The sequence below is a fragment of the Cajanus cajan genome, chromosome 11 (assembly GCF_000230855.2).
Source record: "Cajanus cajan strain Asha chromosome 11, NIPB_CcT2T_4, whole genome shotgun sequence".
NCBI classification, from domain to species: domain Eukaryota; kingdom Viridiplantae; phylum Streptophyta; class Magnoliopsida; order Fabales; family Fabaceae; genus Cajanus; species Cajanus cajan.
In genome coordinates, this window is record NC_138527.1 from 23,822,871 (window position 1) to 23,894,959 (window position 72,089).

General features: G+C 28.3%; 3 protein-coding genes and 2 long non-coding RNA genes across 5 annotated transcripts; 3 read left to right on the forward strand and 2 right to left on the reverse strand.

The window, feature by feature from the left end:
• The first annotated feature begins 4,797 nt into the window (after positions 1-4,797).
• On the forward strand, positions 4,798-5,900 carry LOC109789878 (uncharacterized). Its single transcript, XM_020348920.3, has 3 exons — positions 4,798-4,948; positions 5,173-5,276; positions 5,651-5,900. Exons 1-3 carry the CDS (start codon positions 4,813-4,815, stop codon positions 5,777-5,779), a joined length of 369 nt encoding a protein of 122 aa, XP_020204509.3. The 5' UTR covers positions 4,798-4,812; the 3' UTR covers positions 5,780-5,900.
• A 6,339-nt stretch (positions 5,901-12,239) lies between these two features.
• Positions 12,240-13,250, reverse strand: LOC109789880 (basic leucine zipper 43). Its single transcript, XM_020348921.3, has one exon. The coding sequence runs from the start codon at positions 13,001-13,003 to the stop codon at positions 12,404-12,406; it is 600 nt and encodes a 199-aa protein (XP_020204510.1). The 5' UTR covers positions 13,004-13,250; the 3' UTR covers positions 12,240-12,403.
• Positions 13,251-25,300: 12,050 nt separating this feature from the next.
• Positions 25,301-26,238, forward strand: LOC145952990 (uncharacterized). Its single transcript, XM_083066194.1, has 2 exons — positions 25,301-25,720; positions 25,830-26,238. The coding sequence occupies exons 1-2, from the start codon at positions 25,710-25,712 to the stop codon at positions 26,179-26,181; spliced, it is 363 nt and encodes a 120-aa protein (XP_082922320.1). The 5' UTR covers positions 25,301-25,709; the 3' UTR covers positions 26,182-26,238.
• Positions 26,239-34,247: 8,009 nt separating this feature from the next.
• On the reverse strand, positions 34,248-39,224 carry LOC114915195 (uncharacterized). The gene is made up of 2 exons (XR_003803121.2): positions 38,296-39,224; positions 34,248-37,669 (listed from the first exon to the last, which is right to left on the reverse strand). It is a non-coding gene; the product is annotated as an uncharacterized LOC114915195 (long non-coding RNA).
• A 10,583-nt stretch (positions 39,225-49,807) lies between these two features.
• Positions 49,808-54,661, forward strand: LOC145953222 (uncharacterized). The gene is made up of 3 exons (XR_014430780.1): positions 49,808-51,530; positions 52,071-52,121; positions 52,243-54,661. It is a non-coding gene; the product is annotated as an uncharacterized LOC145953222 (long non-coding RNA).
• Positions 54,662-72,089: the final 17,428 nt, after the last annotated feature.

The following is a 72,089-nucleotide window of genomic DNA, read 5'->3' on the forward strand; positions in this document are numbered from 1 at the left end:
TAGTTCTCCTTGCAAAATTTTGCTAATGTAAGTAACCTTTCTATTTTCGACAGTTCCCAAATTAATTTCTTCAAGTGGATCCTGAGCTTCCAACTTATGTTCTTCATTGCTTGCTCTTTCGAATCCCAATGGAAAATCGTTGAAAATACAATCCAACTTAAGCTCTGACTCTTGCTCTTTATCTTCTTTATTTTGGACCTCGAGGTCCATTCGATCTTTTTTTGTTTTTTGTTTTTCTTCTTTCTTTTCGACCTCGCGGTCCATTCGTTCTTTCTTTGTTTTTTGTTTTTCTTCGTTCTTTTCGACCTCATGGTCCATTTGTTCTTTCCTTGTTTTTTATTTTTCTTCGACCAAAGTGGTCATGCTATTTTCATCAACCTCAAATTCATTCGACATTACCTCCTTGTCTCAACCTTCCTCGGCCATGTTGGCCGTTCGATCGGCCATGTAGGTCGATATTCGAGCTAAAAAGCTCGAATACGGATCTTCATCCTTCATTCTTCAATTGGAGCCGAATCTTTCTCGGCTCGAATCAAAAACCTTTTTTCACATCCCAACAGAAAATTTTCTTAACCCCCTCTTCTTCATCCATAACTCCAGCATTGTAGGCATCGAAAGGTTTGGTCTTCGCAAATGCAGTTAATTGTTGATATGCAAAGTACATACCTACCTCATATTCCTTTTGGTCCGCATCGAGCACTTCCAAACCTTTATCATCATTCCAAAAGAAAATCTTTTGGTGAACAGTTGAAGGGACAACTCCTACCCCATGAATCCATTCATGTCCTAACAAGACATTAAAATTTGCCTTCGATGGAGTTACTATAAACATAGTAGTTCTCTTCACGCTCCCGATCTGAACGTCAAGCAAAATCATGCCTTCAGGGTGTGATGACTTTCCTGCATAGTCTGAGATCAATATGTTATGGGGCTTCAAGTCAGCCGTGGACTTCCCAAACCTCTTCAGCATTGTCCTTGGCAAGATATTCACAGTTGCACCTCCGTCAACCAAAACCTTATTCACCTCGTGCCCTTCGATCATCAAAGTTAGCAGTAAAGGCTTAAGGTGACCTTTCATCTCCTTAGTGGGAGAATCAAATACAGCTGAATTAAACTTGGGGATAACCCTCGAAATTTGATTAACCCACACAATCTTGGACTCATAATTAGGATCATCGAAGAAGTCTTCTCGATGGATATCCTCTTGTTCGTTGACAGATTCCATGGCTCCAACATACTCGGAAGGCAGAATTGATACTATCCCACAGATATCCTCCAGGGAATCATTGAAACCGCTCTCGAAACAGTCAGTTATTAGATCCTCATCATCTTTGATGAATTTTCGAGATGATTCCCCCTATTGGGGTACAGGAATCGAAAAATGGTTCCCTCTGAAACCTTCAAAAGTAGCTTTCTGCATTCTTTGTTGCCTCCGCCAGTGAGTTTTGGTTAAGTTATTAAAGGGCTGTCAAAAACCACACCCATAACTTCCAGTCGAGAATCTACCAGGACCTGCAGATACATTCGAGAATTTTCTGGGAATTCCTTGGACTGGATGCCCAGCATAATTCATCACTTGCTTTCCTCGACCCATTCCGCCAACCATTGACCTTGGTGGGGCATTCCATTTTCCCACTGGAACGTTTGCGTTCGACACAAAAGTGTTGCCGAATTTCGATGAATTATACATTTCCATCTTACCCATAGGGGCATTATACTGAGGCATATCGACCTGCCTCATGGTTAACCCAACACTCGATCTAGTATTAAGCTTAGGCTTGTCTCGAAGTTTCTCAGCTTTGTAGCTCTTCATGATTTCTGACTCCTCGAAAGCCTTAGCAGCAGCTCTGTCGAAGACAGCACTGCATCGAGGACACAACATAACCTCCCTATCAGCCTCCTTTTTCTTTGACAGAAACTCAACCAAACTATCTCCCTCTTTTGGTTAGATAGGTTCTTCCTCCTTTGCGAAGTCATCCATCAATTCTTCGAGTTTCTCATCAGAAATAGGCTCAATGTTTTCATCATCCTCGATATTAACATCAACCATATTGATTCCCATCGAGACTAGTTCCACATATCTAGTGTGAGCGGCAAATGGATCAGTGTCCACTTTCATTTCCTTTTCCTCGAAAGTAAGGCGACCATCAGTGATCGCTTTCTCGATCATATCCCTGAAACGCACACAGTTATTAGTCCAATGACCATACATATTATGATATTTACAAAATTTCTTCCCTTTTCTTTGTTCGAATGGCGGAATTTTATGATTTTCTGGGAGTACAATTTGTTTATCTTTTAATAAGATATCAAATATTTTATCTGCCGTAGTCACATCGAAACTGTATCTCCTAGTCGAGTTCCCTTTTATATTGTCTCCTGGTTTTAACATTTGACATTGATAAGTAGGACCATGACGCAATTCTGCTAAGTTAACCTCAAAATCCTCACTCGAAATCTCATAGTTAGTATCCTCACTTATCTCTACATTTTCTAAATAGGTTACCTTTTCTTTTCGAACAAACCTGTCAAACTTTCTTAATCTTTCCTTTTCTAACTTAATTTGTTCGATCCTTCTTACTTTTTCTGCTAACTGAACCATATCTCTTAACTGTTCATTTACCAATTTTTTACGTATTGAGAAATCTAACCCTGTTGCTGCAATCTTAACTAACTCATGCTCAGGTATATTAGTATAACATTGAGATTTTAATTGCCTGAACCTATTTAAATAGTCATCTACCGTTTCATGGCTTTGTCTCTTAACGTTCATTAGATCGACTATACTAACTTTCGTTTCTTCTCTGAAGAAATGTGCATGAAAACTACCTTCCAATTGAACCCAAGTGTTTATCAAATTAGGAGGTAAGGTTGTGAACCATATAAAAGTGTGCTTAGTCAGCAAACTCAGAAAATACTTCATTTTTAAATACTCATTGTTCGCCAAATCCCCACATTCGACTAGATACCTAGCTATATGTTCGACCGTAGGCTCATTTAATTCTCCCGCGAATTTCAAAAATTTTGGGACCTTTGTCCCCCTAGGCAATTCTACTTGAGTTACGTGATCTGGAAAGGCTGACACAAAATAAGGACGTTCATTTCGACCTACCTTGAAACCATGCCTGTTTAGTATTCTTTCTACCATCTGATCTAAATTATCATTGGGGTTCCTATTAGGTCGACCTACGTTCTGAGGAAAAATTCCATTCCCACCTAGATTTTCCATCTTGTTCAAATTCGCACTCATGGCTCTCGAAGGTGGACCATCACCCAATTTATCTCCTATTTTGTTTATCAATTCATACAAAGGAGTCATTATGTTATGCATTTGAGTTGACAACAAATTGACCATGTCATGATTACTATGATCCATCTGTTGTCGAAGAGCCATAATGGCTTGATTACTAATACCAGTAGGTACATAACTACCTTGTCGAATCAGGGAACCTTCATGACTCGTCCCTACATGTTGGTAGGGGTCTTGCATAACAAAACCCAAACCATTTGGTCCAAGATTATATCCTTGCGGAGACACGTGCATTTGTGAATTTGGCCCTAAATAAGGTATTGGCATCTCGACATGTACGGGTTGGGTATTTCGCCAATTCTGTGGCATACCCCAAGGATATTCCCTAGTGACATTTGCTAGTTCTTGTGACACATTAGTTTGTCTATAGCCACATTTTCGGGTACTACAGGGGGTGATGTTGCCCCCCTCGTCACAACAACTACGTTATCTGAGTTAGGATTTCCGTGTTCTACATCTACCTGATTATCATTATTCCTGTTATTAGAATTATTAGACGTAGACATGGTTCTTCCACTCCTAAGTCTCATACAACATGCATACCTAAAACTAGTTCAATTATGAAGGTCCCACCGGGCGTGCCAATTTGTTTATGGTGGATTTCGTTTATGAGTCCTTTTTATTCAAAATAGCACCAAGGTGTTTCAATTTAGGTATTTTAGATGTTCGCGTTGTTTAAGGATGGAAGTACACGACAACAATTACCAAAAGCCAGTTTCCAAATCTTCATGGATTACAATTAACCAATAATTTGCATGCTTGTAAATACTTAAACGCACAGTGTAATTAAAACATACAGTGACAATACAAATCATAGTTCAATTTGCATAATGATCATGTTTACAAATAAAATGTTGAAGCATAGTAATCAAAGTACAATTACACAATTATACTACGCGATTAAGAAGAAAAACTACACTAATCCTAATCCTAAAAGCAGAAAAGAAAAGTGGCCGAGAAGTGGTCATACCCAAAAATAATTCATTGCATGAAAGCCATATACGCAGGCGGAGAGTGCTTAAGAGAGAGTTATAAGTATGAAATTTCTGACCTTTGTGAAAGGCTATGCTTCTCCTATTTATAGAGACTCTCGAGAGAAGTTAATTTCATGCATGCGTTGTTATGGGGAATAATCGCTATCCACTATGCTTGTTATGTGGGTTTAGGATGTAACTTCTCGCAACCGTTCATCCCACGTTCTTTGTTTCTTCGATTAAGCTTTGGTAACTACCTTTAATTGCTTAATTGCTCAGAGAATCTAACATCTCTCATGTTTCTCGACCAAATCTCGAGTTCATATACTCAGGGTCTCTAATTCTTGGTGAGTATTAGCTTTCTTTCTAGTAGTTTCGACTGTGTAACTCTCGAGTTTTGAGTAGTATAGCTTTCGAGTAGGCCTAACACATTGTACCAATAAAGTAAACTATAATGTAAATTATAAACCTTTTAGATAACTTTGGAAAAAAAATTTAGAAGATCCAACATCCACGAGTGTCCACCACATGCAAGCGAGCTGTGGGCATGTTAATTTATCCTACTCTAGACTTGCCAGAACAGCTTGCCTCTCGAGACAAAAACATAAAAAACAACCAAGAAAGAAGGAAAGAGCAAAACGGTTGTCACTTCTCACTTCTCAATGTAATGTCTCTCAATAAATATTGTTGTTTCCTAGAAAGACAGGAAGCATTTACTTCTAAATTAATGGGGGCATTGAATTTGCTTTGACTTTATGGTAGATGCATGATTTCAATGCTTATTCATGGAAATTCACACTTCCACTTCCATTTATATTTCCCTCGTTCTCACTATTTTGTGCCAAAACCATATGGCAAGGTGCATCACAATATTCTTGATTGTTTCAGTTCTTCTACTCACAGTTGCTGAAGGAAGGTCCTTGTTCAACATCATTAGTCCAGATTCTGTTTCTCACAAACCGGTTTCTTCTTCCCATGTAACAGTGTCACTCGTAAGTAGATTCATATGTTTGTTTGGATATTTATTTTTCCAAAAATATTTCTAGGAAAATAGAAAGAAAAATCAGAATTAACTTTTTTATAAACTAAAATTAGTTCAGTCATAAGTTAAAAGTAAGATTTTAGGGAAGTTAATAAAATAATTTCTACTAATTAATTGACTTATGCATAAGTCAGATTTAGTTTATGCAGAAGCTTTTTTTTTTTCTGTTTTTCTTTTTTATAAATATTTCTAGAGAAATGTCAAACTTACTTAACCAAATCCTTAATTTTAAGATATTTTGTTCAGTTACATGCTATGTTTATGTTTGTCTGTTTTCACACTGTAGGTAGTACCATTATTTGTGAATTTTCTTGTACCATGTAGGAGCATATAGGGTTCAATAATGATGATGGTGGTGCTTGCAAGGGACTAGACAGGACTGAATGTGTGGTTAAAGCAACAATGGTTGCTCATACGGATTATGTCTACACACAAGACATCAATGGACCTTGATTGTGCTATTTCGGCTTCTTCTTTCAATTCAGTGTTCTTTTAGGATTATATTGTACTAAGAGAAGTGTAATTTCTTTAGAATACTACAATGTCAACGATGTGAAAAGCATGTAATTTCATTCTTTTCCGCCTGATGTTTGCTTTTGCTTTTTGATGAGGCCGACAAATTGATCATAAGAGATACTAGTACCAACCCACAACTCGCAAGTCTTGATTAGAAAATTGAACCCCTTTTTAATTAGGACATTTGGAAATAGACTTTAGTATTAATGAATATTGTTTAAGATATGTAGTACTATCTCCACTCCATAAAAAAACTATGGAATTCAGAAATATCTATAGGTTTGAGATAGAGATAGTAATTTTGACTCCATATATATAATTCAAGTAGTTCAAGGAGTACTGGTGGCTGTCTTTTTCAAAGAACATTTTAAGTCCAGATTGAAAATGGTTACTGAAAGTAGGGTAACATATTATGTTTATTTTGAAAAGAGAGACATAATTTTTTTTTTTTTTTTATCAATTATGGACTACTTGTTAAATTTAATCTAAATTGCGTCATAAGAAGATTTAAATTTAAATCTTAACCTTGTGGGGTTGACTAGGCATATATATGTGGATAGAGAAAAACACAAATTTTATCAAGTAGGGTCCATTAATTATATTTTAAAGTGCCTATTTCTCTCTAAGATAATAAATATATAATATACTATCCTTTTTCTATTTATAAAATCTAACTTAGAATAATTATTTAATTTTTTTATATAAGGCTTAATTTTTATTGTTTCATATATTAATTATTTTTAAATTAAAATACTTTAATTAAATTGTGTTATCTTATTATTAAATTACATTAATAAACTTTGTAAAGAGCATGCTTAGGAGAAAAATAAATATTAATTAGGAGAAATAAATAGTATAGAGCATGTATTGTAATTGGTTAGAAGATATATGAGTATTAACTAAGAAAGAAAAGTAGTATAAAGATAGTTTCAGAAGAAGAAAAAAATACCAATACGATAAATTTATTATTATTAATTAAATTAACTACTTTTCTTAATCTTAGTGAATTAGATAATTTGGTTTTATATAGGAACGAATGTAGCATTACTAAACAACACAAGGAATCCAAATTTTAAATCTTAATTTTTAGGATTTTCCATTTATATCTTGGCACAGGTTAGTCAATGCTAAGTCAAAAAAAGGCAATCTTGAATCTCTCAAGCTTTCATGTTTTAATGATAAAAAAGGAAAAAAAATTTCTAAGAAAAAATGTTTTTTTAAGAAACACTCTCAGACGAAGTATAAGACGTTACCTGTAGTAAAACGTTGTTCAAACAGACAAAATATTGTCTGTTAGACTAACATTTATTCTATATCATTTATGATGTCTAATAATAAAGTTGTGTCTGAATGATTCCTTAATAGATTGAACCTTAAAAGCTTCCTTGAAACTCACTCTATTAAAAAAGAACAACGACATGTTTTGTGTCAGAAATAAGACAAGTAAATTAGATAATCATGGAAAAGGTCAATTAAAGTTGTTTTAGAACTGCACAATGTTGACACATCTTTTGTTTCATCCGTTTGTTACCTAAAAGATGATAATTAGCCTTCTTGATTAAATAAGTAGTGACTTTTTGGTAAAATGCATTTAATGTATCAATAGATACTTCTCCCCTCAAGTAATCAACGATGAAGATAGATGAAACAAGCTTATGAGAAATGCTCAAAGTGTTGTAACGATCATCTTCATCAAAACTACTATATAAAAAGCTTGACACTTAGAAAGAATACTAAGAGAAAAAGAGAGAACGCTTTATATACAAATTATTGTTCATTCATTCTTTTTGTAAAACTTTATATACTTAATTGGTTATATCATATCTTGTTTGTAAGATGAAATAATATTTATAAAACCCTTTTCCAAATATAACTGTTTGTTATTGGGTTGAGTTTGAAGAGACTTGTCTATACGAATACATGGTTATTTGAACCTGAAGGGACTTGAAAATTGGAAGTAGTCTCGGTGATTGAGATGAACCAATATAAAATTTTGTGTTCAATTTCTTGACTCTTCATAAAATACTCTTTGTAATTTTCATTACTACTTCATTATTTTCAAAGTGAGATTTTTGATAAATATTATTTAACCTCTTTTTAGTGACTGTCTTTTTCTCTACAACCAATGAATGAAAAATGCATTGTCTTCAATGTCTTCAAGAAAGTCATTATCATGGTTTTATAGAGATAGGCATAAACTTGAGAATGGTACCTTAAAATATTATAATACTCTCACAACACCTTCATAAGTATGTGATAGCTGGCATGGATGAAAAAAAATTGTCATAAGTACATGCCTTTAGGTGTTACAGGAAACCATTCTTGAATCCTATAACAACATATGAAGCAAAAAAAGTATATTGGTGCTTCTGTTAATAATAAAGTTGATGAAAAGTTAGGGTAGTTTTGGAGAAGTCCAAAACCAAAATGAGGAGAAGTGGAAAATAGAGAATGCGTCAAAAATGAGGCCGACCAATTATGACACAAACCATTTAGCCAATAAGGGGCATGTTGTTGAGATAACACTACTGGATTAACTTTGACAAATATGTTGGTACTAATATTATCTTTGACAAATGGGCTGGGGTTGAATCGTGTGTGGAATTTCAATACAACTAGTTTATGCTAATCATGTCTAAACTTTAAAGTCAATGTTTAGATCAGGTGTTGATTAATTTTATATTGTTTTCTCTCTATATGGTCTACGTTTATTCTGTAAAATTCCATCTCTAACGTTATTGGCTTTACAAGAAGTGATATTGCTGGGGAATCGGGTAGTTGATGGCAAAAAAATGAACATTTTTTGCACTGACTTCACATGTAATGGATAACAGTGCAAAAAATTGAATTCACTTATTATCGGAAAATACTGTTTGTAAATGTTAGAGATTCACGTCGATTAGAAATGAGATCATAACGTATATAATTAAAAAACAATCCTTATATATCTTATAAATTAATTTTATAAAATTAAATTTTGAATCATTTTCTTTAAGATGATATAAGAGTCTCTTAATGATTTTATAGGATTTAGGCTGTAAACTTTACACTCAAACCTATCATAACACAGTTTTATAAAATTTAAATTGCTAATCTTTGACATAAATAAGAAATAATTCTCATCTTTGAATTCGCCTGTTTGAACTAACTTCTGTTAATATTCAAATCCATTTTTTTTAAACTTATATTACTAAACTTTTTAACGAAGCTTATCTAGTTAGGGTGATAGATAAAAGGAAGAATGGAAGAAAAAAGAATTTTGAAGAGAATAATGAGAAAGAAGCAAAGACAATTGCAAATAGAAGACATCACAAAAAGTGCATCGAAGTCGCTATCAACTATGACTCAAGCCTGAGCCCTCTGAGAGTAAAATAAAATGGGATCCATGTGGTTCTAAATTTTATATAATGGTCATCTAATGCTTTTCCGTAAATAGCACTTGAGCATTTAAAATTTAATCGTGTATTCTTTTGTTTTTATAAGATTTTGGGTTCCACTTGGGCCTTCTGAGTAATTCTGGCCTAGCACACAGAAAGTTAGAGCCTCAATTTCCCTCCTCAGTTCTGCTCACACATGCAGGCATCCGAAAAAGGCTGGATAAATACATAATATTGAAAAAATAATAATAACTCACAATTTCATTCACACTATCAAATAATTTCAAAATCAATAATAAATATAGTTCTCCATAACTATGTAGCATAACTTCAAAACTTTACATTCATAACATAAGGAATTCTAAATTATAGCTAATAAACTCAATTGTTGTGCACTGAGAGGGGTTTTCACGCATACATACATGTCTCCACATTAGTAAGACTTTGCTTGCATCCCAAGGATCCTTGAGAGGAGTTTTCACGCATACATACATGTCTCCACATTGGTGAGACTTTGCTTGCATCCCAAGGATCATTGTGTGTATATACCTTATACTCGTCGAGCCGGTCACCTGATCAGATCATCAGCTCTGATACCACTTGTTGTGCACTGAGAGGGTCTCTACATTGGTGAGATATTGTCTGTTTTGGGTCCAAGCCCTCACAGATTTGCTTTTGGACATCACCCAAAAAGTCTCTCAACCAATGGAGATAACTGTATGTATATAAACTCATATCCATTCTCTTATTTGAACGATGTGAGACTTTGATTGCATCCCAACAATAATAAATATAGTTTTCCATAACTATGTAACATCCCCATAACTCCAAAACTTTACAATCATGACCGTAAGAATTCTAAATCATAGCCAATAAACTCTAATGATATGGGTGACTATTTTACAAGTCAATTTTATAAAATTAAATTATATTAAAATTTACATTCTTAAGATACTATCAAAATTTATTTTAGTGATTATTTTATAATGTTATCCACTATTAAATCGTTAACATACCATCAACACATGTTTAATCTTATAAACATCAACACTTATGTCCAATGATCAATATGAAAAAATTCGTTGAAAATCTCATATCAATTAGATATATGATTAAAATAGGATAATTTTCACTTTAATGACTAGTTTTGTAGAATATATGCGGGCAGATTGTCACTTGCAAATACCTTATCAATGTCTTCTGTAGTAGCCATTATTAACATACAAAACGATATTACTTGTTGAATGAACGAGTAGATTTCATTTGAATAATTTTTGCTTCTAACTTGGTTTGATTTCTTTTTCCTAAGAGCAATTTACGTGGAGCGCTTAAATAATTTGAATTAAATTGAAATAGTCTATCATGGATGATAATCGAAAATTATTAACTTTTGTTATAACTATTTTGAAATATCTCTAATTGATTTCGGTCCAAAAATATTATACTAATAATAATGTATCAACATTAGACTCAAATAATATTAAGTTGCAAAGGAAAATCATCACAAATCTTTACTAAATTTTGTTTTTAGAGGAATTTGTTGCGTAGGAGACCACTTGGATTGAATTATAACTCCAATTGTCTAGGCGCACCAATTTCCATTCTACTTGGTCAAAAGCCATTTTGTATAACTTCAAACTGTACTTTGCAATTGCATTTTGGAAGTGACTTTCCCCTTATTTTCGCATTATATTTGTAATTATGAATTTTGTTTTATTGGCATTGTTACTAATCAGTTATAGTGTGTCAAATATTTGGAACTTTATATATTGATTTCAAACTAAGTCTAGCTTGAATGCTGATAAGCCTTTATAAAGATGAAATTAACCCATATCAGGTAAAATTAAACACGCCTCTTATATACTAAAAAAAATATAAACATCAACAACTTTGAGTTCATAGAAATATGGTGTAGCAATCAGCATCACAACTTTGTTGAAGGTTTTGGGTTTTGACTTTTCTTGAAAAAATTGGCAAGCATTTTAACAACAAGGCGACCTGATTTGACGAATGTCAAAAGCTGCAAGATTTGCGTATAATGCTATCAAGATTCGCTTGTCAACAATGCAATGATGATGATGGTGCCACACGCCTCTCTCCATCCAAGTTAATTCATGTTTATCCCATGTCTGCTTCAATTTTGCAAAATTTTTTAAAGCAAATCCCCAACCTTGTGCAGAGCCTGTCTTCATGTGCTAGTGAGTGTTTGTTTAGATCACACTCCTGCAAAAGGAAAGACACAATTTGACAAATTTTGAAGATAGACATGCTGCTTGCTGGACCTTGATGATGCATGCACTTCCTTGTCGCTTTGTTAAAAGTACTATTTCAAGCAACACCTGAAGCATAGGCTCCACTTGGTTGCATAATCCACATTAGTGACAAGATTTAAAGATGGGGGTACCTCAGCAAAAACCTCTCAATAGTTGTTTTTGCGTTTTCAGTGGATACCCTTTTGATTATATGTTTTGCTTCTTGTGGTAGTAATGTGTGTGATGATCCACTACCACCAGCACCTCCACCACCATTTGTCGTATTGGCCCTGTTATACTCTGTGCAACAATGGACACCCTTTTCAGTGTTCTTTCAGATTTATGATACCTTGTTTTACTTTTGCACGTGCATACCTCACTCCTCCCCTTTGGTCCTACAAAAGACAAACTCTATAATCTATATAGCTAGCAACCAGCTACTTCTTAGAGCAAAGATGAATTTTTTTGTTTTGCTTTCCATTTCCTTTTATAAAGTTTTTGGCCTTTCATTGGTTTTTATTTTTATTTTTTTATATTTTTTATGATAAAACTGTTCCATTTTTCGTTAGTGTGAAAAATGATATAGACACTGAAATTTCATAAGATGGGTACAGATATTATCATATTCTGGCTAGGTACACTGCTTCATCACCAAGAAGATAAGGACGCGGCGATATGGTAGATAGATAAGTAACTGTTTTTTTGTTCTGTGCTATGGACGTAACCATAATTTTCTTGATATTATAATGATTCCAAGTGAAGAACATGTAAAGCTGTAAATTATATGATAATTGATATATAATTATATATATATGATATGGTTCTAAACTCACATCTCCAATGGAAGCACCAAAGATCATAGAAATCTAAAGTAAGAAAAAGAGACATATATAGAGTGATTAATATGTTTGTGTATATCGTGGGAAATAGCCTCATTCATGAATCATGTCTGCAGGGGTGATCGATTGGTTTGATGGATCAGGTTTGAGTTGAGAAGTGTTGTTGCATGGAAGGTCCTCCAAATCCTCCATGGTGCAAGCAAAGGAGGTTCCAATTTGCATGTCTGCTAGCATTTGGCGAAGATCAGAAGCTTCTTCTTTGAGGCGTGCATTCTCTTGGACCACTCTGTCATGGGACTCAGACACATGGTTGAGTTTGTCAATAAGGTTGTGGTTCTCACTTCTGAGCCTAACAACCTGTGACCAAAGCTCATCCAAGTGCTTTTGCTTCCTCATTCTTGATCTGCGTGCGGATTCTCGGTTGGATATCATTCTGCGGTGCTTCCTTTCGTCGATGATGTTGAACTGAATTTCATCAGCTTCATCAGAGGTGGAGTTGCTGCTGAGGCATGAAGAGGGAGGAGCAACGAATTCAAGGCCTGAAGGGGGGTAGTGGCAGTTTGGTAAGGTGCTTAGGAGGGTGTTAAGGTGGAAGTTTGGGATGTCACTTTGCAGAAGTCCAAAGTTTGGTGGAACTAGGAATGGATTTTCTGGTGCTAGATAGTGGACACCTCTGATCTCACTAGGAACCATGGTTGGGAATGGTTTTCAAGATGGTGCTTTGAGGGTCTGGTTGTGAGGTATGTTGAGAGCCTGAGATGATAATGGAACTGGGGAAGGTTGTGTGAGTAGTGGGGTGAATTTATAGGAAGATGATGGCTTGAAGAGTGGGGCCAGTTTGGGCAAACAGGCATTGTACTAGGGCTTACATGAGCAGAAATTCAACAATAATTGGGAAGTGCTCCTAATGTATGCATGTGGTATGAGATATACATCCAGGGGAAGACCACTTTTTATCATATAAGTGGCTATCCAGAGTCCATGTCATAAAGTTGTTGGGTTATATTATATGTATGTGGCTATGTGTGTTAGTATTACTTTTATCTAATCTGTATATTATCTTTGGTTCTATGTTCACTTTAGTCTTTGCTTATATGGTGTAGTGGAAATTTATGACTTGAAACTTTTAGCAGCGGACATAGGATGTGTTTGAAAAAACGCTGGTTCAACTTAATTCACGTTTTCTTTAATCCACTTGTATTATTGTTTTTCTATTTGGAGCATTGGAACGCATAAACGGTGGTTATGTGGCTTCCTGAAATTACTCCAAACATATAAATAATCTTTGATTAAAAAGAGGATGGTGATGAATAGCAAAGGTTATAAATTGCAGTTGTGATTATTGGCTTTAGACATGAGTCAACAATGAACAATATAATTTGTAATCAAGGTATTATTGGGCAGATAACTATATCTACTAATTATGTGGTTATGAGTTTGATTCCTAAATCTATATATATATTAAGAGTATTTTTTTGAAAGAGATTAATCCCTTAAAATAATGAATAGTTACAAGGATTAGTTTTGGTTTTCAGTTGGAATATCCTTAACAACAAAAAATATTTCATTGACTAGTGATTTCGGTTTTGTTGTGATCCTTAATTTTGCAAAAGATTGTGGATAAATGCGACTGATAGAGCTACAATTGTGATTATAAATACGTCAAAACTAAAGTTACTGTTGTAATTATGATTATAAAGACGTCAAAAACATAAAGTTACTGTTGTAATTGCGGTCTTTAACTGTTTCTTTTCTTAAAACCATGTCTATAATCACTGTTTGATGTATTTGTAGTGGTCATCATAATCGAAATGTGGCAGCCGCATCATATAGTGTGTGTGATTGGCAATTTAAAATCCTTTTAGCACATACAAAACGATACCTAAGTCAATTTCAGAGGAGCTTTTCCTGAGGTCCCTACCCAATTTCGGAAGCAATTTTGAAAACTGAAAACTCTTGCAACCAATAATTCCTTTTGATACATGACGCAATGAAGGCCAGTTTAAAAGGAGCAAGAATTGATATTTGATGGTCATTATTATTATAATTATGATGACTCATGAGCCACTAACACATGGATTGAAGGGACTATGCTAGAGCAATTGTGTTTTTTTTAAGTAAATAAACATCTTGTACCTAAATTCCAATTTCCAACCATTTCAACATGTAAATCCTTCTATTAACCAGATCAAGCCAAACAATCACACACCTTGGTGTTCTGTTCACCAGTTTATTTGAGTACTCATCATCATGTTCTGCATAGCATAGACAAAGTACTATGTCATAATTAAGGAAAACTAACGAGATCTTAAATTGTGTTACCTTGGTGCACTTCTAATTAAAAGGACAGACTATATAAACAATTGGGGTGACAGCTTTTGGAATCCATTACTGATATAATAAAATGACTTGTGCTAAGTATGCTTTTCCTTTTCTATCTCACTTTTGAATTTTGATCCTTTACGTTAGGCTTTCTGAAAATTGATTGGATGGGAACTGAATAGCACTATGTGCATGAGGCCAGTGGCATTCATTAGAAGCAGTTTATGATATTACAGATGTCTCAAGAACACTGTAGTAACCATCACATTTCAAGAGGGTCTTCATCGCTTCATGTTCACTCAACACCTTGATGGAGTTCACAACATATCAGGAGCTGCCATATCTATTTCCTTCTCTAAAATAGTACATTCTCAACTTTTCATGCTTCCCTTCTAGTTGCCTAAATACCTTATTAATCCTATCTCGTTCAAGGCAACAAAAAGTCGCAGTCACTCTTTAATATTTGCATAATATAAAATTTGTTGTTGATAACAGTTTTAGTTATTTTGCTAATCTCTCCCTCTTTATTATGGCCCACTTGCATGATATGATAATGAAAATATAATATGCCACAACAGATTAGATCCAAATTTTTTTTGGCAAATCTAAGAGGTTTGGCTGCAACTTGCAAACACAAACGTTATTGTTTTATGCTTTAAATGTCCTATCCTTGAGGGGTCTTCTTGATTTTCTTGGATGAGAGTGGTTTACATTACTGCATTTTACCAATATAAACTTATTAGGCGATTCCCCACTATCCAACGTTTCCTTGCATTCTAAACTAATCTGATAAGGGTGAAGTACAAGATAGTTGATAAGGGGAAAAGAAAAAAAAAAACAGTGAGATAGTGGTGAAGTACAATTAAAGAACATTCCAGATAAACCATTTCTGAAAGGTTACATAGTATGTGTTGGAATTTATTTGGAAGATCCTTTGTAAGTCCATTGTACTTTATAAATTCCTTGTAAAGGGAATATCATAGTGCTTTGCCATTATATATGTAAATTAAGGGGCTATTTTCAATCCCCGTGCCACCACTTTTGAAGAATATGGAAAACCAAAGAACAAATCTGATCATATACTGTTTCTTCTAATTAAGGCTAGCTTTCTTGATTCCTTCTATTTCCAGAAGAAAAAAAAAATAATGCATTTCCAAGAATCTATTAATGTCCACCACAAAAACAGTGTTTGTTGTATGCAAGTTTATGGTATGAAGATATTGCTAAATGGTGTATAATAGCCAAATCCTACATATATCCTTAAACTACGTGAGAACTTGTTACCTTTTGTGAAAGAATCATGATTACAAATAAAAAGACATTACTTTAGTAGTTGCAAGCTCTAAATCCATTATGATACATGATATGAATTAAAATATACATAGAGAGAATAAAATAGAATAATCCAAAGAGTTAGGTAAGAATTTTCATTATTCCTTCCACTCTGCATTGCCAAAGCTTCCAAGAGCTATTAATTGAACGACAAGTAACTGGCATTTACATGAAAGGTGTCACTATTATAGCTACATGGAAATATGAATCTTATTTAAAAGGTGAACTCATCTTAAAATATGTATAAAATGAAGTTTGATTTAAGAATATCAAGGAAAGCTACGAAGAAGATATACTAATATTGTATAAAATGTTGAACTTGAACACTTGATGGGGGTCATAGTTTATACCTTCTCCATTGAAAAAGAATAACCCAAAAGGTTGGAGAGCAATACATATAGCACAAGATGAGGATTATGAGTACATTATTGACCAAACTCTTGTCTTTTATTTTCAAAATTGAAATGGGTTGTGTCCTTTTGAGGCATGGGGGATGTTAAGGTTTAGATAAACACAGTGCACACCATTTTCATGGAATTGGTGGCCTACAGAGACCCATCTCTACATGGCACAAAAATCAGAAAGGAAAAGTTGGAGTGAACATGATGGCACTATTCAGATGTCTACTCGCGTACGTTTGCCCAATTTCTGTGGTTGTATCGATTCTTACAAGGTGTACGGAAAATTCCTTCTCCCCCTTCAATTATTTTATAAAAAATAAAATAAAATTACAAAAAATGCACATATGCTATTGATGTTGGTAGATTTTTTTTAAGTCACATAAAGAAATATACAGAATTATTACTAAGGTAGTATTTTAGATAAAAGGTTTTTTTTTTTTTTTTGAAAAAAAATAGATTAGACCAAGACACGATGTTAAGAAATGTTTGAGTCAATCATCAACATTTTCAAAGATTTCTAATAAAATTATGGATCGTTTATTTCTTTTATCAAATTATAAAATAAAAGATAAGTCAGATTCAATATAAATTTTAACTACTAGAAACGAGGAGACTTAATTAATTATATAACCATGAGAACTTAAGTAAAAGTTTAATAATTTTAAAGAAGTTTGGAATGTATGACAAATTAATTATTTCACTTTTAATTCCGTTCATTTTTTTAATTTTTTTTTATTTGGATGAAATAACTTAAATCCCTCGCGTTTCAAATTCTTTGTTGGGATAGAGTAATTTAATTTACATCATATATAAAATTTTATTTTAAGATATTTATTTTAAAATTTGATATTTCAATGAAATTTTTTACCAAAAAATAAACACCAGTCCATTTTTAAGTGATAAAAAAATATAAAAAAAATAATCCTAAAAATTAGAAAATTCTGAAAAAAAATATTAAGTATACCTTTATTCATATATAACCAATAACTAAAAAATAAATATTAAGTATTTTGATATTTTCTCATGCTTTGTGACTCTGAAATACCATTTAATAAGAAAAAAAGTAAATATAAACAACTTTTTAAGTATTGATATATAGAAGCATAAAGTTTATTTTAAAAACAAAAACATATATTATATGTTAATGGATAGAGACCGAAAAATTAGGAAGATGTAGAAAGCTATGGAGGAGAGGAAGAGAAAGTATCATTTGGAATCCTTTAATTTTACTTAAAATATATCTATTATATAATTTTATCATTTAAAAAATTCTTTAGATCTTAATATTTAAACATCTCAGTTTAATGTGTAGTATTTTAGTTTACTTAAAAATCAAATTTCTCTTTTAAAACTATCCAACAAAATCAACAATTTAAGAAAGTTTGATTAATTAATTATGAAGGCAGTGCATTATTTATATCTATTATAATTAAATTTGATAAAAAAAAATAAAAAAAAAAAGTTTGCAACAACTAATATAGGCACGGTATAATATCTATTTAGCCAACTAATCTAAACGTGGTCTACTTTAATTAAATATACATGGGTGTAATAAATTGAAATTAATTAAGGATAGGAGAACAAATTATATAAGAGGTTATTTAACTATTATATATATATATAGAGAGAGGAGGGTTATAATAATTTTTACTAAGTATTACACCGCTTAGTAACTTTTATATTAAATGTGAATTTTGTACATCCAACCGTTAGATTGAAAGTTCATACAATATATGTGTATATCAAAATTTGTTAAAATTGAACAAGAACTTGAAAGTAATCAAAGTATTCATATTTTAGTATATTTTGAAATGAATATATTACGTCAATATTATTTTATACAAATGAAGTATCAAATCATCTTAGATTAATATAAGATTTTGTATACATGATCTAAGAGATATGAACTTTCAATCTAACGGATGAATTTACAAAACTCACATCTAATATAAAGTTATTATATATATATATATATATATATATATATATATATATATATATATATATATATATATATAGGAGGAGGATTCAAACAACACCGGTGTAACTTTTACTAAGTATTACACCGTTCAATAACTATATATTAAAGATGAATTTTATAAATTTAACCGTTAAATTGAAAGTTTTTTTACTCTTAGATCATGCATATAAAATTTTATATTAATCTAAGATGATTTGATACTTCATTTTTATAAAACAAAATTGACGTAATATATATTTCAAAATAAACTAAAATATGAACACTTTGATTACCTTCAAGTTGTCGTTCAATTTTAACAAAATTTGATATACACATATAAAGTGATATGAACTTTCAATCTAATGGTTGAATTTACAAAATTCACAATTAATGTAAAGTTATTGAGCGTTGTAATACTTAATAAAAGTTACATCAGTATAATTATAACCCTCCTCTCTCTCTCTCTCTCTCTCTCTCTCTCTATATATATATATATATATATATATATATATATATATATATATATATATATATATATAGAAAGAGAAAGAGGAAAGATCTGTTTACTCTAGGAGTAAATCTATTTAGACTTACTTCGTTTAATAACTCATGTTCTACATCAAATTTCAACGATCCAACCGTTGAATTTAAAGTTTTTAATGCATAGATTAAATCTTCAAATTTTAAAAAAAATTGAAAATTATATGATATTTCGTTTCATAAATTCAAATCAAGGTATAAAATAATTTTACGATTATCCGTCAATTTGAATTAATGAAATAAAGTATCAAATGATTTTCAATTTTTTTTAAAAATTTGCATATTTGATCTATGCATTAAGAACTTTAAATTCAACCGTTGGATCATTGAAATTTGATCTAAAACATGAGTTATTGAACAGTAAATCTAAGTAAACTTACTCCTGGAGTAAACAGATCTTTCCTTATATATATATATATATATATATATATATATATATATATATATATATATATATATATATATATATATATATATATATATATATATATATATATATATATATGAGGAGGGCTCAAACGACACCGGTGTAATTTTTACTGTGTTACACCGCTCAATAACTTTATATTAAATGTGAATTTTGAAAATCCAACCGTTAGATTGAAAGTTCATATCTCTTAGATCATATATATCAAATTTTATATTAATCTAAGATGATTTGATACTTCATTCTTATAAAATAAAATTGACGTAATATATACATTTCAAAATATACTAAAATATGAATACTTTGATTACCTTCAAATTGTTGTTTAATTTAAACAAAATTTGGCATATATGATCTAAGAGATATGAACTTTCAATCTAACGGTTGGATTTTCAAAATTTACATTTAATATAAAATTATTGGGCGGTGTAACACTTAGTAAAAGTTACACCGGTGTCGTTTGAACCCTCCTCTATATATATATATATATATATATATATATATATATATATATAAAACACACGTATCCTTTACTAAAAATATATTTGAGTAAGATAAAATTTGTGGGAATAAAACTCTCCCTTTAAGTATTTAACACATTGCATAGTATTCAAGATTTGGATTTAAGATTATAGGTTAATTAGTCGGAAAATCTCATACTAATTGATTCATGTATTTGTCGATAGAGGTTATTTAATTTGAGAAAATATTTTTGTTTTTCTTATTAAAATGTTACTTTTTTATTTACTTTATTTTCTAATTTCAAATATTTTTATGGAAAATCAATTTATTTTTGTTATTTTTTATTTTCATTATTTTCTGTATAAGAAATTAAAATCATTAAATGAAGTAAATATATAAAGTAAAAAAAAGAAAATATTTTCTTAAACTAAACCATCCTATGTAAAATTTAAAATAATTAATTGAAGAATATATACAATTGACATATGTGTGAATAGAAAAGATTGTTTTTATCGATAGAAAATAAATTTGAATGTGAAAGAAAAATAATAAATATCTTAAAACTATTGGTAGTGACTTTTAAAATGCACAAAAGAATAGTTCATATATTTTTTTATTTGGAAATGATTAATTATTTAAGAAATTTTAAAAATATAAAAAGAATACTGAATGCTCTCACGTCTCTTAATGACGAATCAAAGAACAATAAGAAATTATATCATTTTAAAAAATTTCCTCACTATTTCATTATATATGATTAATGAAAAAATTCTTTTTTTTCATCAGCTTGTTCAACAAAAGATATCGCTTATTTTCACAAATTATGCTGGTTTCAATATTAATGTATGGTCAATTTAGATTGACAAAATATTTAGTTTTTTCAACGATAAAATAAAAATGTCACATTATTTTTAATTTTTAGTTTTAAAATATTTGTACGAAAAATAAAAATAAAAATAAAATCATTATTTTTTCCAAAAAAATATTTGAATGTAAAAAATAAAACAAAAATAAGATGATAAATTTTAATTATTTAGAAAAAATCAAAAATATATTTTGAATCATACTCAATTAATGCTTTCAAATTATACATAAGAATACGTACATCAATAGTTTTTATTGATATTTTTTTAAAAAAATAATCATCGTATTAGTAAGAAAAATATCAATTTATTTAATTATTTTATAATAGAAATATAATTATCATTTGTTCGCACTTTTCAAAATGCATAAGTTAATTTTATTTTTTCAATATAATTCCTAGAATCTGATAGCTACACATGTTCGTATGAAATTTCTTGATACACATGTTATAAGCATTTTTATAACTTATATATAAGATCTAAATGACCCTATTATCTAGTGTTCTTAATTCATACACAATTCTCATCATTTTTTTCTGACACGATAAATCATATATTTTTCACTTTTTACATTAACCATTATCAATTTTTAATATTCATTTGTACCAATTTTTTAAATGCATTTAAAATATCATATTTTTAAGTACAACACACTATTTTGAAATAACTAATAATAGTTAGTAACCAAATTCAATTAAAGATTTATTTAGATGAATTTTTCCATAAATACTTATAAGAGAGAAAATGAAAAAATATGAAATTAGTTTCTTTATATATTAAAAATAACTTATACATAAATTTTTATTATTTTTAAAATTAATAGAATTTTTTTTACAAATTAACTTATATAAAAGTTAATTTTAGTTTATGATAAGGTAATTTTTTTTCTTGTTTTTAAAAGTGTTATAGAGAAGTTATTCAAATAAGTAGTAAGTTTTAAATAAAATATGTGGGAGATGTGCAATTTTAAAAAGATGCAAATAGTAGCCATAAATATTTTTATTTTTTATTTTTTTTACAGTAAGAGTCATAAACCTAATCTTAAACACAAAATAGTAATAAATTAATTGATTAAGTTGAGGAAGCAATATCAGAAAAATATACTAGCCAATAATTTAACTATATGACCTGATCTTTATCACTTTTTTTTTTTTAAATATTCATATCAATATATATTTTATATTTATAAATTTTAATAAAATTCATATGATGTTTTAAAAAATTTCAAAAAAATTTATGGTCAATATAATACTGATAGAAGAACTAACTAAATTATAAATTGATTAAACTGCTAAATTAATATATAATTTTAAATAAAAATTATATCATATAAATTATTTAAATTAATTATATAATAATAAAATATGTTAATTTAGTATCACTACGGTGATTAAATAATATTTAAATAAAATATAATATAATGTAAGTAATATATATATATATATATATATATATATATTTTTTTTTGTCAAATATAAACACAAATGTGAATGATATAGTGGTGAAGCAAGCTGTCCTCAATTGATACAATCAAAGTTCAATTTTTAACAATGATTATTTCTACTATATTTTACAAAAGAAAAAATAAACGTTTTAAAAATGATGGGAAACTAAGATGAATGGATTTTATGTGCTCTTGCTACATGATAGTATCAATCTTTCCATATATGATGATATTTTATCTCGATATTTCTTGGGTTGGATTTGAAGCTTATTAAATTTGATTATGCTATGAATAATATATATGTAATAAATGTAAGAAAATGACTTTAACTAATTTCCAAGAATCTTTTGTATCAAGTTTTGAAAAAGAAAAAATGTGAATGAAAGAAGCATTTACATAAATCCATATACAAGATGAGATACATATATATGTATACTTTATGAACTTGTTAGGTCAAAAAATGATCTAATATCTTCTAGGTTCTAAGTTTTAATGATAAAAAAAATAGATGTTTAATAAGAGAAATTTTTTTCAGATTGAACTTTAAGACAAATAAAGATAAAATGATATATTAAGATGATCAGTTATTAGGACATTAATTCTAATAAATGAAACACTTCATTTATAAGACAAATGTTTTGTATTCATATCATGTATGATGCTTGATAGGCAAATCATCTTTATCTACATGATTCCTTAACATATCGAATATAAAAAGCTTTTTCGATATAGGTGTGTGGATTTGGTGTCATCATGATATCCAACAATTACATCACGAGAAGTATTTACAAGTAATTGGTGTAGAATGACACTATACCTTGGAAGTGTTGATTCTTGGACTTGGATTTGGAAGTTGCAACTTTCGACCAATATACAATTCCTTTTTTGAAAAATATTTCATTAGTCTCTTTAGGTTTGGAGTGTCATTGTTAGGCGAATAAAAGGTATCAACTCACACTACTAGAAAAATTAATACTTGTGACGAATTTTGTGACGGAAAAAATAGCATCGCTAATAATGACGCATTTTGTGAGGGAATTTTAAGTTTTGTGACGGACTAGAATTTATTGACTTTTGTGACGGATTTTGTGACGGAATATATTCCGTCTCTAAAAATCCGTCACAAATTTCGTCACTGAATCAAAAAAAAAATTTTGTGACGGATTTTGTGACGGAAAAATTTTCGTCTCTAAAAATCCGTCACAAATTTCATCGCTAAATAAAAAAAATGTTTGTGACGGATTTTGTGACGGAATGAACTTCGTCTCTAAAAAATCCGTCACGAATTTCGTCACTAAAATGAAAAAATTTAGTGACGGATTATTCCCTCTCAAAATTCCGTCACAAATAGGTTAAAATATTTTGTGAAAAATTTGTGACAAATTGTTCCCTCTCAAAATATTAAATTTTATTTATGAAACTTTTATATTTAAGAATTATGCATAATTAAAGAAAATATGTTAAATTTTTTTTAAAAAAATAATAAAATTAAAAATATTTTATTTCATTAAAGGACTGAAAAAATTATGAAATTCATTTAATTAAATAAAAAATTGTCAATTTTGAACATAAGAAACTAAGACATTCATTAAAAATATTTAAAAAAAAACTTGTGAAATTAAAAAAAAAAGAATATTAATTTAATTTTGGCTTAATTACATTTTTGATCCCTCAAGTATTGTAATTGTGCAATTTTGATCCCTAAGATTTTAATTGGATAATTTTAGTCCCTAAAGGATTGTAATTGTGCAATTTTAGTCGTTTAACTTTTAATTGAACAATTATAGTCCCTCAAAAATCATAATTGTGCAATTTGAATCTCTCCCATTAAAAATTTAATAATTTTAAAATTTTAATATATATATATATATATATATATATATAATAATTTAAAATTATACAATTATTTGCTTATTTAAGTTAACATATACTATAATTTTTATTAATGTAACAAATGATATATATTTATTATTACTAAATAAATAAAATTTATATATTATTAATAATTTAATATTGCTAATAAATTAATATCAATAATATTTTTAGTATATTTATAGATAAATTGATAATTTGATAAATATAACTTAGTATATATTAATATACTTTTACAAAAATATAAATATAGTAGATAAGATATGTATATTTATATTTTTGTAAAAGTATATTAATATATAATAAGTTATATTTATCAAGTTATTAGTTTATGTATAAATATACTAATAATATTAATGATATTAATTTATGAATAATATTATAAATTAAAGTAAAGAAATTAGAAGTGTCAATTTATTTTTCTAAGTTATTGATTTCTTATTTTTTAGTTTAGTTGTTTATTGAAAAATATCTTTCTAATTTCATAATTTTATAATTTTAAAGTGTAAATTTTTAGTTAAAAAATTAAAAGTTTCTTATTTTATGTTAATAAAATAATATCTTTTAATTTCTTTATTTTTATGTTTAAAAACAAACTTATAAATTAATATAATTTAGATTTAAAAGTGACAAGGATAATTTACAAGTTTTTAATTATTTTTTTAACTTTAATTGTTTCTAAATGAAGGAAAAGAAGTAAGAAAACAAGAAATCTTGAAACCCTTCATTGAGTCATATCTAACAAATTATGAGAAACAATCCCACACTCTAGTGAATCAATTTTTATCAATACCATAGTACTTGACTCAACCATGGCTTTGACAGTAACACATGGTCGTTATGAATTCGATTAACAAGAACATGGAGAGGTTGGGAACCTTATATCGAAGATTTAATTCGAATGAAAATGGAAAGTACTACTACTGTGATGAATTGGAATGCATATTCAATAAACCCTAAACACTTTGATTTTGAAATGCAAGAATTGTTTTGCTCCATCCTCTTTCAACCGTCAATAATTTATCTATTTTAAATTATGTCTTATTTTTATTATAAAAACCAACAAAACTGTAAAATTGGATAACCAACAAAACTACTACATGGAGGTTATTTTTTAATAAAGTGGAGATCAAAACCTTTGTATTTCTTTTATCTTTAGTTAAGTTATAAATAAATTTAAATTGATTTTTTCAAAAAAATGAGTAAACATGATTTAGATTAAAAAAAAGACTAAACATAATAATTTATTGTAGATTTTTTTTATAATTTTTTTTTGGAAAAAACTCAAATGAAATTGAATTTCCAAATAAAATATTAAAAATAACATAAATTTTGTTATTTAAATTTTTGTAATTAAAAAACCCATAAAAATTATATAAATTTCAAAATTCAAAATTAGGCTAATTTTAAAATTGAATTTATAATAAAATATGATTATATATTTAAATTTTTAAAAATGAATTTAGAAATTATTGAAATGACAATTTATATTTATGTTATTTTATATAAAAAAATGAATTTGATAAATAGAAATATCTTAAGCGGGAAACTATCCCGCTGTTCAATTTTCCCCCTTCCTCTCTTCCCCCTCCGCTTGGGACTCCTTCATCAGCTCCACCACTCACATCCCTTTCCAATTCCGTGTCCGCGCCCTCCTCTTCGACAAAGCCTTCGCCTCTCTCTCCCTCAACCCTAACCCCTCCTTCCACCTCCTCAACCCTACCTACCTTCAATTGCACGCCGACGACGTCTACTTCACCCTCGACAACGCGCAACATGACTCTAAGGTCCTCCAAACAAAAACCCTACCTCTTCGCTTTCGCTTTCGCTTTCGCCGTTAATTTGCTTCTTCCTATTTCACTTACATTCTTTTCTTTTTCTTCTAATTTCACGCAGAATCAATCCAAAGCCACCGGATCCAGGTACGTCGAATCTGAACTCCCTGAAACCTGGTACAATCAGGTTATTGATAAGCTTGGGCCGTGGGAAACTTGGAAGTGAGGGGAGTGGGACAGTGGTTGGGCCTGAGCAAGCGACGAAGCTGGCGCAGAAGGAGGTGGCGCGGATCTTGTTGGGCGTGGGGTTTGAAGGTGCCATAGAAGCTTCTGTTGAGGACTTCTCTGAGGTGCTGAGAGAACGCATTTATAAAATAGGAACGAATCTGAGAGTGGTTGCTGATAGTTATAAGAAACAGTGCTCGGCCATTGAGCTTCTCAAGATGTTGCTTAAGACAGTGGGGTTTAGGTGAGTTTAAATTCTTCTTGGTTAACTGTTTAGTTTGGTGAAAATAAATTTATCTTTATCTTAGTTCTCCAGATGGCTTTTCTTGGCACCATGTTTGATTTTATTTTTCATTATTATGGCAGTGATTGTTTCTCTAATGAGTGGCAGCTTGACTGGTTGTTCACCTAGTGATCTGGTCAAACAAAGCTATTTCAGGTCCCTTCTATAACCTTTTAGATAGACATTTGATATATCAAGATATTACCCATGACTGGCAGATTGAGTTCCTTTTTTTTTAATAGCAGTTCTACCAAATATAGGGTGTCCAATGGAATTATAGGTCTCCCTAATCATGTTTCCCAGGGTGTTGGTTGCCAGCTGAGGGGGCAGAATTGTTATGTTGAAGTAAGTCTTGGCTCCCCTAGATCTGGAACTGACAACACATTTCAGCCCAACAAAATTAGTGTCAGAAATTTACCCAAACTTCATGTTGTTGAGTCTCCTATTATGGGATGAAGTGATCACATAATAGGAGCTAACCACCAACCAAATCAGCTACATAGCAAACAAATCTCATTAAGTCACATGCTACTGTGCCTTGTCATCTTTGTTTTAAACTATTTTCTTTTTTCAACGGCCTCCTCTGTTTCATGTGCAATACAGCCATCTTTGTTTTTTTAATTTGATCTTATTTTTGTTTTGGATACAAATTCTTACTTTATTAATTGTTGCCACCTAAACTACAGTTCTTGGTGCCACTTGAGCTGCAACAAATTTAGTTTTTTCAGATGAATTGTTATATGTGCATTCCATTGTGCTATCATATGAACCATTATACTTCAATTCCTAGAAGACCCTGTAATTCATACTATATTAATGTGAAACATACAGATTTTGGTTGCAGAATTGGATGGGACCATCCCTGCCTGGTTCCTCTTCCTTTCACTGGTTTCTTGGACACTTGTATATTACATTATAAGATTAAAATGCTTTATAGTGCTTGAATGGTTGTATTATGCTCAGATGCTGATATATAAATAAATCATTGGGAAGGCTGAATATAATTCTTTTAATGTTCTTGTCGGGAGCATGCTTGGTGATGCCCAACACGTTGAGGAGGTAAGGAGCTGCTTTAATCATTAAACTCTTTTGTGAGATTTTCAATTGGGTGCAATGTTTTATTGTCGGGAACCCCAAGTTCATCTGAATGTTTTATTTTAGATGACACCTGGTTTGTATGTTTGGTAACACTTTAATTGTGCAACACAATTTATTATTTAAGTTATTGTCTGCAGTTAGTGGTGTGCTATTTGATTTGGTTTTTTAAGTTATTGGTTGTATTGCCTTGACTTGACTTCAGTTTGCCTATTATTACTGTTAGAGTTTTACTATATGAGAACATATGAATATAATATGTTGGACAATAGTAATGAGTTATTATATACAGTTGATTAATTGTACAAATTAAATACACAAGATCTTGAATCAATAATTGTTCCATTAACATACTATAAACGCATTTTTCAATGATTGTTTGCATCTGATAGGATTATATAGCACACTTAGTTACTTGTTATTAAATTTCAGAAGACAAATGTTATTGTTTAGTCCAGAATAATAGGCTCTGGTAATCGATTACAACTGTTTAGTTTCAAGTTGTAAAGTTTAAAGTCAAATTTGAAATTTTCATCTTCTGGTAATCGATTACAAGATATGGGTAATCGATTACTAGAGAACCTTTTAATAAGTAAATTTCGAACATATGATTTTCATTGTCTAGTAATCGATTACATGTATAGGTAATCGATTACCAGACTCTTAAAAATAATGGTTTCCTCAAATTTAGTCATCAACAGTTAGTGAGGGATTCATCCCAGTTAGTGACGGATAAAATCCGTCGCAAATTGTGACGGAATTCTGGCGTCGCAAATTGTGACGGATTCTACTTAATTAAAGTCATCACAGTTTGTGACGAATTTAATCCCTCACAAATTGCGAGGGATTTAATCCCTCAAAATTGCGACGAATTTTTATTAATTTCTAAACATTTATTATTAGAAATTAGTGACGGAAATTATACTGTTTGTGATGCCTTAATTGTGACGGAAAAAATAATTCGTCACTAAATATTTTGTGACGCCAAATTTTGTGACGGAATCATTTCCGTCACAAATTCCGTCACTAATTGATTTGTGACGGATTTTATCAAAATTAGTGACGGATTTGTTCCCTCTCTAATTTTAATTTTTCTAGTAGTGTCATCATGTCCTAGGTGTGCCAATGTTCATAAGACCATCACTTATTGTTTGTGTTAGATTAAAGAATGATCTTAGATCCTTTAGGAGTATGAGTTTTAATGTTAGTAAACTTGAATGTTTTTGATAAAAAAAAAATATTTTTTAAGATCATATAAGAAAAATGATTAGAAAGACAATTGATTATGATGATGTGTAGTCTTTTAAACAAATCATTTCTTTTGTTTAAGACAAATGAATTAAATATGTCATTTATTATGTCTAATAACCCAATTATCTATGTTTATGTTATTCCATAACAAATCGAAAGAATAAAATCTTCTTTGGTACTTGTACTTCAAAAAGGAATAAAGATTTTCCTTTTCATTATAGAAATGACAAGTAGATACCTCCACTACAAGAAAAAGTCAAATTTCCCACGGATTATTTCCCACGGACCAAAATCCGTCGGAAATTTCCCACGGATTTAGATCCGTGGGAAATTTCCGACGGATTTTTACATGAAGGAATTTCCGACGGACTTTCCGACGGATTTAAATCCGTGGGAAATTTCTGATGGAATTTCCCACGGATTTAAATCCGTGGGAAATTTCCGACGGAATTTCCCACGGATTTATATCCGTCTGAAATTTTTGACGGAATTTCCCACGGATTAAAATCCGTCTGAAATTTCTGACATAGTTTCCCACCTCTGAAATTATTAAATAAAATTTAAGCCAATTATTTTTCAAATGCAACCAATCCTAATCGCATCAATACACACAACAATGCACTATATAATATTTTCATTATTATATGGGTGTTTTCAAAATATAAATAAGAAATATAAATCAAAGTGTGTGAGGTATGACTTATATTACCTTTATATAATTATATGTTTAGGTTATTATAAATTATAAACTAATTAGCGTAAATGTGTTTTTTGTTACTTATTATCTTGAAAAATACCAACACATGACGTTCAAATTTAAGAATAACACATCTTTTCTTTAATTTTTAAAAATCACTCATCTCTTTGAAAATAACGTTATTAATTAAATAAGGGGGAAAAGAGTTAAATTATGTTCTGCAAATCATATATATGTATCTATCATTTATTTCTAAATTACATCCAATACTATGTCATTTTGACGAAAACTTTCATTGATCTTCAATTTTGAAAATAATATTTTTTTCAATTCATTTTTAAAATTATTACTTAAATTTAATATATTTTTTTAAATCACAGTGTGCATGATATTTAAAATAAATTTCAAAAAAGTTGAAATAATGAAATAAGAAATCAAATCTCATTTAATTATTGATATTTGTATTAATAAATTATTTTCCCTTAATAGTATATAAACAGTATTATCATATATAAGTAGTTGTATGTGCCACTTAAATAAATAAATAAGAAAATTAATACTCACTTAAAAATTTGAGAAGAGATATTTGTATGACGTTATTGAGAAAAACTTCAAGTAGGGGTTAATGGAATTTTTTCTATATTAAATCTTCTTTATTTAAAACTTAAAACATTAAAGTTAAAATAATTACACTAAATAATTATTTTTGTTCCTAATAACTGATTGATTTAAAAATCTCTCTTTAAGTTGTAGTATTTTCTTAAATTTACATTTTATTGATTTCTGAATTTTATATTTAAGTAAATCAGTAAAATACAAAGTAACGAGTATAAATATGAGTATTTAAAACTTCAATGAATCTATATATAGAAAGTAGAGATAAAGACAGAGAAAATGAATAGAAGAAAAATAGTTAAATATATAGTTGTTTGATTATCTATATAATAGATAAAGAGAAATATACGTCATCTTGTAACTGATTTTGTCTAACAATTAATAGATAATCATACCCTTAACTAAATTTTATTTTATATATTCTAATTTTATTTGAAATAATATGATTATATATTTAAATAGTTTAATTTTAATAATTTTTTAAGTATATTTTTGTCTTTTCACTTAAAATATTTGAATTTCTATATTTTAATTTAAATTATTTTTTAAGTATATTTTTGTCTTTTTGTCTTAAATTTTTGAATTTCTATATTTTAATTTTAATAATTTTTTATTTCTATTATTTATTAATTCTTTTCATTTTAAATATTTTGTAACATTAATAAAATTTTATTATTTTAATCTCTCTAATTTTATCTTACTTTTTATTTTATAAATATAATTTGGATTATTCATTTTATAATTAAATTAAATTTTTTAAATTTTTTATGAGTTTACATTCTAAGAATTTATTGAAGTTCCTCAATATTTGATTATTAGATAGCAACAACATGGATATTCTGATTATTAGACATTATGTTATAATTCTACTACTGATCGTACTATATGTTATTTTTAAATTTGAACTCCTAAACTTTATTTGTTATGTATGACATTTTATTTTGTATGAATGAACTTGTTTTGATTTACATAATTATGATTAATTTAATATATTTAAATAAGATAATTATTTAATAAAATTTTGAATTTTAAAAAAATAATTTTTCACAAAATTTCCCACGGATTTCCCACGGATTTATCCGTGGGTAATTTCCCACGGACTAATCCGTGGGTAATTTCCCACGGACTAATCCGTGGGTAACTTCCCACGGATTAGTCCGTGGGAAATTACCCACGGATTAGTCCGTGGGTAATTTCCCACGGATAAATCCGTGGGAAATCCGTGGGAAATTCTGTGAAAAATTATTATTTTTTAATTCAAAATTGAGGAGTTTCAATACATTCTTAGAATGTAAACTCATAAAAAATTTAAAAAATTAATTTAATTATAAAATGAATAATCCAAATTATATTTATAAAATAAAAAGTAAGATAAAATTAGAGAGATTAAAATTATAATATTTTAATAATGTTATAAAACATTAAAAAAGAAAAGAATTAATAAATAATAGAAATAAAAAATTATTTAAATTACAATATAGAAATTCAAAAATTTAAGACAAAAAGGCAAAATTATACTTAAAAAATAATTCAAATTAAAATATGGAAATTTAAATATTTTAAGTGAAAAGACAAAAATGTACTTAAAAAATTATTAAAATTAAATTATTTAAATATATAATCATATTATTACAAATAAAATTAGAATATATAAAATAAAAATCAGTTAAGGGTATGATTATCTATTATTTTTTAGACAAAATCAGTTACAAGATGACGTATAACTTTATATTAAATGTGAATTTTGTAAATTCAACCATTAAATTAAAAATATTTTACTCTTAAATCATATATACAAAATGTTATATTAATCGAAGATGATTTCTTATAAAACAAAATTAAATCTATTGAAAAATTTATATTTTTGATGAGAAAATTTTTGTAGGAAAAGCTATATTATTGATGAAATATTTCAGACAAATTTATATTTTTTTGAAAATGTAAGAACTGATTTTAAATTTGATATGAAAATATTATGATATTATTAGATAAGATTTTAAGTTAGTATTTTATTAATAGTTGATAATTAAAAAATAAAACAAGGATAAATAAATTTTTTGAATTTTATATGTTTGATTTAAGATAACTTATAAAATAACTCTTTGATAAAGTTATTCCGCTCAGTAACTCATGACGTGTGTTGAATTTTATCGATATAATTAATTGTTAAATTAAAAGTTACTAAATTTTACTAATAATTAATATAAAAAATTAATTAGTTTTGGAATAAATTATTTGTGAATTAACAATATAATTGAAACATTAGTTATTTTAAATTATTTAACTAAAATCTTATTGATAATTTACTATATGATCTTAATATTTTTGTATAATTAATATCTGGTTTTACTATATGATCTTAATATTTTTATATAACTAATATCTGATTTTAAATTTGATATGAGAATATTATATATAATTAGATAAGATTTTAAGTTAGTATTTTATTAATAGTTGATAATTAGAAAAAAAAAACAAGGATAAATACATTTTTTGAATTTTATATGTTTGATTTAAGGTAAATAAATATATTAAATTAATTAATATTTTATTTAAAATATTAAAATTTAATTTATAAGTATGTATTAAATAAATATTTATAATTTTTTAAATTATATTAGCATTATAAATTATAAAATTAAATAATTTAAATTATAATTTTAAATAAAAATAAGTAGACATTAATTATAAAAGTAAGTACATATAAATAAATAATAATTAAATATATTATTATTATTAATTATTATTATTTGTAATATAAAATTATTATATATTATTATTATAGTATAAATATGAGATTGTATATTTGAGGATGACTTAAATGAATTAATTTATACAAGTTATACTGACAATATACATATACATTTCGGTAGCTTACTCATAAGAACTTCACAGTTAAGCGTGCTTGACCTGGAGTAGTACAGGGATGGGTGACCTTCTGGGAAGTTTCCCAGAAATTGCACAAGTAAGGTTAAAACACACTAAACAATGAAATATCGTGAAATAGAACCCTTGAGAGGCCAAATACGAGGGTTGTTACATTAATAAATTTATTAAAATTAAAAAAAAAATTATAATTTTCGGGTAATTTCCCGTGGGAAAATCCGTGGGAAAGTTACCCACGGATAAATCCGTATAAATTTATTAAAATTAAAAAAAAATTATAATTTTCGGGTAATTTCCCATGGATAAATTCGTGGGAAAATCCGTGGGAAAGTTACCCACGGATAAAAATCCGTGGGTAAATTTCAGACGACCAATTTACCGACGGATTAGTGTCCGTCGGTAATCCGTCGGAAATGCCTCATTACCCACGGATTTTGGGCATTTCCCACGGATTTTTGCCGTCTGAAATACTGAATTTTCTTGTAGTGCTCAAAGTGAGAAAAATCACAAATGAAGTCATTTTTGCCTAACACACAACAATTCATCCCATTTTGCACCTTAAATATGATAAATAACCTTCTTGATTAGATAAAAAATAATAATTTAGTGAAACACATTTAATGCTCACATTTAATACACCAACAAATTGAACACCTCATTCTACAAGGAAGAGAAGACGAAGAAAAAACAAACAAGACTATGAGCGAAGCTCAAGGATTTGTAACAAGCATATTCATCAAGTATCTATATAAAGAAGTTTGAATACTCAAAAAGAAAAAAAAAAAAAGAAGAACAATCATTGTAAAAATTCATTTCATTCTTTCTATAAAACTATGTACATAATTTTTGTTATATCACGTCTTGTGAGTAAGATAAAATAATTGTTATTACTCAACTTTAACTTTGTGTTATAATTTAAAGTTTAAAGAGGCTTTGTTGCAAAAAAAATATTTAGTTGTTAAAGCCTAGATCCGGAGAGGCTTTGTTGTTCAAAGAAAACTTGATTAACTACTTGAAGAGGATAATCAAAGAATAGTTAAGTTGATTCAGAAATGGCTAGTATAAAAATACTTATATCTTTACAAAGATTGTGGAACTTGATCGGTTTAATTAAGAACTGAATGTAATATCGGTGTTTGAAACAAATTAATATAAAAACATTTGTGTTCTTTGTTCTTATATTTTCATATGCAATCTTTAAGATTTAAAATACTACTTTGTTGTTTCTAAAATTATTGAGTTTTTGATTGAAATTATTTAACTCCACCTCTAATGTCTTTCTTTTTTCCATTATTTCACTATAAAAAATATTACATATAGTGACATACAAAAAATATCACTATAAGTATAATATATGTAAGTATATATCTATTTAACATATAACTAAACACAATTTTAGGGTTAATTTTGAATGAGATTTAACAACATATTTTTTATTTCACTATAACTTATACACACACTTTTTAACAATATATTACCAACATATATTGTATTTATTATGTAGGTAAAAGTAATTTTTAGTAATACATATTGTATCACTACAGGATGTGTGTCACTATATAATAATTTTCTTGTAGTATTTGTTCTCTTGAGCTGTTAGTAGCATTGTCCCTTGGTCAAAGATCTCATCCTCTAGATGGGTCAATAATCATCTTGTGGTTTGCTTGGTGTACGTGAAACCTCTTATCTTCAATAATAAAAAGTGCTCTAACATGGAGGCTTATATGTGATTGCCTTAAATGTGGATGGAAGTATGCATGGCGAGCCTTTGGCGGTTGGTTTTGGAGGCTTAGGTCGAGATTGGCAGATTAGGTTCTTATTTGGCATTTATGGTCGGGTGCATAAAATGGACATTCATTTTTGTAGAGATTATGACTCTACTGCAAGGGCACCGCATATGCTAGGAGAAGGGGCACAAGAAAGTATCTTGTTTCTAAGATTCCACTTCTAGTTGTTAAGCTAGTCATGGGTCCAATATAGCCATCGTTATGCCAACGAAATCTTTCTCATTAATGAACTCATAGATTGGAACTGGGAGTGTAGCTTGTAAAAATCAATGTGCATATATACTTGCAAAAATGGGATCTTCTTTAGATAGCCTGTTGTGGTTGGTTTTCTTGCTTTTGTTTTTTTCTTCTTCTCAACCATGTAAAAAAAATGTCAAAGTGATGTATGATCAACTCTCTCTAAAAGTGTCAATAACAATTCTTTTGGTGACTTAGGTAAAACAAAGTTGTATTTGAGCAACCAATTACTTATAAACTTAATTTAAGTAATGTCTGAAGACAAACCAACTAAACATCTAAAGAAGAACCAAAATCAAAGACAGTAATCTCTCAGTAGAATTGTAATCGGAAAAGAGCATCATTGCTCAAAATGATCCTAATTTGTTGAAAAGCTCAACACCTTTAACATTTAAGTGAATTCATTTTTAAACTAATATAAAACTTGTATGGTAAAATTATTTTGACTATGAATGAATAAAACACATGCAAAAGAAATCCCTTTATTTATATATATATAAATAAAGGGATTTCTTTTGCATGTGTTTTATATATATATATATATATATATTTTTGAAATCAATATAACACATAAATATTAAAAGTTAAAAATTGACTCTTCTAGTCAAAATAATTAATACTTTAATTTGAGTAAGTTTATTAAATGTATATGATGGCACTACTAACTTAATTATAAATCTAATAATATATCTCTCAAAGTCTGAGTAGAAAAATACTCTAACCATGGTAAAGAGATTAGTCTAAACATCTCACCCAACTCTTTCATAGAAGGGTTAATCACAAAACAACCACTCATACTTTAATTCTACAACGCCATTGTAATACAAACGCATAAAAGCTACGCAGATGTTTTGATAATTGCTTGATCAACCATATAAAGTGTAAAAAAATGTGTAAATTTTACAGTTGAATGAGGGTAAATAAAATGAAATTTACAAACACAATTAAGTTAAAATAAAATATATATTAATTTAAATATTTTTTCAATCCCTCAAATTTAAAATTGATCTTTTTGGTATTTGTAGTTTAAAAATATCTTACTTTAGTCCTTATACTAAATTTTCTTTAAGAAATTTATCAAATACTATTATACAAAATCTATCTATTAGTGTCTCTGTTAGTGAAAATATAACACTAAGTCTAGTTGATACTATATAATTGTTTCAATTTATCATTTTCAGATATATTATTGATGATTCGAGAGATTAAAACAAGATTTTTCAAAAATACAGAGACTAATAAAAGTAATTTTAAATTTGAGGGACTAAAGCCAAATTTACTCTAAATTTGATAAAGTAAAAACATATTTAAGTCTAAAATATTAATAACAAGAAGATTCAATAATTAAGGGTTTAGTTTAAAAAGTCATATAGTAAAAAGAATAGATTGATTTGATTAAAGATAATCATAACAATCATTTCTAAAGTGATAATTTTGAATATTTAACAATTGTCCTTATTGAGAGCTCTGACCACCACTTTTATGTTCCTTCTTGTAATAAAGATAATGAATACTAATGTGTTCTTGCTTCTAGCTAATGAAACAAATCACCTACTTATCAAGATAAGCCTCAACTTCATCATCAACATGACCACACTTCTTAGACCTTAGTAGGGGTAGAAAGAGAAGCTCCCTCACTTCCACCACTAGCTAAAGAGCCAATGCTAGATTCATGTCTACTAAAGCATTTACTCTACTAACTTGTTAGGGGCAATGTAAGGCTTCTCATCATTCTAAGCTCTATATCACTTTTCTCAAGTTGGACCTACACTTTTATAATGTGCAGCCCTTGCCTTCTTATCCTTTTCAGTATAAGAAACTGGTGAATCCCATAATAGTTAACAACTTGCTTGATCTTCATGCACAATCCATTAATGAACTTAACACACTTGGATCTATCCCCCTCTCAAGGTTATAGTAAAAGAAATACCATGATAATTCCTCAAACTTTATGGCATACTTCGTTATAGCCGTGTTCCCTTATTTGATCTCCAAGAACTCCATCTCTTTTCAGTTATGGTTGTCCATGAGAAAGTACCTCTTCAAGAACTCCATCTCTTTTCAGTTATGGTTTCCACCAATACTTAGCCTCTTCAAAGAGCATGAAGGTGTCAAGAGCCACCTTTTATCTTGTTGCAACCGCACAAAATTTTTCTCAATTTTTCACACCTAACTTTGACCTCCATCAAGATCATAACCCCCTAGAAGATAAATGGATTTTTTTCTTAAAAAGTTAATCCAAACGATTATATTAAACTAATCCACCAACGGTCCCATCATTTTAATTCCCCACAAACGATGTTAAGGCTTGTAGAGCATCAACAATTTCACGATCATTCCTACCAACCATTTACTCCTTTAATCTATTGAGATCATACAATAAGTAAATAAAAGGTAAGATGAAAACAAAATAAACAAAGTAAAACAGGTTAGAGTATACATGGAAAAACATAGAAAACACATAATACATTATCTAGAAAAATTGACTTACTTTGATACTACTAAATATAATACCCTTTGCTCCTATATAATTATTATAATAAATAAAAAGGAATTTTAACAATTAAACATAAAGAACAATGGGATTTTCTCAAAATTCTATAATCAATGTTCAAAGTTATAATGTTCATTTTAAATCTAGTTAAATGAATCCAATATATAAAATGAAAAACCAATAACAATGTTTAAGTAACCAAGCCATACATAAATTTCAAACTAAATAATTAAATATAAAAATATAGAAACAACTAAAACAAATAATGTCCAAGTCCTAATATGTGATTAGTTATCAAAACATGGTACACACAAAGCTATAGAAAAAGAAGTTAAAGCCTCGTCACCAGCATGAACATCTACTTAATCTTTACTTGCAAATAAGAATCAACCTAAACAAAAATAAAACAAACAAACAAAATACATGAGATACATCTCACTCATACTCCTGGTGTGAAATAAGGTCGGGCAACCTCACTCAAAGCAATAGTATAAACATATAATATTCAAACATATATATTTAATATAAACATACACATATTTTTAGAGACTTTTCTTCAACGAGAGAATTTTTATGAATTCTTTTAACGTCTTATTTAATTCAATTTTTATTTATTTTAATTATTAGTGAATTAAATTTTAATATTTTAAAATAGATTATCAATAAATAAAAATAATTTTATGTTATAATATAAATTAGTAAAAATATTTATTTATATAAATTTTAAATATAATTTATATATTTAAATATAATATTTATTTGTATATATAATTAATTATAAGTTTTAGTTATATATAATAAATATTTAACATTTAAATTGTTAGTTTAAAATATTAGTGTGACCAAAAATTTTATTTTTTATTTTCATGGAATAATATATATATATATATATATATATATATGTATATATATATATATATATATATATATATATATATATATATATATACTTGCGCAGATAAAATCATCATATTTATAAATATGAAAATATGAGAGTCTAGAAAAATTTATACTTACAAAGAGGTTGAAGAAGATAGTGAAAAGCAAGCTTTTATGGCAAGTGATATTTTACAAGCTTTGTGACTTAAAACACTCGATGATTACAAGGGAGGAGAACTTCTCCTTATATAGGCAAACCATAGAATACTAAATTACAATTGAGGGCATTAAACACCTCATTATTGAAGGGCAAGACTGGAAAGTAGAAAAAGTACAATAATGGAGAACTGTGGAGAACTATTCCTGATAATGGCAAAACAAGTTGGCAGGTGCTGGCTTGTCTTGATATTTGATGTGACCGATGAGACATCTGGCATAATAATTGTTCTTTTACTTTTTGTAAGTAATTTAATCAAACATATCTTCATTACGAAGATAAGGACTAGTAGATATTGAATCTGAAGACCCAGTCTCAGGTTGTGAACCATCTTGAAGTGCTTGATTTAATTTTAATCTTTCTTCGAATTCTTCTTGAGACGTAGCAGACGCTAGTTCTGCCATAATCATCCTTTTATTAGCTAAGAATTGAGCTTCTTGATCAGATAATTTTTTGTCATAGGTAGAAGTCTTGATTGTTGTCAAAGAATTGTTTCTTGTCCATTCATCAATTCTTTTCTTGCTTAATAATTTAATGTCAAACTTTTTCCACCATTTTACTTTAACATTTCTTGTAAGAATCCGAGAACTATCTTCATTTGATTTTCTATATAAATAATCCCAAGTTGCAATCCAGGTGATGTTTTGTGAGGCTACAAAGGATATTAACCTGTAACTTTGTTAAAAGATGGTTTTTAATTTAAAATAATCATAATATTTAGATACTTCGAGAAGAAATATCTCTCTTTATATATATAGATAGCATTTTCTTGTCAATGATATAACATGAACATGCATGCACCTATCAATCAAGTACCTAAAATGGTCAATTGTCTTGTGGAAGCAGCAAAGCTACTAGAATAAAGGTGAAAATAAAGTATTCGTCCTTGGTCATCTTGCAGCATTAGATTCCTACACATTTTCATTTATACACATCTAGGACGTACGACCTAATTTTGTCATTTCATCCTTGAATTTTAAAATTTTCAATTATATAATACCCTATATTGTTACTTTTAAATCAATAAATAATGATTCAACTATCGCAAAATTCGATTTTAATTTGCAACCGTTTTCTCTAACTTCGTCAAGTGATACGAATCAATTCCAAGCCTTAACAGAAATTAACTACACTACCGCGAAATAGACTTTTACTAGCATTTAATATGACTTTTAGTGACAATAAAAATTGTTAAAAAAAATTTTATTGACATTTTCACATCAATCATTGTATGTAGTATTGCTAAAATATTTAACAATAATTATTTTAAATGCTGGTAAAAACTTTTATAATAGTTGAAAAAAGTGTATAACTTTGTGACATTTTTTACTTTCTAGTCGATGTAGAACTTGTAAGTGAGTACAAATATTCTTTAATTACTTTATCTCTAGTCGATGTGGGACTTGTAAGATGAGAGTTGTCTTCTACTTATATATATGGTCCTTTCAAGTTTAAGGACTATTGAGATTGATAATGGTGAGTAATTTCATACCAACTTAGAATAGTAAGTTATAGGTCTAACTCAACCCTACATAACAAACTTGTAAAGTTAGAGTTATTATCTATTTATATACTCTTTAATTATCTTATTTCTAGTCGATGTGAGACTAAAGTTTCTCTTAATAAATAATTGTCGCTAATAATAAATTTTAATGTGATATAAATATATTTTTAATGACTATTATATATTAGTCATTAATACTTTAATTAAATAATAAAATAAACATAATTAATTTATTACCGTTAAATAATTGTCAGTAAAAATAAATTTTATTGTAGTGCTAGACGAACTCATTTGAAAGGTTAAAATCTCATTTTTTACATATCCATCAGTATTCTTAGTGACGGAGAGTTTACGTATTTTGCATGAAATAGTAAATTAAAGTATAAGCAGTTCAAGTTCTTACTTTTAAGTTTTTTTTTAAAAAAAGTTAGTTAGTATTAATATTTATATAATTTTATTGTGTAGTATTAAGACGTTTATTTTTATATGTAAAACTAATTTTATTTTTTTGTAAGTCTTCTATTTTTTTTACTTTTGACTTTTATTAATAGTGGAAAGGTATACTTTTTTTTTTAATGTTTTGCATCAAACTTAAATACTACACAAACAATTCGACTTTAACCTACTTAACACATTAACCATTTGTGTTCCAATTCATTTTCTTAAAATTACTTAATGTCTAAAATTATGTTAGATGAACTCTCTATAAACAATCAAAACTAAACCAACTGAATTTGTAAGAATCAAAATAGTTTTTCTAACAATAAATTAAATCCAAGAAACAAATAAACATTTTTTCCCATAATAAACTCGTTCATCATTTTTATTTTATTTTTGTATTGATGCTCTAATCCACTCTCTCTAATGGATATTTAGAAAAAAGAGGGCACCACAGAAGAAACGGAGAGTGCATGGTACGGAGGGGGACTCGATTTAACGGCTACACATTTCTGTGCCAACCATTTTATCACTTGCAATGCCCAATTGCAGACACCAACCATAACATTAACAAGTCTCATTTCAAATTGGATAACACATAATGTGAATGTAACATGAAATAATGTTTGTTCTCTAAGTGGGTCCTATTGTTCACAAGCAAGCGTGGGTGCTGGCTAGTGCACCAGCACACTCCAATCCAATTGCACATCCCGTCAACTCAAACCCTAATAAAGAGTACGCACTTCATTGTTTATTCTCCAAGTTTCTCTCTTCCTTTACACACGCATGTCCATACGTGCCATATACAAACATTCTTTTATACCATTTTTCGTATTCGATCACAATGAAACTATGCTTACAATCATTATTGTTCCCCCGTGAGGTGAAGAGTAGGCTAGGTTAGGGTGTCCTAATAACAAAAACACTTGATGAGTGATGAGGGAGTATGAGATCCAAGTATAAACAAAAAAAAAAAAAGGCAAATACTTCAAGAAATTTAAAAAAAGAAAAAGAAAAAAAATTGGTTCAAATGCTACATAAAGCTTGTATGCTCCAATGAATAATGTTAAACCTACATCCTTTTAGCTGAAATTTCTTACTAATCATGTTATTGGAATGAAATATTTATAATTTTATTGATAACTAATTTTCATTCTTTGTTGGAGAACTTGATCGATCATCTTTAATATGATCTCTTTTTTAAACTATGTTTTTTTTTATTTTATTTATAAGATTCGAATATCAGACTTTATTTAAGGAAATCAAGTCCAACTCCACTTAGATCAACTACTTATTAGTTTATTTTAAGTGAATTGTGGTAAAAGGAAAAGAATGATAGAAAAAAAAATTAAAAAAAATAATAATAAATGAAACATGTTATTACAAAAGAAAAAAATAAGAAAGAATTAAGAAAAAAAAAATAAGAAGATTGCAAAAAAGATGAAGTTATAATTATCCTATTCCAATACCAATTATAAACGCCACTGATTATAACTAAATTCAGAGAACCATGATAGCTAGGGGCGTTGAGTCTTTGGGGGCCTCTACTCCCCATAAAATTTTAAAAAAAAAATTTAAACCTGTTATAATTCTAATTTGCCCTCATGAACAATGGGATTTCTTTTGTACTCCCTTAGTACATGCTCATCATCAATAATGTTATTTTCCTTTCCTTGATTGGTTTCAAATTACATCAAAGTTTTGGAAAAAAAATTAATTTTTATTTGAGATTATTAAAAAAGATTATTATAATTTATTTACATATCAAGTTCAATAGTATTAAACATGAGAGACTATATTGAAAAGAAAAAAATTAAGCTCCTTATCAATTAATAATAAAATCAATAAAATGTATATAAATAAGAAACAATCCTTACCTTACATATATAAGTAAAATTGAGTTATATTTTTAAGACACTTTATAAGATCGACTTTTATACTTACATCAGTTAATAGTTTTCTTCAAAAAATACAAAATCAATCAATGAAATATTGTTGAATTAAAAGTTTATATAAAAATAGATAAAGTTTATAAAATTTCATTCAAATAAGAAACTAATTGATATGTTAAAAAAACTAATTGATACTTCATCGTATCATTTAATTTTGACAATTAATAAATTATTTAAGATATAAATAAATGATATGGATACTATTACATACATCCTTTTACTTAACTAATGAACATCTAAATTATTTTAATTATATATATATATATATATATATATATATATATATATATATATATATATATAGAGGAGGGTTCAAACGACACCGGTGTAACTTTTACTAAGTGTTACACCGCTCAATAACTTTATATTAAATGTGAATTTTGAAAATCCAACCGTTAGATTGAAAGTTCATATCTCTTAGATCATATATGTCAAATTTTATATTAATCTAAGATGATTTGATACTTCATTCTCATAAAATAAAATTGACGTAATATATACATTTCAAAATATACTAAAATATGAACGTTTTGATTACCTTCAAGTTGTTGTTCAATTTTAATAAAATTTGACATGTATGATCTAAGAGATATGAACTTTCAATCTAACGGTTAGATTTTCAAAATTCACATTTAATATAAAGTTATTAAGTGGTGTAACACTTAGTAAAAGTTACACCGGTGTCGTTTGAACCCTCCTCATATTTATATTGTTTAGAGGTCATGTTAACCTAAATTCGGATAAAAAAATCTTATTTTATAATTACCTTTACTATGATAAACAACCTATTCATATGAGTTGTGTCTGGTCCAGTGTTGGCTAAAATGAACTCTAGATAAAATGGACTAAATAAAATACTAGCAAGTTCAAAATACATGGTACTTGACACATTTCTCACTTACTAGGGCATTCCATGTGGTATAACAGATGATACTAACTTTCTTACCAAAAGCTCTCTATATAAAGGGGACTCCTTCACAAAGTTCTATAATCATTCCTCATTTTTACAAATGTTTAAATTGGTACTTACTTTACCATTAGAGTCCTTGCAAGTTCTACCACCAAATCCTAAAGTTTGTGACCACCATTGTGAAACTGATATGAAAAGTCAACTCTCACTCAACATCATAAATTTGTTTTGTCTATGGAATACTTCTTGTTTCTCATGAAATTATTTGTTTGCTCTGATCAAAGAAATTTTGCGTGATGGTGAGTATAAGAAATCATAAAATGACTTCTCGATCTTAAATTCAAGATCCATTGCAAATCGATAGGATTGGGAGAATCAATTGTGTCACCAAGTGAAGTACATCCGCCACAACTATCAACTACGTTTGCAACTAAAAATGGTTGTCCTTATAACATTTATTGGAAAAAACTCAAATCTCACGTTAACTAGAGATAAGACAATTAATAAGTATATAAGTGGAGAGCAACCTCACCTTACAAGCTGATTTTGTAGGGTTGAGTTAGGCTCAAATTCACAATTCTAAGATGGTATTAGAACTATCCTAGATCATTAAAAAAGATCACCTATCCTAGATCATTAAAAATGGTCATCCACCATTTATCCATGTACCAAGTCCAATAATACTAGACATGAGGTGTATTAAGAAAAATTCAAGTCCCACATCAACTAGAGATAAGAAAATTAATGAGTATATAAGCGGAGAGCAACTCTCACCTTACAAGTTAGTTTTGTAGGGTTATGTTAGACTCAAATCCACTATTCTAAGAACCTCAATTTTGGATTTGATTATGATTCTTCAATAGAAGAGATAAGTTATCACAAGAAGCGCATGATTTAATAACTTTAGGAGAATAGAAAAATAGAAGGAAACATAAGAAGTATTCAAGGAGAACATGCTGGTAGACCAGGACTGATGCACTCTCACACAAATGAGGTGCATGGTACAAGTCTAGACATACTAATAACATTGTGAAAAGTTGTTAAGGCCTAAGAACACCGCCTAGAGGATAGTTGGAACAAATTTCCAAGATATTATAAAAGAAGGGATCCTTCTGCTTAATTTTTTGTTCTCAACAATAATTTTAAGTTTTGAAATAGCTACAACTAAAGACAACACTTTATAAAACTTGACCTTTTATGGGAGATTGAAGACACATATGAAAGGAAGTTCAAACTCTAGAAGTATGGAAATACTAGATTTTTTTACAAAGACAACTAAAAGAGATAAGGTTTTCAATAGGCATCAAAGAACTTTGAAAATAATATTCATATGTATGAAGTCCTTTAATTTGTTAAGACTAAAAAATTTGTTTATGGGTGGCTCATTAGGATAATATGGCTTAAAGTTGCATAAGTTAATTAATACATGAGTAATCAGCTAAATAAGTTAGAATTAACCTAGATACTCTAAATAATTATTTTTAAGTGAAAATATAATTTTATAGTCAAAGAATTCTATTTCCATATAATGGAATCCATTCCCCCAAAGCCAAAAATGTGACACTTTATGTTTTTCTTTATGCATGTTGTGATTATTTATGATGTTTAGTAATGTTTTAAGTTGTTATCAGTGTTGTTGGTTGTTTAATAAAGTTTTAAAGGTTAAGAAACTTTTGAGGGCTAAATTGTTTAGACTTGTTTTAGTCGAGGTCAAAGTTGACCAAGAACATAGGAAGGTATATAAGGTTTTTGAGAGAACATGAACTTCGTAAGTTCATTTTCTTTGAGTATTAGAAAGAAGTTAGATAGATAGGCTCTAGAGTCAAAAAAATCCATTCTTTTTTTGATTCCTACAAGACTTACCTTATCTTTCTCTGAAGCTAAGTTGAGTTGTAGAACACTACTAGAAAAATTCATATTTGTGACGAATTTTGTGACGGAAAAAATAGCATCGCTAATAGTGACGGATTTTGTGAGGGAATTTTAAGTTTTGTGACGGATTTTGTGACGGAATATATTCCGTCTCTAAAAATCCGTCACTGAATCAAAAAAAAAATTTGTGACGGATTTTGTGACGGAAAAATTTTTGTCTCTAAAAATCCGTCACAAATTTCATCGCTAAATAAAAAAAAATGTTTGTGACGGATTTTGTGACGGAATGAACTTCGTCTCTAAAAAATCCGTCACAAAGTTCGTCACTAAAATGAAAAAATTTAGTGACGGATTTTTCCCTCTCAAAATTCCGTCACAAATAGGTTAACATATTTTGTGAAAAATTTGTGACAAATTGTTTCCTCTCAAAATATTAAATTTTATTTATGAAACTTTTATATTTAAGAATTATGCATAATTAAAGAAAATATGTTAAATTTTTTTTAAAAAAATAATAAAATTAAAAATATTTTATTTCATTAAAGGACTGAAAAAATTATGAAATTCATTTAATTAAATAAAAAATTGTCAATTTTGAACATAAGAAACTAAGACATTCATTAAAAATATTTAAAAAAAAACTTGTGAAATTAAAAAAAAAAGAATATTAATTTAATTTTGGCTTAATTACATTTTTAATCCCTCAAGTATTGTAATTGTGCAATTTTGATCCCTAAGATTTTAATTGGATAATTTTAGTCCCTAAAGGATTGTAATTGTGCAATTTTAGTTGTTTAATTTTTAATTGAACAATTATAGTCCCTCAAAAATCATAATTGTGCAATTTGAATCTCTCCCATTAAAAATTTAATAATTTTAAAATTTTAATATATATATATAATAATAATAATAATAATAATAATAATAATTTAAAATTATACAATTATTTGCTTATTTAAGTTAACATATACTATAATTTTTATTAATGTAACAAATGATATATATTTATTATTACTAAATAAATAAAATTTATATATTATTAATAATTTAATATTGCTAATAAATTAATATCAATAATATTTTTAGTATATTTATAGATAAATTGATAATTTGATAAATATAAGTTAGTATATATTAATATACTTTTACAAAAATATAAATATAGTAGATATATAAGATATGTATATTTATATTTTTGTAAAAGTATATTAATATATAATAAGTTATATTTATCAAATTATTAGTTTATGTATAAATATACAACAGAACAATCAAAAAGCAAAATATAAACTTACATAGTTTATTTGTTTCTCTCAGGTTCTCTTAAGAACCCACAGAGTACTCTAATCCATACAATAAACATCTTACTCATATAATTGTCTCTTACAATTGCATTCCTTTATGGTGTGTTTGGATGAGTAATTTTACAAATTCAAGGAATTTGAAATTCTTGATATTTGAATTACTTTGATTTCAATTTCTATCATTGTTAAAATATTTTGTTTGGATAAGTCAATTCAATTTTTTTTAAATTTTAAATTGTTAATTTGGATATGATAATATGATTCTATCATGATAAAATTGCTTTTAAAAGGATATTTATATGTTGAGATTTTTAAATAAAATTTTATAAAAAAAAAATGTTAACCAATTTTTAAATATTTAATAATTTTAAAAATTAATTTAGTTAATATTTAATAATTTTTAAAGTATTTTTGAATATTCAATAATTAAAAATATGAAGATATAAGATAAAATATATAAGTGAAATAAGGGAAAAAAATATGAGGAATTTCAAATTCTTACATTTTTGGGAGAATTTGAAATTCTACTATTTCAAAGAATTTCACAAATGCTTGGAATTCAAATCAAAAGATTAAATTTTTATTTGGGTTTTCTTTCATGAGGAAGAAGACGAACTGCACGAATATAAGTGCAGATGCGCCGAGTAATCGATTACATTAATATGGTAATCGATTACCCCTTTTCAGATTCTGTGCATTTTGCCCCTGGTAATCGATTACACTACTCTGTAATCGATTACATATATCAGAACAAGCAAACACGCACTGGTAATCGATTACATGACCATGGTAGGCCACTAAACCAAAAGCAGCTGATAGTCAGGGCGCAACTGTTTTTACTTAAGAGCGTAGAAGCCCAAGTTTGAGAACGGCCCGTTTTGGGCTACTTAAAAATCAAAATATTACAAAAATTAATTTTCATAAATATTCATTATTAAAATACTAATAATTATTAAAAACCTTTAAAACATTCTATAAAAGTCATTAAAATAACTATAAGAAGATAATGTCCACAAATATAAAATAAATAATAATTAACTAATTTATTTATTTATTAAAAAATATCTTTCTAATTTCATAATTTTTAATTTTATATATTTCAAAAGTATTAATTTAGTTATTTATTGAAAAATATAAAATAAATAATATATATATATATATATATATTTCAAAAGTTGAAATGAAATAAGAGATCAAACATGTTTAATTCAAATCAAAACTCATCTATTTGTGAAATTAAATAGATATTCATACATCTCATGCAACAAGGAATACAACAGAACAATCAAAAAGCAAAATATAAACTTGTATTGTTTGTTTGTTTCTCTCATGGTTCTCTTAAGAACCCACAGAGCACTTTAATCCATACAATAAACATCTGACTCATATAATTGTCTCTTACAATTACAAATGCATTCCCTTAGGTTTCTCATAGGAACCATAGAGATATTAAAATTATACATTTATATTTAAATATAAGAAAAATAACAAAAGAAGCATGTATATCCAGAACGGCCCGTTCTGGAATCACATTTTAAGATACAACAGTCATGTCTGAAACAAGTTTAATATTGATTAAAAGATAAATAAAAGTATACAAATTTTTAGACTTATAAATTTCACTTTATTATATAAATCAACAAGTTTAATATTTAAAAAGATAAATAAAAGTATATATAATTTCAATATATTATTGTAAATTTAATATCTATACTAATATATAAAGGGAATATAATTTTCAGTAACTACTTTGGTCTCCATTTCTTTTTGGACCATTATACCCTTTTATGTTAAAAAGTTAGAAAAAAAATTTTTAATCAAATTTAAGAATTTGAAACTAATAAATCATTTTTACAATAATTACTTTTACTTTTTATTTTTACATGAATTATTTTATCCTTTATTTATTTTTTAATAACTACTTTTTTATGAGTAATTTTTTATTTTTTTTCTTTTAATTTTTTTTAATACAATGCAGACACGAAGTGCCTTTTTCTTGCTAGTAATTATAATAATAATTATTTTATTATCTTTATATTTAATTTATTGTAAAATAATTAAATTATTTTATTATCTTTATATTTGATTACTTTGTACGTTTATTAATTTTTGTATGTGAGTAGAGTAAATTACATTATTTTTAAAAAAATATTGTGTTTTTTGTTATATATTTATGTTAAGATAATTCTATAAGATATAGTTTAGATATACTAGTTTATCCTCTCCTAATTTCTAGTTTAGTTTCCTTAGTACTTGAATCTGAATGATTTTCATGTTATTGAATTGATGGATACAATAAAATAAATAGACATAAAACATAATCAATCCCTAAAGTTTAGGAATTTAGATAAAACTGACTAAGGAAACTAAACAATAAATTAAGAGAGTATAAACTAGTATATCTAAACTATATCTTATAGAATTATCTTAACAATTTATATTGTTTATAATATAAATATATTTAAACAAAGAATTTAATTGTTTCGGTAATAAAAAATTCATACGTAAAAATTAAATTCAATATATAATTTAAATAAAATTAGGTATATACATACTAAATCAATTATTCATCTTTCGATATAATACTTTATTTCTTTTGGTTATGATATTTTAATATATTTTATTTAAAATATCAATTAACATATTTTATTATTATTATTATTTAATTTATTGTAAAATAATTAAAATATTTAATTTAACATCATTAAAAAAATAACCATTATAAAATTTATTTTTTTAGTTTAATTATTTATTATAATACTTTTTAGTTACTGTATTAACCAAAAAAATATTTTTAATTAAAATATATTTTTGAATTTTAGTTAATTCATTATCATTCACTCACTTTATTAAAAAGTGATAAAATTTAATTAATTTAATAAAATAAAAACTTTAAAATAAATATCTAAAATCTTTAACAATTTCTTAAATACAAATATTTAATTAATTAATTTTAATATATACTAAATTTAATATTAGAAAATTTCTAAATATTTTAGTTATAATTTTTATTATCTTTTGAATTAATATTGGATTTCTTTTGATTATGAAAGATAGTAAATAAAATTTAAAATCTGAATGAGTTTGTTTGATAAAAATATTTAATTAATTTTAATATAATAAATTTAATATCAAAATATTTACCTAGATTTGAGTTATGATTTTTATAATCTTTTGATTTAATATTGGATTTTATTTATTATAAAACATAATAAATAAAATCTAAAATCTGTTAAACGAATCCACACTCTCTCTTGCCCTAGCAGACCTCTTTCTCTTCTCTGTTAAACGAATCCACACTCCCTCGCCGGCCACCACAGCTCCTTCTCGGTTTAACCATTCTAACAGTCCCTCACCCGGCCACCACACCTCTTTTTGTGTTAAACCGTTCCAACAGTCTCTCGCCGGCCACCACACCTCCAGCTGTGTTAAATCATTTAGAGAGAATATTAATATGACAGGTATTACTCGATCTTGTGTTTTTGTTAGAAGATTTTATGTAGTTATTTAGAGAGAATATAATTTTTTTATATCCAAAGAAAAAGTGTTGTACATAAAACTTTAAAATTTTGTTAAAATTTCAAAATTGAACTATTATTATTGTTATTATAAATATATTATTATTTTAAATTTGAAATACTACTATTTTGCATTTAAATTAAATTATATTAATCATTATTTTCAAGTTTAAATTCAAAATATTATTTATATAATTTAATTAATAAAAATATAAGGTACTAATTTTAAAAATAATTATATTTTAAAGATATTTATTTCATATTATTTATAGGAGTTAAAATGGTAGTTTTTTTTAAATAAAAAATATATTTTTAATAATATAATTTTTAATTTTTTTATTATTTTTGTAATGATAATTTTTTTTTTCATTTCCCTCTCACTTATCTTTTGGTTTCCCTCTCTCACCAAACCCTAAGCCCCTTCCTTCATTCCGCGAACCCAACCCCCTTCTTCCTCCGCCACATCACTCAAACCCTCCCCTCCTTCTCTCCCTCCGACTCCCTCGCCTTCCCCAACCAAGAGCTTTCCCAGACCGCCACCCCCTCCCTTCGCGCCCTCTCCACACGCGCCACCACCTCCTCCCTCAATGACCCCAACCCCAACTGGTCCAACCGCCCCCCCAAGGAAACCATCCTCCTCGACGGCTATGCCTTCATCGAAGAGATGCGCCGCGAGGAAGGTCACGCCGCTGTGAACTGTTCAGTGGCAAAGCGGAAGAAACCATGCTATGTTCGCTTTTCTTTTTTTTCTTTTTCTTATAGGTGAATGAAGTGATGGTTTTAATCTGTTGGTATTTTTAGAAGCTTGAATGGAATTTGTGACTTTAGCTTCGGTTTTCCGTTATTGTGTTGTGCAGATGAGTAATTTCACGAAGGAGGAGTTTGTGCATATTCTGCGTCGACAGAGCACTGGCTTTTCGAGGGGAAGCTCAAAATACAGGGGAGTTACTCTTCATAAACGCTATTTTACTTGGGTTGGTTTCGTTCGTGATGAATCAAAGTTCAGTTTTTAAGTTGGCCATGGTTTATTGCTTGCCTGCAGGTATATATATCTGGGGCTATTTGACAGCGAGTTAGAGGCTGCCACTAGTGCAAAAATAGCTTTTAAGTTGGCCATGGTTTATTGCTTGCCTGCAGGTATATACTTCTGAATTTAGGTTTATGCACCGGTGTGGGTTTGAATGTGGTTCTTGATTTCTGGAAGAGATGGAGAACGCAAACAAGTCGATAATAAGTCAAATGTTCCTCTTACGCAAATGTGTGTGCGTGTGTTTATTTTACTATTGGTTTCAACTTTCAAACACCTCACGGGATAAGTGAAGATAACTCTACTAGATGTTAATTCACCTTCCACGTAGAACCTTGCTAGAGAAGTGTTTGAAATTGAAGCAGGCCTATGGGTTTAAAATTGTTGATTGATGTCCTTAAGAATGTGGTGACTTATCGAAGTTAGGCTAAAAAATATTAAGATGTTTGCCTCCACGTCTCTTTCAGTGTTTTATTTTTAATATATTTATTTTAGCTCAAATATTGTCTTATGTTTTGCAGGTCTTTTCACTTCAAGATGGACCAGGGCATAATGTGTGCAGAAACTTAAGAGTTCCAATCACTGTCATTAGAACTTGTGATAAGCGCAACAACTCTGTAGACTGGCTAAAGTATGATTGTTGTTATAGTTTTTACTTCTGGACTAAGAGCATTTTGCATGGTTTTAATAATTGGAATGTCTAGAAATCTAAACCAACTATTTGGTAACTGATAAAATGACGGTCTGTTTAATCCTTTCAAGCTTTATATATCTTTTCTACTTTGTTGTTGATGCACCTTCTATAACTTCTGGTTTTTAGGTATACTGAAGTTAATCATCGGAAAATTGCAGTAAAATAATTTGTTTTTATATGGCTAGATTACAATATTGATTAATTCTCTATCCTTTACTCAGTTATGTTTATTTTCAGTTTGAGAAAAAAAATGTTATTTGATTCTCTTAATCATTACGTTCAGTTTGCCTTTTTAATGATGTGAATTAATCCTTATAATATTTGAACATTGAAAATAGTATATCTGAATTCACGTGAATTCACTTTGACTTGTTTCTTAATTTGTTGCCGACTAAGAAAATGCTATTGTTTTGATCGGATTAGCAAATTCTGATTGCAACTGATAAGAATTATTCTATCTTTTTTTTTTTTTTTCAGCTATGATGGTATAATTGTGAGCTCTCTGGAAGCCAAGGGTGCCTTTTCTTGGTATGATACTTGAGTTTTTTTAACCTGAATCCTTTCTGATTTTGCACCTATAATTTGTGTTTGAGGTTTTTTGTCATGAATATCCGTATTCAAGTAGCACATATGATTTTAGTTCTTACAGTTTTTTGCAGGAGCCTTTCAAGTCTATCCCTCTTATATGGATCCTTCATGAAAATGCTCTTGCTTATCGATCAAGGAAATATGCCGCTAATGGGCAGATTGAACTTTTTGAATGATTGGAGAAGAGTTTTTAATCGTTCAACAGTAGTTGTTTTTCCAAACTATGCCTTGCCGGTAATATGTATGGGACAAATTATTTATTTAATGTTTTTCCACTAATCTTACATATTTCCTTCAAATCATAATTTCAGGAATCATAGGAACGAATCAGGAAACTCAAGTTTTCTTTGGGAGAGAATGTTTTCAGGATGTTGGTTCCAGTGCAAAAGGTTGGCAGTATCATTGGTCGAAAGGGCAAGTTTATAAAAAAAATTACAGGAGAGAGTAAGGCGCGGATTAAAATTCTTGATGGCCCACCTGGAATCTCAGAAAGAGAAGTGAGTTTCAATTTCCCTGTTATTTTATGCAGTAAGGATGACATTGGATATATATCATTGTCTATTTGTCATGCTTATTTATTTGATCTCCTTGGTTCTTTGAATACAATTTGGTCTATTTTAACTTCCCTGTTTTTGATACTTTTTAGTTTTCATCATCTCTTATTTAGTATTTTTGAATTCTTTTTCTTTGATGATTTTGAAAGGTAATGGTTTCTGCAAAAGAAGAGCCAGATCGCCCCATACCGCCTGCTGTTGATGGTTTGTTAAGGTTCCATAAGCAAGTTATCAATGTAGACCGTGACCTTGGGGATAGCACTTTGGCTACTGCACGTTCAGTTGTTACCAGGCTTCTAGTGGCAGATACACAAGCAGGAAGCTTGATTGGGAAGCAGGGTGCAACCATAAAAGCTTGATTTGAAAGTGAGACTTTTCTTTGACTTAATATGATTTTGCTTTCTGGTATCTTTCTGCAATCAACAGATCATTGCTAGTGTTGGCCTTGCTAGAAGACCATCATCTTGCATTTCTTATGAAGCACCTTTCTCTTCGTTGGCCTTTAGAGATGATGGTTGGATGCTGGCTGCTGGAACTAGCAATGGGCGTGTGGCATTCTATGATATTTGTTGTGAACAAATATGTTATATATGTATGATCCCAGATGGGGAAAGTAGGCATTATAATCTATACAAGATAATGCCTTCTTAGCAATTCCCCTAATGCTTTATATATGTATGATGCTGATAGCAAGGTACCTTATTTATGTTTGTTAATATGTATGATGTATAAAATTTATGAAGATCTCCCTTCCATAATTCATTGAACACTAGATTTATATATTTGTTGTGCACAAATATGTTAAGAAAAGGGGGTATTGGAATTTATGTTGATGAGTAACGTATAAATATTTACTAAGAAGGTTCTTTTGGTCTGTTATGACCTACAACTAATACATGTTTCCTAATTTTTTTTGCTCACTTGACTTGATCTTTTCATTTGACTAGTGATTCTAGATATGTAACTATGTTCTAATGAGACAGAGGGAGTACTGTGATTGGTGATATTTTGGCACAGAGTGAGGTTTTTAAACCTATAGTAGTGTGATTGCTGTGTTCTTGTTAATTTCTGGTCACATTGCGCTATATTGTATTTACTTGGATGTTTTTAAACACTAACTACATTGGATTTCTTTTAAGTGGCTTTGGTTATCCTTTTGAATTGGCTCTACTATCCCTTGCTTTTAATTTGATTCCCTGCTTTTTAGAATTGTTATATTTTGGGTTTCTGATTTCAATATTGCTTTAGCTGAACCTTATTTTGATATTTTGCTCTGGTAATCGATTACAAGAAATGGGTAATCGATTACCAGAGAACCTTTTAATAAGTAAATTTCGAACATATGATGTCTGGTAATCGATTACATGTATAGGTAATCGATTACCAGACTCTTAAAAACAATGGTTTCCTCAGATTTAGTCATCAACAGTTAGTGAGGGATTCATCCCAGTTTGTGACGGATTTAATCCCTCACAAATTGCGAGGGATTTAATCCCTCGCAAATTGTGACGGATTCTACTTAATTAAAGTCATCACAGTTTGTGACGGATTTAATCCCTCACAAATTGCGAGGGATTTAATCCCTCACAAATTGTGACGGATTCTACTTAATTAGAGTCATCACAGTTTGTGACGGATTTAATCCCTCACAAATTGCGAGGGATTTAATCCCTCACAAATTGCGACGGATTTTTATTAATTTCTAAACATTTATTGTTACAAATTAGTGACGGAAATTATATTGTTTGTGACGCCTTAATTCCGTCACTAATTGTGACGGAGAAAATAATCCGTCACTAAATATTTTGTGACGCCAAATTTTGTGACGGAATCATTTCCGTCACAAATTCCGTCACTAACTTATTTGTGACGGATTTTATGAAGTTTAGTGACGGATTTTTTCCCTCTCTAATTTTAATTTTTCTAGTAGTGGAAGCTAAGATTCATGCTTGAGGAGCTCAAATTCCTAGAGAGAATTTGACCTTGAGGGTTTGAGATTTCTTCATTTTTTTCCCTTCATTTATCTTTTATGGAAGTACTCAAGGTAAGAAAGGTTTGTTGTTTGTCTTCTTGAAGTTGAGTTGTGTTCTTTTTCTTGTTAATTAACCCACTCATGGTAATTAAGTTAAATTTGGTGTTGATTAGAATTGGAGTTTAGGGGTTGTTGAACCAAAACCCAAAGTTGTTTGATTCTTGGTGGTTCATGGATGAATGTGATATTTGAGTAGAATTTTGTGTTGCATATTGTTTTAGAGTTGTATTGGTGGGTTGCATTGGTGGAAGAAAGATTGGATGGTGTTAGGAGAGTGCTTCCACCATGGAGTTGTAGAGCATTTTTGCTTAGTGCGTCAAGCAAGACTTCAAAGTACAAAAGCCAAAAACTTAAATATCACATTCATGGAAAACCCTTTGGAGAGACTTGATTGATGTAATTCTCCTCCAAGTCTTCTTGAATGGATCTTTCCTCCCTAGTCTCCTCCTAGCTTTTCCAATGGTGTTAAAAGCCATCATCCAACACATATGAAGGGGTAGAATCCCCCTTGGTTGACGCCACACTCTAGGAGTGATAAGTCACTCTAAATCTCACCACACTTAAGAGAGGATAAGAGAAATGGAATAAGTTTCAAGGAAGAAACAAGCTTTGAGAGATAAAATTAGAGAAAATTCGATCTAATTCACAAAAACTCCAAATTTACCTCAGCCAATACAAGGAAATCCTATATATAGGAGTTTGGTTGACTTATGGTGCAAGCTAGACTAACCATGGTCAAGTGTAATGATGGTTAGCTATCTTGTACTTAAGCTAACCAACCCTAGTTAACTTTCTACAAGTATATAGTTAGTTGTCTAGAAGCTTATGGAGCAAGCTAAGCTAATCCTAGTTTAAGAATAACCTAGGTTAGCTTAAGTTAACTCCAACTACCTAACCTAATTATTACAACTACTAGACTAATGATTACTTTGCCTAGTTTGTTGAGATGTCACTATCAAGGCCATGTGACTTATTTAACAAGCTTGGATAGCTTGTTTATTAAGCTTGGACGTCTAAACCACTTGCTTAGGCAAGTGGACGTCCAACCTTAATGGGCTAGAAAAATGTTTGGGTCATCCAAGCCCAAATAAGTCTATGGCCTAGGCTAGTTACACCTCCCATAAACTACTAATTACACCCTTAAAGAAAATTACAAGGACAAAAATTTCTATACTACTTGACCCAAAATGCATGGTCAAAAATATAATATACAATCACTACTAAGAAGAGAAGAAAATTTAAAACAATCAATAGGAGTCCTTAAGGTAGGATAGGCCTCCAAATGTAGGGTACCCTACAAAATTAGGGTAAATGTCCTACAATTCCTCAAACCATCTTTGTCATCCTTCACCCTTCTTGGTTCTTTTTCTTTCAAAGGAATTCTTGGAAAGTAGGTTCTCATCAATGTTCTTGCTCAACAACACATGGATCGCTCAACAAGTTTGTATGAACATGATGAACACATTGAAGACTCGTTGAGCGAGAGTGGCCCACAAAGATTTTAGGTCAGTAAGCGAGAAGGTCTCACTTGGCAAGAGGGAGTCACAAAAGGGTTGGCATGTTGAGAGAGATAAACTCACTTAACAAATAGAGCCATAGTATGTTTCCTTCGCTCAATGAGCTTACGCTCACTTAACAAGAAGCTCTAGAGAGCTTGGATTGCTCAATGAGCAGAAGCCCACTCAACGAAAGCTCTTGTGGAGAAAATAAAGACACTAGAAAGAGGGGGGTTTAATAGTGTTAATAAAAAAATGTTGACATTTTTTTAAACAATGAAGTAGTAACAAGATCGTAAAAGAGTAGACGAAAAGTGAAGTAAGAAGAACACACAATGTTTTTATACTAGTTTGTCTCAATCATCGAAACTACATCTAGTTCCTGATCAATCCAATCAAGTTCCACTACCCAAGTATTCTTTTAACACAAAGCCTCTCCAAACTTTAACAATCAAGTATTCTTTTATAGTCAAGCCTTTCCAGGTTTAAAGAAACCAAGTATTTTTTCACAATCAAGTCTCTCTAAGCTCAAGGCAACCATGAACTCTTTTATAGTCAAGTATATTTAAGCTTAAGGTGACCAATTATTCTTTTTACAAACAAGTCTTTTTAGACTCAAAGCAATAGCACAAAGATAAATTTGGGTAAACTAATAATGTTGTTTTGTCTTACTATCTAGACATGATACAACAAATTAAGTACAAAGCTTTTTTCATAAAGAAAGAAATGTAAAATGATAATTGTGTAAGTCTATATCTCTTTTCTTTCTAAATCTTCAAGCTTCTTTATATAAGTGTTTCATGAAGATGACCTTTACAAATCTTGAGCATCTCTCATATGCTTACTTTATCTATCTTTATCTTCGTTCAAAGTAAAGAGAAGTGTCTATTGGTATATTAAATCCTCTTTTTCATTTGTTGGATTACGATGATCATACTTAATATGAAAGTAAGTTAGGATTGAGCTGAAAAGTGAGCATGAAGCTGGATCGCCATGTTGAAGATGATGTTTTGTTGGAATTGTTTCGATGCAACGTTCTATAAAGTTGTTTGATAGACACCTTAGGTCTTATGCTTTTTGTACGTATACTTGTAGTTGTTTATATAAGTACAACGATTACTATAACCCTATTAGGGGCTTTGTGTTTTGAAAATTAATATGGATATGAATTGCTTGATGTCTTTTACACCCTATACATATATCTCATGTATGAATATCTAGGTACTTTTGTATGAAAATCTTAGACTAGATGATCTTTATTTTTTTGCTACTTATTAGTTTTATGTTAGGTTGTGCAAATGTGGCGACTTACCAAGTCATTAAAAAAATACTGCCTTTGGAAAGGAATCAATTACCTCAAGAAAAGAGTATTACCTTAGAAGCTAAACTAATGATGTGAAATGATGAATGCATGTTGTAACTGAAAAGTCTAGAAGTAACATACAAGAAGGTAAAAAATAGTTCAAAAAAGGATAAATAATAAAATTAAAAAAAACAAAGTTCAAATTTTGAGACATTTTTATATGTAGGGAGAAAGGCACGTGCAAGTAAGTAATTTTGAAGACAATTCAACTTTTGAAAATTAAAAAATAATTAATCAAATTTAAATTGTTGGTGCTTGGGCAGTTGAGTAATGAAATGAAAAGTCATTCTATAACCACCAACAAAAAGAATGTTCATGTAAAAATGGTATCATACGGAAACTCTTCAACTGCTTGTAAGATTTTTTATTCTTGCTTCTTAACTCCTAAATTAGTATAACTTTTGTTAAGTAATATTGACTTGGTTGACTATTCTAGAAGATTATTCTGACTTTTTAAGTTTTAAATCGATATTACTTTTGCTAAGTAATACCAATTTGGGGTAACTATGCCTAGTTAAGCATTGACTAGAAAGAACATTAGATAAATCAGAGTAAGTAAAATACTAAAGAGATTCGAAAAAACTAAAACACTTGGTACATGACATATTTCTTGCTTACTACAACATTCCACAAGGCATAACATATGTAAAATTGATCTTGATTTTACCATTAACATCCTTACAGGTGCTACCATTAGATTACCTCAAAGTTCATAAGTACCATCATGATAAGTATCATCATTTGAAGACACAACTATCACTCGACATCATAATATTTACATAATTAGACTTGAAACAAATATTGATATAATTATATAAAGGGACAAAAGTATTTAACCCCCTTAAACTTCACCCTTTTTTCAAATAGATATCACAAATGTTAAATTTGTGGAGAAAAGACACACACTAGAAGGGGGTTGAATAATATGTATCAAAAACTCATACATTTGAGCAACGAAGAAGAAAAGAACTTAATAAACGAAGTGTTAGAGAATAGTCTAATGAAACACTGGAATTTTTATATTGGTTCGTCTCGATCATCCAAACTACATCTAGTTCTCAATATTGAGTTTCACTATCTTTTAATCAAGATACAAGTATTCTTTCAATAAGCCAATTCTGGCTCAATCCAAAGTAGTATATTTGACTTATCTCTTCAAGTAATTATCCAAGTATTCTTTGAACAACAAGCCTCTCTAAGCTCAACACCAAGTATTCTTCAAACAACAAGTCTTTAGGATTAATAAAGTATTCTTTAAACAAGTCTCCCCAAGCTCAACACCAAGTATTCTTTGAATAACAAGTCTCTCTAGGCTTAACACCAAATATTCTTTGAACAACAAGTCTCTTCAAACTCAACCGTTACAACAAAGGTTACAAAAGATTATGAGAGATTATTTCATCTCTTCTAGACATGTTGCAACCAACAACAAAAGTATAAATAATCTATAAAGAAGTATATACAGAATTCATAGTGAATGTTTCTTTGTATGTGTATATCTATATTCTTGTTACTTTTTTCTTGAAGGCTTGATCTTTATATAGTAGCTTAAAAAAAGATGACCGTTGCGGCAATTTGAGTTGAACTCACAAGTTTTTTCACGAGTTGCTTCGTCTGTCTTCACTATTGATCCTAAAGGAAAGATATTACCATTACTTCATTTAATACGAGCATTAAATATTTTTCAATAAAGCGTATATCTCTTATATGATCTAGGAGGTTACTTATCATTATTTCTTTCTAAAATGGGCATAGCAAAAGTAATGTCATCATAGAATAGTTCTCGCAAAAGCAATGTTAGTGCAAAGTAGTTCTTGTAGAGCCTTTTTCTACTTTTCTGTGATATCCAGGATTTTGCCTTTTGATTCTGACAAGTAATTTGACTTTTCCTTCTTTAATAGATTTTGAGAGTTCCAAGACATCTTTCTTGTTTGATTTGTTGAGGAATAAAACATTTAATGAAGTTTATTGTTAGTCGCACTTAAAAGTATATGTTTAATACATAATGAGATAGACTGTATGTTTCGTCTGATTCTCTTCATCTTATAAATGATATACATTTTACACATCGTCTAATATAAAATATTTTATAGATAATTCATTTTTTTCTTAAAAAAAATTCATTCATTTGGTATCATTAAAACTTGAATGATTTAAGATCATCGTTTGACTTAACAAAGTTTATTTCAATTGATCCTTAAATTTTGTCTTGTTAGCAAATAGATACCATAAACTTTAATTTTATTATAATTTACCTTAAACTTTACCATTTTTACAAATAAATACCTTGATTACAATTTTATCTTAATTAATTTTTTTTGTAAGTCTCTTATATTACATTGAGATTAAATTATTATGATAAATAAAATATCAAACATTTATGTATTTTAAATCACACTTATTTATTAACTTTTTGGTACATATATATTAGTTTTATTTTCACATATATTAAAATACCATATAATTTAGGAAAAGAAAAAAAAATCAAATAAAGACTTCTTTTTATTGTTTTTATCATTTTTTTAATATCTATTTTCTAAACTCGTATTTTTATTATATTTTGAAAAATAATTGTAACATAAAAAGAAAATATTAGCAAATGATTGATAATTAAGATAAATAATTTAACTCTAAATTGATAATATAAAATTTTTATAAAAATAATAAATTATCAAATATCAAAATTAATTAGAATGAAAATAAAGTTGAGTGTTTTTTTATTTTATAAAAGAAGTAAAGTTTAAGGAATAATTGAAACAAAATTAAAGTTCATAATCTCAATTTACAAATTAGATAAAGTTTAAGGAATGATTAAGATAAAATAAAAATTTATGATATCTATTTATATATAAAAAAAAATTTAAGATGATTGATTACTTTTTTCCTACAATAATACTATAATATTAATGTAAATAACACAGTAATATAATATAATTTTATCTCTTAATTTATATCATTGATTAATGTTAATAATGTTATATTTATATAATTATATAAATAAATAATTCTTATATAATATGACATAATATTATTAATTAATTCAATGACAAAATATATATTATTTAAATACACAAAATGTACAACCATATTTCTCTTCTCACATCACTTTTATGTCAATAGTCATTTCATTATTTATATGTTATGATTGTAGTGAATGTGTATATTATTTAAATTCACAAAATCTACAACATATTTCTCTTTTCACATCACTTTTTATGTCAAGAGTCATTTCAATTATTTATATGTTATGTTTGTAGTGAATGTGTTATACTAATGATTAATTAATGTTATGTTAATGATTAATTAATTATGATAAATATCAGTGATTTAAAAATCGGACCGAACCGGCCGGTCGGACCGGTTGGACCGGGAACCGGTGGTCCAGCCGGTCCGAATCTTAAGTTGGATCGGTTATGCAGTCGATCCGTTTCAAACCGGATTGAACCGGTCAATTTTCCGGTTCAACCGGTGAACCGGTGGGTCAAACCGGTTCAACCATTTTTTTTCTTTTTTTTTTTTAAATTTTTTTAAGGGATCATAAACTACAAAAAATAATAATGAAAATTGAATCTCTTAATGAAAAAGCAAGGAGTCTTATTAAATATAACAATGACTACTTGTTCTAATATATTTGTTTGCAATATATACAACTTAAATAACTTTTATAATATATTATTAATTTTAAATTATATATTTAATAATATAATATTTATGTAAATATTACGTATATTATTTTGTGATATTAATTGTAAGCATATTATATATGTCATATTATTTATATTTTTAATTTGTATTAATATACCGTTTAACATATAATTTTTTATATATTTTTTTACAAAATAAAAATAAAAATAATTTTAAATAAGATAGAAATTGAAATTTAAAATAAGATATGAATTTATTAAAATTTATAAGTATAAAATATATTTAATATGAATATTTTTTTAATATAAATAAATAAAAACCGAGTCATGCGGTTCAACTAATGACCCACCGGTTCAACCTTTGACCCACTGACCCAGTACCTTAACCGGTTCGATGACCGGTCCGGTTTTTAAAACTATGATAAATATATAGAATTTTGAAAGTTAAATAGTAAAATTTATAAGATAAAGAGTTATAGAAAAATTAGCAAAATTATGAAACATAATTAATAAAAAGTACAATTAAATCCTAAACAACTTTTGTGATTGACATGAATGCTTCTGTAATGATGAATTTTGCATGTGATAATTAACAACTTTTATGATTGACATGAATGTTTATGTAATAATGAATTTTATTTATGATAATTAAAAGCAGTGTTTTAAAACCCGGACCAACCCGGCCGGTCGGACCGGTTGGACCGGGAATCGGTGGTCCAGCCGGTCCGAATTTGAAGTTGGATCGGTTATGCAGTCGACCCGTTTCAAACCGGATTGAACCGGTCAATTTTTCGGTTCAACCGGTGAACCGGTGGGTCAAACCGGTTCAACCACTTTTTTTTATATTTTTTTTAAATTTTTTTTAAGAGACCAAAAATCACAAAAATAATAATGAAAATTGAATCTCTTAATGAAAAAGCAAGGAGTCTTATTAAATATAAAATGACTACTTGTTCTAATATATTTGTTTGCAATATATACAACTTAAATAACTTTTATAGTATATTATTAATTTTAAATTATATATTTAATAATTCAATATCTATGTAAATATTACATATATTATTTTATGATATTAATTGCAAGCATATTATATATGTACATATTATTTATATTTTTAATTTGTATTAATATACCGTTTAACATGTAATTTTTTATGTATTTTTTTACAAAATAAAAATAAAAATAATTTTAAATAAGATAGAAAAATTTAAATTTAAAATAAGATATGAATTTATTAAAATTTATAAGTATAAATATATTATAATGAATATTTTTTAATAAAAATAAATAAAAATCGAGTCATGCGGTTCAACTAGTGACCCACCGGTTCAACCTTTGACCCACTGACCCAATACCTTAACCGGTTCGATGACCGATCCGGTTTTTAAAACTATGATTAAAAGCGTATAATTTTTTCATATAACAGTAAATTTTATTTATAATAATTAAAAGTATATATTATTCTCCAGAGAATAGAGTGAAACTGTCGTACATAAGAAATTTATTAACTTTTAAAAAGTTATTTAAAAGTCAAACATATCATTTTTTTATTTTGTTTTAGATAACTATAATATTAATATAAAATATTAATTATCGAAAGAAATAAATAACTTTATTAGAGACCATGAGTACACATAAAATAAGTATTTTTTTCTTGACATAATCTATATTATACTCAAAGTCAAAACTTGAACTTTAATCATAATCACTATCATTTGCGTCAATTGATGATACTGCATTGTGTTTTTTTTTTTTTTTTGAGGGGGATTGCATTGTGTTAGAACCATGGAAATAGAAAATAAAAAATATATTATAATTTTAGTAAAATTACATCAAGATCAATATCAACAAATGATAAAATTAAATAATAATAACTGAAATAAAATAAAAAGATTGGATTAAAGTACGTTAGACGTTATCCTTATAGATTATTTTGTAATGTATTCCTCTCTCAATATATAATAACCCGTTAGATCAATTATGTTGTATGTAACAAGATCTTCAAATCTAAAAGTACTACTCCAAAATATATTTAGTAATAGAAATAATTTTTAAAGAAAAGATATGAGTGAAGTGCTGTATATTATGTGTCTCTATTCATGATTAGAGTAAATAAAAATAATATAAAATAAAACTAATAAATCTTAAATAGTAACTAAATTAATAGGATTTAATTTTTATAGTTATCAATAAAAGTTAATTAAAAATATTAAAATATTAAAACATAAATTAAATAAATAACGTTTAATTAAATTTTAAATTATAATAATATTCTCCAACACATTGTTAATTGATTGACACAATAAAATAATCTCACATTTTGATCTGTACATAGTTTTTAAAATCTAAGACAAAATATTTGAAAATAAATCCTTAGTAAAATGCTGACTCTACAAAAATAGAATGCAATATCTAAACATATTAAAAGAAAGACGTGAAAATTTTGCTTTTGATTATCTGGTAACATACCCATGAATTGACTCTAACATCATCAATTGGAACATGCAAACACAAAGAATTAAACATAGTTTTTTTTTATAAATAATAATCAACCAAAGAATGAATAACAAATTATAAAAAGAGAATGCATTCGGGCAGCTATCACCATCCGATACCATTTCACTGAAATTTCCACTAAACATTATTCATTATGCATACTTCATATTTCTAGGTCTTCTTTTAGTGTTACGTGCCCATCATAGCCTATAAATCCTTTGGTACCATAACCTGTACCAAATGTGCGTTGTCTCCACTTTACACCCCACTATTTCAACCCAACTTTTTCTCCTTTTATTTTTTTCTCACTTTTCAAATTCTTGGCTTAGGTCACCGAATTTCCTTGTGATTGGATCAATTAGGATAAGCTTCATTGCCATGACTCATAATCATTATCATCATCTTCTTCTCCTATACTATTTCCTTGACCTCATAAACAACTTTAGAGTTTCTTAAGAAACTCATTAGTTTATTTAATTCGGGTTTATTATTTAATAATCTCCAAATCTTCTTACGTCTATTGTCATCAATAATACTATTACCCTACACGCAATTCTCTTTAATTTATCTTGCGACAATTTGTTTTTGGTAGATAACCTGCACGCAATTCTAAGTCGAGTAAGGTTTTAGTCCACTAACAATGTAATCAATTCCCTCCGCGGATTAATTAAAATTATGCATTCTTAATAATAAAGAGCCCCATGGCCCATTAGCGACAGATCCTCAAAGAGATTAATAGACTAAAATGAACGCAAATCTATTTATCCTATGAGTGAATTTAACTTGTAGAGTTACTTTCGATCTTCATTTTCGTTTTCTTAAATTTAATGATGAGACGAGATTAAAAATAAAATTTAATTTAAATATTAGTACATATTAGTTATCATATTATTTATTTTTATTATAATTAATATTATAATTTTAACGATTAATAAATTTATATTTAACGTTAGATGAAAATTGAAAACTTTACAAAATTGAGAAACTAAATTGAAGTATTAAAAATTGAAAGCAAAATCACAAATTAGATATTATAATGGAAAATCAAAAGTGTAACTTAAACTAAAAGATATTTTATGTCATGTGATTAATTTCTCTTTCTCGTTGTTGTCAAAACTGTTATTGTCACTATTGTCATCACCACTATTAACATCAAGAATTATAGTGGTGGCAAATACAATGATGAAATTGGATGTAACAATGATGATAGTGTTAAAGCAATGAGAAAAATACGATGCATGACATGAGGTATATCTTTTTATCCATAATTTGATTTAAAATTGTGGGTTCAAAGATGATATAAAAAAAAATGGGGTTTGAATAATGTGTTATTTTTTTCCTTTTTGAAAAAAGTGATGGATGAAGTTTTATATATGGTACAAATGATAAGAAACATGTGAAAAATGACTTGTAGAGAGGTGAAAGCAAAAGATGAACACACAAGGTTTTTATATTGGTTTGCCTCTGCCATTACGAATATGTCTAGTTCTTGATTAATTTGATCAAGTTTCAATAACAAAACATCATAGATTACAAGTATTCATTTTCAAGTCACTTCTGACTCGACAAAACTATCCAAGTATTCTTTAAAAATAAAGTCTGTAAAGGCTTCAATCACTAAGTATTTTTTAAACAATATGCCTCTTCAAGTTTTTTCCAACCAACAAATTTTACACAAAAACATACAAGAATCACAAGACTATCATCTTCTTGAAAGACTTGATATTACAAATTAGAGTACATTTTTTAAATGATTTGAAAATAGGTTATTCTCAATAGAATCTCTGATTTCTCTCTACTTAGTTTTCAAGATAATGCCTTAATATTTACAAGATACTTTGAATCACTTGACCATTATGGCTTCTTCAACACTTAATCTTCATGTTGCCTCCGATTGTGCTTTTTCTTACCTATTCAAAGATATTGAAGATGATCATTAGAGCAATCAATACTTATTTTATGATGCTCCTTATCAAGTTGCCTATTATCATATATATATATAAAGGTGTTTGCTTATCTTATTTTGTTCAAAGAGGATCAACTTTTTGAGTAGTTTGCATATAAAAGAAATTTTATTTTGCAAACTAATAGTGAATTTGTAGTCTTTTGAAAAAAAAAGGCAAGAGGAAAGCTTTGTCTTCAAGTTTTTAAAGGCTCTTCTTAATTTGTTGGGCTTTTTCCTCATAGTTTTTGCCACTTCCCAAATTTTTTAAATAAAATAAAATATATTGCTCTTAATAAAAATTATATTATAGACTTAATTAATTAATTAATTTTATAATATAAAATAATTTTTTTATTAATTAAATAAAATAAGAAAGGGTGAGGAAAGGAAGAAAGGTGTGGATTGGACTCTAGGTCTAACCTGAAGGCTTTTAAAAATGAAAAAAAAAGGTTAGGTTTTCAGTATGCATCCTTTTGAAACCCTAAGAACACCTACAAAGGAGAACTTAGAGGAAGTCATCGAAGAGAGTGCAAAGTAACGACTAATGTTATGTGGAGTGCATTATACTGTAGAATTGTCACTCGAGGTAAAAGGGAGTAAGAATGTCTCATTCATGGACACTTATAAGAGGTATGGGTAGTGAGACGACCCCTAAACCTCTTAGGATGTTAATTGAGTAACTGTGAATGCATATTTATATGTTCTTGATCTGATCTATCTCCTTGTCTTGGTAAATTCATGAGTTATGATTATTAATTTGAATGACTTTGTTTATTTAGAGTTAGGTTTGGATGTATGATTTGAGAATTTGGTGTGATTTGTTTAGTTTAGAAAATTATCGTATGAACATATTTTGATATTTAGGTGGTTTCTCTCTATGTGATTAACCAAATAATGTTTCGTTTGTTGGATTTGAAAGAAAATATTTTTAGGCTATAGTTTAGACTCAAGAATCACACAAATTTTAAGAAACAATTGAGTTATGCGAGTTATAAGATGAGTTGCATTTTGTGAGAAGTAACATCTTAAACTTGTAAGCCTTGTGAGAATCTTTATATGACAAGATTAAGTTTCATGGTATTCATAAGAGTTATAGCCTTGGATGTTAACCTTCCAATGGTATTGTGATCACCCAAAACGGGATTTAGAACTCAAGTTATGATCAAATTAATAAGAAAGGTCAAGTTGTCAAAATTACACTAAAATATTGTGATTGTAATTTTCAAAAATAATAGATGGTAAAATTAACTCTTGAGGTCAAAATAAAAGTTTCACACAATTATCTTAACTTTCTAATAAAATTAATAACAACTTAATATCATAGGTATAACACTAGATATCGTGTTTAGACCACATGATATCATAGAAGCTCTATATAAGAAAATATAATTTGTGAGTTGTAATGCTTAGATGTTTTATTCTTTAAATGCCTATGTGTGATATGAGTAATAGTAATGTATAATATTATGATGTGTAATGATGTTTGATGATCATGATGTTATGATAATGATGTTATAGTATATGATGAATGAATTATGAGGATGTATAGTGATGATATATGTATGATATGGTGTTGATGGCAACTTGATGTATGAGATGATGTTGATGATGGTGATATGTTGAGAATGTAAGTCCAAGTTGTGATTGACATTAATGCGATCCAAGCGGGGCTTGGTGTGTTGTGGATAAATAAAATAAAAAATTACATAATTTAAATGCATAAATTTTACAAACCTAAAATATAACTAAATTAAAATTAAATAGTTGTAGGATGCAAGTCTCATACAATGACATCATTAACTTGTTAGACTTTTAACAGGCATACCAAAAGTCGTAAATAGAAAAATGGACAAAGTTCAAGTATCGAATCCACATGAACTTGGGTAATAATTAATTAATTTAATTTAATGCTTATTATAAGAAAAAATATTGTTTGAAGAATGCATAAAAAGTAAAAAATATATTTTTAAGATTTCAAGAATAATAAACACAAATTAAAAAGAATTGAAATTTTATAATAAGGATTGTCAGGAATTGATTTTATTGACCTTCATCATAGGTATGTTTTTCAATTATAATCCAATTTCAATAATTATTTAATTAATTCAACAACCAACATAAATATTTTAACCTTAATAATCCTTTAGACGAGAAATTCTAAGTTCCTTAATAAAAATCTCAATTCCTTGGTGAATCTAATTAAACAACCCACATTAAGATCGAATGTCTAAAATTTAACTAATAATTCTTATTTTACTCTTGGTAATAAGCATTATAGTATTATTCTCCATATTGTAGTTTCAAAAAGGTTTCTCAATCCTGGTTAATTTTATGGGGTCATGCAAAGGGTGGTCAAACCAAAATATGCATTAAGAATAGAAGAACAACAATTGAATAAAAACTTTGAATAAAATCAGGAAATAGTTACATGGAGTCAAACAACTACATCAATCCCTAACAGCAAGAGACTTAGCCACTCATGGCTAAGGAATTTGCACAAAGATACAGATCTAGAAGAAGATCGTTAAGGGATCTATGATTATAGTGGCTCTCACTCTCTCTAATCTCTCCAAAATATACAATATGTGAAATGTATATTTATTCTCTCTAAACCCTATTTTTATAGATTTTAAATGGACTTTCTTCCAACATAGGCTTTAGGTGTCCACTCGCTCAAAATGATTATCTAGATTGCTTGAGCGAGTATTTTATGAGTGCTCCTGGTATGTTTTTGAAACATAAATGGATCGTCTTGAAACAGGTATAGGAAAGAAAGAGGAACTTGACCCTGACCGCGACTTGCCGGTAGAACCAACACTATTAAGTTCTTATCCAAGAACAAAAGAAAAAGTTCTCACAAATGAGAAACTCAAAATAATATTAATATTCAATCTGATTTAGATGCTTATAAGATGCTCCTATTTATAGACTAAGATCACCAACCTATCACTTACATGTATTAAATTTCCACTAGGCAATAAAATTCCACTAATTCCCACTAGCATTTATTTTCCACTTTGTAGCCTAAAAGACAAGGAAAAACCATCTGATTTATTTAATAAAATAAAATAAAACAAAAATCACACAAAAATTAGACTTAATCAAGTTTTCAGCCCAACCCATTAATGCTTCTTCTTGATTATATGAGTTTGGGCTTGTCTTTAATTTGGGTTTATGTCTTCATCAGCTCTTTGGAAGGTGATCCATTTTGATACAACCTCTGAACTTCGTTCTAAACCTTCCTTGATCTTTACAATGAGTCCTTGTAAGGCTTGCTTCATCCTCTTCATCTTGGACCTTGTCATGGGACCTCCAATGTTACTTAAAAGATCTTTGTCTTGGCAGGTTGGATCTTTATCAGCTCCCAATGGTATCTTTGCTTTTGCTGGCTTAAGTGTTCAAGTGACTCGCTTAAGAAAACATAAGGGTGCTTCAAGCATGCTTCACCTTTACTCTAAGCGGAAGCTCCTCTGGCTTAGTACCTTTGGTCGTGTCTCGCTTAAGCGATCAAAATGATTCGCTTAAGTGCTTGTCATGCTCAACTTCTCTCTCTTGTTGGAGTTAATTAAAGGCATCAAAACACCTAAAGCTTAAAAGAAATCTACTAATTAAATAAGACTAAATTAAAATACTTGATTTTTACAAAAACATGACCATAAAACATAAGATATGCTTGATAATCGCCTAAATTAAATAAAAAAATATTAACATATTTAAATATTATCGGTCATCATAATATACGACATTATTAGTATACTAGCTGAATGTGTCTTGTGTTAGTTAATTTTTTTTTTATTCATTAGAAATAAAAGATGATGAGTAGATGTAAATAACTTTTAAAGAGTAGTTTTTAAAATTAATTGAAGAATTAAATTATCTAAAAAATATATATACTAAACAAGGATATATTTTTTATTAGTATAAACTTAGGTAAATAAATAAATAAATAATTTTTATTTATAAAAAATACAATAATGATAACAAAGTTCAAATCTAAGATCATCTACATGCTATCTCAAATAAATTTAAATATATTTTCAATTATGTAAAATAAACAAATTTTAATTTTAATTTTTTCAACCTTTAAAACAAAAATTATTATTTTGTATCTCTATTATTATGAATTACAAGTTAATTGTTTATGCATTTATGGAAAAGTCAATTGACCCTTTTGGGTGGCTTCAAGTGTTTTTTTTTTTTTTTTTTATATATATGTCACCTCTATTTTTTTTTATATTTCTAAATTAAATATTATTCATTACTTTAAATTAATATTTTTTTTGACAAATCTTTAAAGTGAATGTTAAAGACAAAAATAGTGATATCAAATTTTAGAGAAATAAATATTATATATAAATCAAAACTAAAATTAACTTATTTTATAGCATCAAAAGATATTGACTTCAAATTTTATAAAAATAAAGAAAAAATTTATAATGACTAAAATAAAAACTCACTCATCATATATGAATTAAAATATATTTAAATATATTTAATACATTCTTAACAAATAAATGTTTGTTTGTAAATTTAATAGTTTATTAAAATAAGTTAAGAAAATTAATTGATATTTTTTTTTCATATATTCAGATATGATATACATAAAAAATTTATATAATACCATGTCATTTCTCTACTACATCATTTATTGCATGTTAAAAGTATTTATAAGAAAATATCCACTTAGTTTACTTATAGCTTCCTTGTTCGTAGATTATTTGTAAAATAGTTCCGTTGAGACTGTATCGTTAATAGAACTAATTCCTAAAAAAATAATTGATGGAATTTCAAATGTAATAGGTATTACAAGTTTTTTGATGGGGGAGACTATCAAATATGTGGGAGGTAGGCGAATTTCTTCGTATATATTATTTTATATTCTATATTTATTACATCATTTATTGCATGTTAAAAGTATTTATAAGAAAATACCCACTTAGCTAAAATAAACTCTTCAAAATATTTTTTCAACTTTTTTTTTTTCTCTAGATCACTGTATATTCACACATTATGAAGATCATCTATTCAACAAAAAATTCCATGATCAATCTCAAGGAAACAAATTAAGTCAATTAATGTCATAGTATTGGGAATGAGATTAGTCTATAATTTAGTGACTTGGTTATATACTCGTGGCTGGAAAAAAAAATTCTCACTTAAAATATTTGACGAAAAATGGAGATCCACATGTTTAAAGTGATATTTGTTTTCAAAGTAGGAGCTACAGCCAATTGGAAAAATCGGGAGATCTGTATGGATAGTTTATTGGGTTGCTGGCTCAGTGCGAGGTACCATTAGAGATAGGTAGAAAATGAGGTTTAAAATAAGAGTTAATCACCTATATACTATCAGTGTAAAGTGTTTTTACACTGACAACCAATCATATCTTTTAATAGTGTCATGTCAATTGCTTATTTAATGAAATAATAATAAAATAAATAATTTTAAAAAATATGATTGGTTGACAGTGTAAAAAACTTTACACTAGTAGTGTATGGATGATTAACTCTTAAAATAATGTGTTAAATTCGACAAGAATGATATTAAGGAGATTCTCCACGTAAATGGAACAATACACACCAAGGATAAGCCAATTCGTTAGTGACACTAAATTCAAAAGCACAACACAGGCCATTATTATGTGTAAATGCTGTGCTTATCATCCTTGTCTTTGAAACCTAACACAGAATAATAAGTGGCGTAAGCACGTCAACTTTCAAGCTTTTGGCGTTTGCTTCAGCCACAGCAACCACACATTTACCCTTCTCTGCCTAATTTCAAATTGCTAAACAATTCTAGACAATATGCCAACGTTGACGCCATATTGCACGTTTAGGAAACATTATTGCTTAAAAAATTACTTTTAACATTATTGAAAATTATATAATATATTATTTCCTTAATATAAATTGATCTGAAGGATTTAATAGGTTACTAAATTGTCCCAGCATTATCAATTTATCGTCCTCTATGACCTTGAGTTTATCCATTACTTTAGCTGATTTTAAAGTGTCGTTTTGGCTTAAAAAAAGATAAGTATATTTTAAGTGATATTAAAGAAGCATTGATTCTTTCTTAACTCTAAATTTATATTCTAACAGAGTAGGTAAAATAGTGTGACATAAAAAAATGAAAAAATAAAATTAATTATGAAAATGTAAACATAATAATACAACAACAAAGTTCAACATAGTTAACAGCGAGATAGTTATAAATTTATGTAAGAGAGAGATAAATAAATATTAAATAATTATGCATATTATTCCTTTAGTTTTAGTTTAAAACTTCCATATGCCTCTTCCTATGTTTTAGTTGAATTCAGAATAATCATGTTAGAAATATAATACTCACCAATATATATAATCTATGGTCTAT

Excerpts from the sequence above, each read along its gene's own strand:
- LOC109789878 (XM_020348920.3), top strand. The coding sequence starts at position 4,813 with ATGCAAGCGAGCTGTGGGCATGTTAATTTATCCTACTCTAGACTTGCC. Across the intron at positions 4,949-5,172 it reads GTCACTTCTCACTTCTCAAT|TTCTTCTACTCACAGTTGCT; the intron begins GTAATGTCTCTC and ends TGATTGTTTCAG. Across the intron at positions 5,277-5,650 it reads CCCATGTAACAGTGTCACTC|GAGCATATAGGGTTCAATAA; the intron begins GTAAGTAGATTC and ends TGTACCATGTAG.
- LOC109789880 (XM_020348921.3), bottom strand. The coding sequence starts at position 13,003 with ATGGTTCCTAGTGAGATCAGAGGTGTCCACTATCTAGCACCAGAAAAT.